Raw genomic sequence first — 72,089 nt, 5'->3', positions numbered from 1 at the left:
TCTATAATTTAAATTTTATTTACTTTCGTCTATTTTAATGTTTGCCATTATAAATTTTATACTACTTTTTTAAGATTTCATAGTTGTTAATTAAACTTCCTTTACAATTTATTTAGGTATTTTATACATACATTTATATTTTATGTAAGAAAGGGATTTATGTGCAATAGATATACAGTGAAAATCATTTAACACAAAACTGAGGAGACTGAAATATTTTTTCGTGTTATAGAATATTAATATATATATATATATATATATATATATATATGGTCAACAAAATTAAGCTTATTAGAGTACATTTTATTTACATAGATATGTGTATATGCATGTATTTAATAAAAATCAATGAAACAAAAACATCCACAAGAACTTGTTAGAATTTAATACAAAATTTTCAAGTTTTTTGAAAAACAAAACATTTATTGAGTTTTGGGAAAATAATCTGATATTTTTCTTTGCATTGTCTTTTTTTAGCATCAAATTGTTCGATGTCAAACATTTTGTTATTCATTTTACCATTGGAATGTGTGTCTGAATAACTGTCCATACTTTTTATGATGTTCCTCATTTCGGATGACGTGGGAACAGGAACTGAATTATTCATTTTATTTTTGTCATCAGAATCTGCATCAATGATATTTTTTTAGCTTTGAACAAACTCCAAAATAGCTTAGTCGGCCATAATTGGGGCTGTACACACATTATCATAAATTACTGCAACGAATTCTATAAATTTTTAAATAGTACCATTGTTACTATAATGATTTGAAGAATAATAAATTGATAAATTTTTAAATAGTACCATTGTTACTATAATGATTTGAAGAATAATAAATTGTAAAAACTTAAATTATAAATCATTAATACAAAATCTTTCTCAAACATTTTATTGAGTGTCAGCTCAGTTTCACTATCCTACTTCTCTATTTTTTTGGCGCCAAAGAATCTGATACTTTTGAGAATTGTGTGTAATGAAAATAATTTCCATTCATCCTTGGAGTTGCTGAATTACATGCAGTGCAACATATGAGCCAAACTCACTAATTTTTACTCGCACTGCCATGTACTCATCACCGAATTCCAAAGCTAACTGATGAGAGATGAGATGTTTGTGTGGCGTTTGTAGAGGTGGAAGGCGAAAGTAGCGTAGATAAACAAAATTGGCTCGTGTCGCAGGCTATTCCGAGGGTATTTCAAAGCCAAATTAGCCTCTTTTCTACGAAATATGTAAAACCACATCTCTTTTATTTCACATCCCGCTTAAATCTCACCTGCGGTGCCAGTGTTTTCTGTATTTTGTTCATTTCCAGAAAGGATATCTTTTCGTGTTAAGAGAAACAAAATGCATGAAAATACACAGTAGTTTGTCGGGACCGTTGCATTATTTCGTGTTAACCGATATTTCGCCTTAAGCGATTTCGCGTTAAACGTATTCCACCATATACAGATGCGTTTGGACTATATATATACAAATAATTTTTTTAAAGGAAAATTTATAATCCTTCCAAAATTTTTCGTGCATTATGCTGTTAAAAATTGATTAGTAAATATATAAAGAAAGAAATTTAGAACAAATTTTTCAGAAAGAATAAAAATTCAAATTCAAATTAACTTGATAAAATCCTGTAAATGTCGAATATCAAATATTTAGACTAGTAAAATCTTTTTAAATTGTAAGATAATTTTAATGATTTTGCTCGCCCCCCCCCCTCTCCATTTTTCTTTGCTACTGCTGTTTGATAAGAGGTTCCAGTAAAGTTTTGAGTTAAGATTATTTTGAACTTTCAAAGATTTTCCATTGCAGGATTTTAATTTTTTCTACATTTTTAAGGGCATGTTTCCATTTTTTTTAAGATTCTTTTTGATTAGAAAAATATTTTTAAATTGGAAGATATTTTTAATGATTTTCCTTCGCTTTGAGGACTAGAATTTTCGGGTGAACTATTAAGATAAAAAAATATATTGAAATGGTTTATCAACTGATTCTGGATACAGAAAAGCAAGGATTTTGTTTTACAAGGGGAAATGTAATTACCGTATTTGACGGCATATAAGACGCACTTTTTTTTTCCTAAATTTGGTTTAAAAAAAGTTACCTGTGTCTTATACGTGAAGGACACAGGTTAACTTTCAATACTGAATGCTATTTTTAGCCGGGATAAAGGTCTAGACACACATAACTTTTTCTACATCTACATGTGTGTGGCCTTCTAAATAAGGGTGTGTCTTATATGCCGTCAAATACGGTAAATTTGACATACCTCGTCTTGACGATATTATGTTGAAGTTGGTTGGATTCCTCGCCTTTCTTGTTCTTTTATACTATTTTTTGGTTTTTCTTGTGATGGTGTATTTTAACACGTTGACTGCCGTGGGGGCCACCGGTGACCAGCACTCAACTTGGCTACAACACCGTGGATGATGCGACCAATAGTAAAATACATAATTAGAATAAATATCGATACTGATAAATTTTTAAATAGTGCCATTGTTACTATAATGATTTGAAGAATAATAAATTGTAAAAATTTAAATTATAAATCGCAAAAATGGTCTACAGATGTTTGGGGGTCTCCGGTGACAACCAGCATGAAAAATGCATTAAGCACGATTATATATAACATAATGTTCTGCAGATAATATTTCAACATAATATATATCACATAATAAAAATTTCAAGTTGGTGTCATGGGCAAATCACGTAAAATGCGCGCTGCAGTCAACGTGTTAATTTTTACATTTTAAAGTATTCTTATTCTTCATTTTTAGGATTTATGAAGATCATTTGAACTTCAATTTTTTAAGTCTTTGTGAAAAGTTGGTTCTAAATTTATATATATATAAGAACTCCTATACTCCTAGAAAAAAGTAATTTATATACAGTACAAAGTCTTTAATTCGGACTCGTCGGGACTTCGGCGATTCCGGATTATAGATCATCAATTTAAATCTGGTAAGATGGCATGCAGAAATTATAAAATTAAAAATATGAAACAGTAACTTATGAAATAAAGAGAAATTATGATCTAAAGGTTATCAAAATTTACAACAGAAAAGCTTAATATTTATTTATTTACTTTATTAAACATTTCTTTCAATGTAAGTTGTTTAAGTTGCTTCGTTTTATGTGCTAATACTTTCTCTTTAATTCTATAAACAGACATAATATCTTGTTCAGTTACAAAGTTCCGCTGTTCAAGTCCCGTAATTGCTGTGTCGAAAATACCGACTAACTTGTCAATCGAAATTTTTTTGTTTTCACTAACCTCTCTAACTTTCTTCATGCCTTTATCCATTTTTTGCAGCAATTCCACTTTTTGTTTGATGGACATCGAAACATGCTTTCGCTTTGTAGATCCCTCCAGAATCGGAAAGTCTTTTTGACATAATCGAAAGTTCAAGCTTACTTTTATAAAATTGCTCTAACAGCCTGCAAAAAATAATATGCCTGATTCAATTAGAAGATTAAGGAACAACGCAATCTGCAACTTTAACTGAAATAGATAATTAGATAATTTTAGCCTAGCTCATACCGTCTGTTATACATTAAACGCACGCATGCGTAAACGTTACGCATGTGTAGAAAGTTTATAGCTTTGAGGTCCGGATTATAGATCATTCCAGATTATGGACGTCCGGATTAAAGACGTCCTGTATTTATTTATCCCACACTTTCATTTTGAAACATTTTAGTACATGCTTTTCCTCAATATTTTAAAAGTTGATTTTTTGTTGAACTGAAATATGTAATATGGAAAAATTCTATCAAAAAACATAATTCAACTCAGAATTGAAACAGGAGATAAATAGAGATAATAATGTGGGATATTTGATCCTCTTCCCCTAATAGTCATTTGAAACATTTTAGCGTGTTTTTCCATTCAACTGAAACAGTAAAAATATAGAAAAATTCCCACAAAAACATAATTCGGCTGAGAAACAAAACAGGCAAAAAAAATGGGTTCGCGTAAGGAAACTGATTGGTTTAAAACAGGGCTTCTTAAACTTTTTTTCAGTCGTGACCTTTTTTTATCATAGATTTTTTTCACGACCCCAAAATATTTACGAAAATTTTGTGGGACCCCATAAGCATTGTGAAAATCCGACACGCACGTGAGTGAAACTGTCAATTTTTTCACCTGTACTGTAAGATAATATGGCAGCTTTAGGTCATTATCTTTAATTTCTAATTTTAAGACATAAAACAATGTGAAAATTTCAATTAAGTAACAGAAGAAATGACAGCGTCATGTGCAAAGCAAGTAAAATGAACATTTATATTATAAAAAGAATGCGTTGAAACATTTTTGTTTTTCTCTTTGTCTGTATTGTCTTATCTTCATCTATTTTCAGATACAGTGTGTAAAAATATTGGGTAATTGTAAAATTATTATATTAAGTTTAAGAAATACCAAAACTAATAAAATTTTTTGCGACTCCCTGCTGTAGATGGGGGTTGCGATCTACAGTTTAAGAAAGTTGTCTGAAATAACGTTACAATATTTGATTTTGCTAGAACTTTAACTGAGGCCACAGCCAGTGCGGTTATGGCAGGTGTGCAAAATTTTGGAATTTACAGAAATATCAAGTAGCAAAATATTTGGAATTTAGGAGTGAAAAAGTTTTTAGAATTTAGGACCCACAGAGATGGCATAGCACAGAAAAAATTTACCTGCTGAAGCTAGGACTCCAGTGCATGGTTATATTCTTGTAAGGAGTGTATGCCTGAATGCAGAGATGCATTTTGAGTCATCATCGCTAGGTCACCAGCCTACACAGCATTGTGCAATACGCGATTCATGTAAATACGGAATAAAATTGATTGCACTAACCTAATCATGTACATATGGAATAAAATTACTGTAATTTTTGAATAAGAATAAAACGCTTTCTGTTCATCTGAAATGGGATAGATTTTCTCTAGCAGTTATTCCAGCAGAAATTTGAAGAAACGGATCATTCTGTATTCAGTTAGATAAACAAATACACAAGCTATGAACATAACATATTAAACCGTAATTCACTTTTCACATTGGACAGCCAATGTTTATCAATTTTCACATAAGTCGTACTTTCCCGTAATTTTGAAAATACTCTATTGCATGCTGTTCAGTTGAAGACAAGCCCGAAATCAATTTTTTTTTTTTCAAAATGCAATTGATAACTTGTATTTTTTTTTTTTTACGAAATTTAAACCTGGGAGTCATGAACAAATTTGTGGGGGGGGGGGTCACCAAATCCAAAGATATTTATTTGACAATAAAAGGTATACGGAATTTGAAGAGAACTTTGGTAGTTTTTTTTTAACATTTCCATATTTTAATTTTCAATTTATTACTTTCCACTTGATTTGTGTGTTATGCTTGATGATTTCCAAACAGGTTGAATCGCATTTCAATGCAATCGCATACGCGTAGCTAAGATGTAGTTTTTTCGACTATGTTAGTAGTGTCTTGCATGTAATTGTAATATGCATCATTTATAAACTATGTTTCTTAATTCTAATCAAATTTGTTGTCAAGTAAGCACATAACATTTCCTAAGTATTGGAAAATTCAGTAGTGTCTCAAAGGATAATAAAAACAATTTTGTTTTAGCTGCAATTTTGTTCATGATGGTTAAATGGCCCAAAATAGATACCCAATGTTCACAAGAGAAATCGGATGGATGGACCAACATCAAATAAACTTAGAGAAAAACTATTAATGAAAATGCAAACAATAATGAATCCAATGGCTCTCTTTCTACTTCTAAAAAAATTGAGTAAATATCAAGAAGAGTTTATTTTATACCATTTTACATGTTGCATTATTAATGGAAAATGAATATCCATTGTGTGTTAAATGCAGTGAAAACTTGGCACATGGAAAGTATGAAACCTGCGAAATTAAAAACACATTTAGAAACGGTTTTTTCCGTTTTGCCGGTGCAAACGATAAAGTTGCCAACAATGGTACAACTGATGCCAAACAGAATACCTTCACTGGCAACCTTTTACGCCTCATTTTCAAAACAAGTCGCAGCCATTTCTTATCAGATTGACTGTACTGGCATACAATTACATAGAATTTGTACAAGATAGTTAAATTTTATGCTCTAAGACCATTCCTGGTAATTAAGTCAATTAGAATGCAATCACACCGCTCATCCGAAGGCGAAAATATAGAAAAGACAAAATCACGGGTCAAATTCATCAATTCTAATGAGAATGCACTAGCGAAGTAAAGCACTGTGGTTTTACATAATTTCTGAATAAACTATTCATACGAATTAAAATAAGTCTTGCATTTAAACTTGCACTCCAAATTAAGATTTAACTTGTCATTAATGTAGATAATTACTGAGAGAATTAGATTTTTGTAGCGTAGTTTACGTGAGATGAGATCACGTGATGCGAACCGACAAATCAGAATGTTGAAACATGAAAACATAGTAAATTCTTAATGTCTTTTCATAAATTTATTGTCTTTATTTATTGGCTTTTTTACAAAATTTTAAAAGGTATTAAAATGTTTATGCCTTCAAAATAAAAAATTCTTAAAACTAACGTTTGTTAAAAATTTTTATGTGTATATTGTATGTTGTCGACAACAAAGTCTGCTTGGCGGGATTTGCGCCAGTGAAACGGAAAGTACCTCAGAAACTAAACATAAAGATTAAGTAAATAAATCTGAAGAATTTTTTTAAGGAATGAGCTAAGAGCATGAAAAATTAAAATGTATTTTTGAAAAAATATACAACAGTTCCTGAGAAGATTTACAGGCATCTTAAAAGTTTCATATTTAATTGCAAATAATTTAAAACCTCATACAATTGGAGAATCGCCCATTCTTCCTTCAGCAATTAAAATAACATCATTTATGCATGCAGAAAAATATAGTAATGATTTAAAAACAATAGCATTAAAAGAAGATACCGTTTCTCACCAAATTTCTGTAATATCAGACACTATAGAATACAAAATACAGTCTTTACTATAAAAACTTGATGAAGCTACCGACATTACAAAAATGTCTCAATTCATCATTTATCTGAGATACGTTTTTGAAGACGACACAGTAGAATATTTTTTATGTTGTAATATTTGGAAAGGAAAAGCAACTGGAGAGTAAATATTTGAAATTATTGACAGACATTTTGAAACAAATAATCTTACCTAGACACTCTGTGTCGCAGTTTGTACCAATGATGCTGCAGCATTAACAGGTAATTATAAAGGACTAAGAGAGTTAATAATGAAAATTGCTCCCCATATAATATTCCATCACTGTATGACACATAGAAAAGCTCTTGTTGCAAACTGATGAAGAATTGCACATGATATTGCAGGGTTATTACTGCAATTAATTACATTAAAAGGCAAAATCCTAAACAGCTGTCTCTTTTTAATGCAATGTAATTAGATAAGTTCTGTATATGAGACATTATTACCAAAGTTAGTTGGCTTTCACACAGAAAAATAGCGAGACATATTTTCGATTTGAGAAATACAGTTTACATATTTTCGGAAGAAATGAAACATACATCAGCAAGTTCATTCATTAATAATTATTAATTAGGAAAACTCAGTTACATAGTAGACATTTTCTAAAGACCTAAGCATTTTAATAATGTGCACCAATATTGAAGCTTTTAAAACTAAGCTAATACTTTGGCAAGGAGAATTGAAAAAAACAACAGAAACATGTTTTTCAGAATTTACTAAAGAAAATAATACAGATTTCTTTTTAAAACAACATATGATAAAACTGACAGAAATTTTTTTGAAAAATTTCCAAATAAGGAATTAGGTTGGATCTGTGACCCATTTTGCCTTTGGTATTTTCAATTCCAATGTATCTCTAAATGAAAAAGAACAATTAATTGATATTTTAAATGACAGAATACTGTGTGTTCAAGTTAAGTCTCTAACTTGCCAAAAATTTTAGCTATCTGCTGGAAACGAATATGCCAATTTAAAAGGAATGAAAGTAAATTATTACGTTTTTTACATAAAACTTCTAAAATGCTTATGTTACATCTTTCTGTTATATTAGCATTAAAAGTGGTTTTCTCACTGAAATAGAAATAATTTTTCTACTGAATCAACATGGAGAACTTTTTTATTGAAATATTTTTTTCTCTGTGACATTAGTTGCATCTACTACAAACTAAAGATTAAAGAACTGTTTTTAAAATATTTCGAATTTGTTGTCATATTGATCTATGAAGCACTAGATTAGTGAGTTTTTATTACATTATTGACAAATATAGTTTTTAAACAATCAAAAAATGTTCAAAGGAGATAATTATTTGTCAAATATGAATGTGTTTTCAAAGCGAAAATAAATAAGTGATAAAAAGAAAATTAAATTAGAACATTCACATTTCTAACAAAGTAATTCAATCTTTATAATACAATATATTTTACAATGATAACGCAAAATACAATGTGAAAGGTTATGCGAAGATTATGATAGTACCAAGAGTATTCAGCATTTCGTATAATCCTATTACCAGATAATAATAACATTAAAATAAATTTTATCTGAATGAAGTTTTCTTATACAGAAACAGTCAAATTATGCAATTACATAAACGAATGCACTTTCAGACAATATAATTAATACTGTTTACAAGTGCAAGCTTATGTTACTTCTCGCCCTTCAGCGCTTGCTCAAGAATTACCATCCAGGCGAAACTAGTCGATTTGTCCATGACAAATTCGAAAAGTGGGGTAGGGTTTGGAAATACGCAGTCGGGCAGCAGCGACCGTTTGCATTTTTCTCTGCGCGCAAACCTGCATCGCTTGAGCAGCCATATTGTTTCCCAGCTCACCCAGATAGCTCATGTTTTTTTTTTTTCGACACCTACCAAGGATGAACGTCAGCCATCCTTTGATGTTCTGATCGAACCAAGATTGACACCAGAACCAAATTAGCAATCAGATACACATCTTAATCCCGTTTTTCCCTATGTATTTTCCTTTTCTCCCTAGCACCTATTCCCCACATGATATTTACTTCCGTTGGCATAATGAAATGTCGCCCTAAAGGAGCCAAGTTAGCGTAACCGAAGCTGTTCTCCGAAACTTATCCATAATGGGATATCCGTAAAGTTTAGTAATTAGTGCTTGGCAATAATAATAGATATTCCAGTTTGAAGACGTTAGGCGGCGGTAATTGTTGTCTGATGTCGTAATAAGGTTTGTTTTCGTTGAAACTGGTTTTATTATTTGAATAATTACTGCAGTTATAGTTTTTTAAATGAAAGTGGCTGTTCTAAAACTATAATGTGACTCTTTAATTGGTAAAAGCGCAGAATAGGCTGCATCAACAAAGTTCAGTAGGAGGAGCTGTGTGACGTCCATAAATGGGTGGGACTAAGCTTATGACGTCACAATGTAGTCTCGCATTCACAATAGGTGTACTTTCTATTTTCTCTTAAAAATAACAATAATAAATTGTTTATTATTGTAAATTAATATCAAAATCTTTACTTTTAATTTACATTTATAACATTTAAGCTTAGGCGTTACTGATAATAAGTATAATAAATTGTTTATATTTAAAATTACCATGATACAGGGAGCGAATTCTACCAATTATTAAAACGATAAACAACATCGCAGTCTCTAATACTTGTACATGTACACACAAGAGAAACAAAATACGAAGTGCGACGCCTTAGTGCCACTAGCAAAAACAAAAAGCAATCAGGAGGATAAAAGAACATTTTTATTAAATTCTTATTATTTTTTTATTATTAATATTTTTATTAATTTTTTATTTATACAAATAAAATATTTTTTTTAATTTAAATTCATATTGTGGAACATTTCAATTTTATCATTTTTACAAATTACCTACTTGCTACGTAACGATATAATTCCTTACATACCAATAATTAGACAATTTTCATTATTTCTAAAAATTTTAAACTTTACATTAATAAAAAAAGAAGAATATTTTTTATTGCATATGAACATCGTTACACAGCTTTCATATCAGTTTCTAAAATTCCTAAATCACGTCATATTCTGTGTAGGCATGCTAGAATTCTACGCATTAATAAATAAAAAATTCTAATTTCTCAGAATGAAAGAAAATAATATAATAAAATAAATACTACAAACTTGGAACACTAAGCAATGCTTCACATACGCACACACACACATATTATCAATGAACTCATATTGTCAAGTGCAATTACGATACCAAACACTACGTATTAAAATATGAGGTAAACGTTACTTCAAGAGTTAAAGTTAACAATTTTGCTACTGTTGAGTAGATCGTCGGGCTATCGATATATGTCGTAAGTCTGAAAGCGTTATAAAGATATCAAAGCCAAAAAATTAAAAATACAATTTAAATGAAAAATGACGTCTTAAATATTAACAACAATACACAATTAAAACAATAATACAAATTTAAAATACACTAACGATATGTTAAACATTGCACATAAATAAAGTTACATTACTGCTCGGCATCACACACAACCTCGTTTTCTCTTCTACACAACGATCAGTATTCGCTCGAAAAACATCAAAGAATTCCACAAACTCGGTGTCCATGTGCTCATCCATCAATTTTTCACTTAAAGAAAAATCAGAGAATTGCTCAAACTCGGCGTACCACATTGACTTTGACCATGTGCACGTCGATCTATTTTCACTTAAAAAAAATATCCCAGAATTGTACAAACTCGGCATCGCGCACCACATTGGCTTGCCCATGTGCACATCGATCTATTTTCACTTCAAAAAACATCCCAGAATTGCACAAACTCGGCATCGCACACAACCTCGGCATTGCGCACCACATTGGCTTTGCCCATGTACACATCGATCTATTTTCACTTAAAAAATCCCAGAATTGCACAAACTCGGCATTGCGCACCACACCGGCTTTGCCCATGTGCACATCGATCTATTTTCACTTAAAAAAACATCCCAGAATTGCACAAACTCGCATCGCGCACATCGATCAATTTTCACTTAAAAAACATCCCAGAATTTCACAAACTCGGCATCGCGCACAACCTCGGCATTGCGCACCACATTGGCTTGCCCATGTGCACATCGATCTATTTTCAATTCAAAAAACATCCCAGAATCGCACAAACTCGGCATCGCGCACAGCCTCGGCATTGCGCACCACATTGGCTTTGCCCATGTACACATCGATCTATTTTCACTTAAAAAAATCCCAGAATTGCACAAACTTGGCATTGCGCACCACACTGGCTTTGCCCATGTGCCCATCGATCTATTTTCACTTAAAAAAAAAAAAATCCCAGAATTGCACAAACTCGGCATCGCGCACAGCATTGGCTTTGCCCATGTGCACATCGATGAATTTTCACTTAAAAAAACATCTCAGAGTTGCACAAACTCGGCACTGCGCACCACTCAAAATCGTCTATACGTCTCAAAACCGTCTGTCTACTAGTTTCATATTTGTTCCACAAATTGGGCACTTATACGATATTGCAATCAAACTTTTCTCCATACACCACTCAATAATGCTCTTTTTGCCTCTTCACTCCAACTGTTTAAAAAAAATTCAGACTCATATACTCATCCATTCTGCATTAAGCACCGATTTTGACACACTCAACAATAATCAAAACATTCAGACAGACAGACAAAGTAGACAGATGTCTTGTTTTGCATCCGCTAAGTCTTTCTGCACCGATGGGCGAAAAATCAAGCATAGGTGCGAAGGAAAGGTATATAGAAAGAGGGGCAATTTCGTATTTGAGGAGAGTAAAAAGGAACTTCGTACATCTTGTACGAGTTCAAAAGGCCAGGAAGAAAAGATGGGACAAAATAAAATTTAAAATAAATGGCCCAAAAATAATAGAGGGAAAAAGAAAAAAAAAAAAAAAAAAAAAAGGGGCCTATAGAAAGAAAAGGAAAAGAAGTAGAAAATATCCTAAAATACGATTGTGTCCATGAGTGTAGTTAAAAGGAGAAGAAACTGTCTTCATTTACAATAAATAGTGTCTCACAGGTGTGTTTGTGTAGTGAGTGTGTTTGGTAAATGCTACCACTACCACACACCACACAAAAGTAGATTTATAATTAAAAAATTCTCGCGCAGAACATTATAAACCTACCATTTCAACTCAGTTAAAACTTCATTTAAGTTTTCTTTAAATACGAAGCTATAGCATACTTATAACTTGTTTTTAAGGAAAGACGTAACCAATATTACGTCATAAAAAGGCGTGTCCAAGCATAAGAGAAGTAAACACAGCATCGACTGATGCAGCCTATTCTGCGATTTAGCCCTTTAACTAAAGTTTACGTCATGCTGAAGTGTGATTCATACTGTGTAGTATTCATAGCTTAAAAGCCGATTATTTTTTTCCGTGTAAGCTTTAAGAGTTGTTACTAAATTTCTAACGTGACATGTAACTTCTTCAAGCTGTAAATCATTGGGTAGCTACTGTACAAAAATTTCAGATAGTTGTAACGTACCATATGTGACCCAGTTTTACAAATTCCTGTTTAAACATGTATATGGGATCGAGCAGGAAGTGTAATTTTTGTGAACTATAAGAAATTAATTTTCAATTAAACATTGTTGCAAATCAAGGCATTCTTAAGGTGTCCTAATAGCAAGCAGCTGATACGTCACATGAATAATTTGTGTAGATCCTTTTACAAAGAAAAATGCGTATTTACATGAGACATTAAATGCTAAAATAAACCAACTTAAAACTACTTTTACCGAAATTTCTGTTTAGCAGCCAGTTTCACATTCCTTCAGAGGAGGAAATTCATCATGAGATACGTAGCAAGTTATATTAAGAATGTCAATTACAGTTATCAATACAATGCAGAAATTGCATGCTTTAGGAGGAGGATTTTCTAGGTTCATGGTATGTAACAAGGTAACAAATCATATTCAAGAGGTAATATTTAAGACAATACATGCATATCCATACTGAACACAAACCTCGTATTTATGAAATTTGTACGATGTCATTTAGTCATAAAACTACTTTAAAGATGCAAATGATAATTCACATTGCAGAGAAAGCTCTTAGATGCGAGGTATGTAGACATTTAGTTAAAAGACTAATTCAGACAATCATCTGCTTATTCACACAGGAGAAAAACCCCATATATGTGAAGTATTTAAGAAATCATTAATTAAAAAGTTCAGTTTAAACATGTATGTGCTTACTCACGCAAGAGAGAAACCTTATATATGTGAAATATGTAAGAAGACATTTCGCCAGAAGGGTAATTTAAACATCCATATGCTTATTCACACAAGAGAGAAACCTTATATGTGTGAAGTATGTAAGAAGTCCTTTAGTCAGAACTCTGCTTTGAAGACCCATATGCTTATTCACACAGGAGAGAAACCTCATGTGTGCGAATTATGTAAGAACTCATTTAGTCAGAAGAGTGCTTTAAACTACCATATGCTTATTCACATAGGAGAGAAACCTCATGTTTGTGAAGTATGTAAGAAATCCTTTAGTCTGAAGTCTACATTAAGCAGCCATATGCTTATTCACACAGGAGAGAAACCTCATGTGTGTGAAGTATGTAAGAAGTCATTTAAACAGAAAGAGGTTTTAAACATGCATATGCGTACTCACACGGGAGAGAAACCTTATGTGTGTGAATTATGTAAGAAATCCTTTAGTCAGAAGTCTACATTAAGCAGCCATATGCTTATTCACACAGGAGAGAAACCTCATGTGTGTGAAGTATGTCAGAAGTCATTTAAATGGAAAGGGGTTTTAAACCAGCATATGCGTACTCACACGGGAGAGAAACCTTACGTGTGTGAAGTATGTAATAGGTCATTCAGTCTGAAGATTAAGTTAAACATTCATGCACTTATTCACACAGGAGAGAAACCTCATGTATGTGAAGTATGTAAGAAGTCCTTTAGTCAGAAGTGTCATCTAAGCAGGCATATGCTTATTCACACAGGAGAGAAACCTTATGTGTGTGAGGTATGTAAGAAATCATATAAACAAAAGGGTGAATTAAACAAGCATATGCTTAGCCACAGAGGAGAGAAACCTCATCTGTGTGAAGTATGTAAGAAGTCCTTTAGTCAGAAGTCTTATTTAAGCAGCCATATGCTTATTCATACAGGAGAGAAACCTCATATGTGTGAAGTATGTAAAAAGTCATTTAGTCTGAAGAGTAATTTAAACACTCATGCACGTATTCACACAGACGAGAAACCTAATGTGTGTGAAGTATGCACGAAGTCATTTATACAAAAGGGTTATTTAAAGAAGCATATGCTTAGTCACATAGGAGAGAAACCTCATGTGTGTGAAGTCTGTAAGAAGTCATTTAATCAGAAGAGTAGTTTAAACACTCATATACGTATTCACTCAGCAGAGAAGACTTGTGTATAAAGTATGGATAAATTCATTTTTAATAAAGGATTATTAAAATATGCATATCGACAGAAGAGGGAAATCTGTCATGTATACAAGAATTCATTTCGACAGCAAAATAATTCGAAAAAATATGTGTTGATCTAAGCACATGAGAAGCCTTTTGTCTTTTGAGGAGATGTTAAATTAGTATCAACATTTTATTTATCAATGTAGTAAAGATTTGTGTAGACCTCAAAAGAAATCTCATTTTTTGCGGTCAAGTCAGTTTGAATCACAATAGTTATTATTAATTGATGGGAAAATTCTTCTTAATAAAAGAGCTATTTAGTGGCAGAGTTTTAGATTTAAAGGTAAACTGGGTGCTGCAGATACTGTGGAGAGTTTTTTTTAATTGTCATTTGATATAAATAAATCATAATCTAATTATTTTTTTTAAAAAGTAAAAAACTACCTTTATGCAAGTTTAACTTAATTGCATTTTTAACTAATGCTGACTTGAAGCTACATTTGCTTATCTATCCTACCTTAAAAACTCTAAAACTGTTTTGCTGACCTTGATTGAAAGAGCTGGTATTGTTGTTTTGTTCAGGATCTGCCATGATGTGTTTTGTGTTTCTTTCACCTTTTCGGAATTTTGAATTTTTGACCATGAATATCACTTTTCACAGATTTTTGTAGCACTCATATTCAGTGTTACATCTGTTACCTAGCAAAATTCACTGTGGTGATGATATGATTGTTACCAATTTGACATACTTCTGAGATGCAATTCTGAAGCAGGGCGAAATGCTTCATCCCATTATGTGTATTGTAACTTGTATCTTCTTTGTGCTGAAGACATTTCAGAGTTTATCAATCAAAGCTATTGAATTAATGATAGAGATGCATTTCTTTTCCTTTAATGAAATAATATATTAGGTGATTTCTTTATTGTGTTAAAATACTAAAGAACTACAGTCAGACAGTTCCATTTTTTTACGTATTTTTTATCCAATTAAATCTATTATCAGGAAATATTCTCAGTATGACTATCCAGCTGCAATATCAAATGTCTCGAATGTATAACATTCTAAAAGCAGTACATGGTTTCACATTATACTGATAAAATGGAAATGAGGTCTTGTAAGATAAAATTCTTTCAAATCCTGGACATACCAAGTAGAGAAGTTCCATGTGTGTAAAGTACCTAAGAAGACATTTGAAAAAATGAATCAGTATTGTGGTATTTCTATGCAGGTAAGAAACTCAAATATAGTACATATATATTCAGAAACTGGGTAGAAGTTAACAGTTGGATGCCCCTTGTTTTTTTTTTTTTTTTTTTTTTTTTTTTGGCGATTCCTTTTAAATGCTAAGATTGGTGCCAGGAAGGCACAATTTTAAGATGGTCGCTACACAAAACCAAAATAAGAAGTCGAAGAATTGCACAAACCTGATGTCCATGTACATATCGTTCTATTTTCACTTAAAAGAATATTGGTGTATTGCACAAACTAGGCATTGTTCACTGCCTTAGCTTTGTCCATGTACACATTGATCTATTTTCATTTACAAAAATCAGGAAGCTAAAACAAAGTTAAAACTATCATGGTAAACAGAAATGGGTTTTCATGGCCAAAATTGAACAAAATTTGTTGCTCATCAGAGGGCACCCAATTCTACACTAGAGCTAGAAACTTCTATGTGCTTTATGCAGTGTTGAAAGAAACTTGGGTTTATCTTTGGATTATGGTAACTTGGGAATTTTTTGGCGTAAATTTGGCGACCGACCTTGCTACAGTAACCTGCTAGTTTTTGTTTGGATGCCATTTTGTTTTTATGAAGTAAAGGCTTTTTTTTTTTAACTCAACATTTTTTTTCAACAATCTGCTAGCCGAATTACGCTTATGTTAAAACTTTTATGGAACAAAAGTGCTTAATCATGATGAAGATTAGGTGCGAAATTGGGAGAAAGGGCAGAATCACCCACTGCTTGCCGCGTTTTTAAGAATTGCACATACACAGTATCATCCGTGTACACATCTGCCTATTTTCACTTAAAAAAAAACATCCCAGAATTGCACAAAAATGGCATTTCACACACTCTTGGGTTGATCTTTACAATATGGTAACTGGTAGTTTGGCGACATTTTGGAGGCGATAAAGGTTACTACCTGGGACTTTGGTAATAATGTGAGCAGTACTCAGTTCCGATTACGCATTATTTTGTGTGAGGGAAATGAGAGATCATGGGATATGCCATGTGATATTAATGGACGAATTACGGTTCTTTAATCGGAAAAAATCTGGAAATTTTGTATTTGGCTTTATTCTGTGTTATGTGAAACAGTGTTCGTGAATTTTTGGATCCCATGGCCGTAACTAAAGTGAATTCGAAATGGGTATTTAGTGGTATTGAAAAAGGTAGTAATAAATGTTTCTTTAAGGTTGTGCGAGATAGAAATAAAGATGTTTTATTAAGTTATTTATTTTACCTGGTACCTTGCTGTGAAATATAAGTATGATTTTAAAGATCCTGAAACAGAAAGAAGAAAAGTTTATCGGACACGTAATCAAGATTCTGAAGAAGATTAGGTAAGTTAGTATTTTTAATTATTTGAGGATATTATTTTTATGCATTGTTCTAAATGTAAGGTGGAAGTAAAGGAATTTGGTATTATTGGGAAAATTGTTATTAGCAATGATTTAGTTTAAAGTAATTAGGATTGTAAGGTAATTTTTATTAATTTAATGTATGTGCTCATTTATATTTTAAGTAGTGTTTTTGAATTTAATTATATTTTAATTAAATGATAGTTATTTTGTGAATTTTATATTTGTAGGAATTTGGTATACGTTTAAGTTGAAGTAAACGTGCATGGAAATAATTTAAATATTTGATACTAAGTATTTGTAATGCTTGCGGTTTGAATTCGTTGGTGACGTGTATAATGTAATAGATGATTTAGAGGTAAAAGTTTTTGGATATTTTATTTATTTTATATGTGGAAATGTTAATTACTTTTTCACGATCAGGTAATTTCATATATGTTCTTTTTACCGGGTTTAAAGATTCAGAAAATTGTCATGTATTTTCGTGAAATTTTTCTAATTTATGAGAAAAAAGCAGTGTACATGGATATAGTGAAGAGTGTGCGCAATGCCATTTTTGTGCAATTCTGGGATGTTTTTTTAAGTAAAAATAAGTCGACGTGTACATGGTTTAGTGATATTTTAATTAAATGATAGTTATTTTGTGAATTTTATGTTTGTAGGAATTTGGTATACGTTTTAGTTGAAGTAAACGTGGATGGAAATAATTTAAATATTTGACACTAAGTATTTGTAATGCTTGTGGTATGAATTCGTTGGTGACGTTTATAATATAATAGATGATTTAGAGGTAAAAGTTTTTGGATATTTTATTTATTTTATATGTGGAAAAGTTCATATTTGGAAAAGGTAAATACTTTTTCGCGATCAGGTAATTTCATATATGTTCTTTTTACCGAGTTTAAAGATTGAGAAAATTGTCATTTATTTTCGTGAAATTTTTCTAATTTATGAGAAAAAAGCAGTGTACATGGATATAGTGAAGAGTGTGCGCAATGCCATTTTTGTGCAATTCTGGGATGTTTTTTTAAGTAAAAATAAGTCGACGTGTACATGGTTTATGTGTATGTGTTATTTTGAAAAACGCGTAAAGAGTATGGTATTGTGCACTTTTTCCCAATTTTGCAGTGAATATTTGTCATGATTAAGCAGTTTTGTTAGATAAAATTTCTAGCATAAGTGTAATTCGGCTAGTAGATTGTTGGAAGAAGTGTTCAGTAGATAAAAATAAAAGAAATATGTCTTTACTTCGTGAAGACAAAATGGCAGCCGGGAAAAAAAAAAAAAATAGAGGGTTTCTGTAGGAGAGTTGGTCGCCAAATTTTCGCCAAGAAAACGCCAAGTTACCATAATGTAAAGATCAACCCACTCTTGACTTTATCCATGTACACTGCTAAGGTCTTAGCTAGTAACCTTTATCACCTTACCAAAACGTTGCCAAACTACCTCTCACCATATTCCAAAGATTAGCTGAAACTTGATTTTTAATTTGCAAGAATGCACACTTTATAAGCATAAACATGTGTTTACAAGTTTAAAAAAAAAAAATCTTTTTCACTTGTGACTGTCTCATTGTTCTTGGCAAAAATCATCATTATAAGCATCTCAAGCATAAAAAAGAAAGTGTCTTAAATGGTTCCCATAATAATGCAACTTTGGAAATGAATAGAAACTAGTGATATATAGCACTTTGCCACCATTTTTATGATTTTAATTTAAGGAAAACCTTTTTCTGGAATCTAAGATGTGCTTGTAAAGCAGGACTCTCATAGAAATTTGCTGTGTTACTTTAAAATTTTATTTCATAGAATTTATTGAAATAACTTTGCTGTTTTTCAACCTGTTTATTTAAAAAAACGTATTTTTTTTTATAAAATTATAATCATAAATGCTGTTTTATAGTTTATTTACTCTTAAGGGTAAAATGGTAAAAAGTACTGAAATTATGAAGATATTAAATTAAAATTTTTTTCAATATAAATATATCAAATTTTATATTTTAAATGTTTTCCCCCCTTGATGTTAATTAATATATGTGTTTAATGGAAGTATGAGAGGAATTTTGTAAATGCTTCAGTTTCTTTCTTTCTTTTTTTTTTTTTTTTTTTTTTTTTTTTTTTTAAATATTTAGCACTTCAAGCATAGATATTTTAATATTTAGTCAGTAACTTCTTAAATTTATGCATGTAAGTTTTTGTTGCACAGGCATAAGACATTTTTCATGATATGCTCATGAATTGAATGTAAAAAATACCTACACAGCATGCATCTAATTCAGCATTCTGTGCAACTTTGTAAGCATAAAGTAAGATGCAACTCTTTAGATATAAATATTAGGTATTCATCAGGTATTGGGATCAGATTCAGAAATGTATGCATACATACATAAATTTCTGAATCCTGTCCCAGTAACAGAAAAGGGGAACCAAATATTAACTAAAATAGCATTAGTCTCCTTTATGTCGTTAATGCTGAAACATTTCCCTTGCTTTTAACTGCACACATCTCATTTGTGATATTGCATTTTTTCTTGTCAAGGTCACCAGTGGCTAATCAGCAGGGTTCTAAGCATACTTTCAGCAGAAAGTACATGATATTGAGCATAAATGTGTGAAATGTTTCGGTAGAAGTTTACAATTGGGTGCCTCTTGTTTATTGGAGATTCTTTTTTGACGCCAAAATCGGCACCAGGAAGGCATAATTTCAAGATGGCCTCTACACAAAACCAAAATAAGAAGTCAAAGAATTGCACAAGATCTGTGTCCATGTACACATCGATCTGTTTTTACTTAAAAAAACATCCTAGAATTACACAAACTAGGCATTGCGCACTCCTTTAAATATGTCCATGTACACATCAATCTATTTTCATTTAAATAAAAATCGGGAAGCTAAAACAAAGTTAAAACTATCGTGGTAACCAGAAGTGAGGTTTCATCGCCAAAATTTTTTTAAAAAATGTCGCCAATCAAAGGGGCACCCAATTCTACACTACAGCCAATGTTTCTTCTTAAAGATGTTATTTGGCAAAAGCAGTGTGACATAAAGCATATGGAATTTATATTTATGCCAGAAAAGAAAAAAGAACATGATATTAAGCATAACATTAGCAGAAAATAATGATGTTAAAAATGTATAAGTCTCATTTAGCTCATTAAACATGCAACTTAGTGCATATGCACTAAAGCTAGGGGGAAGAAAATTAAGTGTATGTAAATGAAATTTGCCTTGTTAAACATAATATTTAATACAGTTCAGAGTCCGAAATCCGGACCTCAAAATTACCAACAACATTTACTTGTAGGCTTTACGCATGTGCATTTGATTTCCCCCTCCGCACATAATAAAACATATGGAGAGTCTCAATTCTTATTTTCACTTCGACACAAAATAAAATACCTTCATATTAAAGAAGCAATCATTTTAGCATAAATCTGTATGATACGCAGCAACGGAACCAAATTACGGCTACAGTAATTTGGCTAATTACTGTGGTAGCCGTAATTTGGCTCCATTGCTGTGTATCTGCTTGGCATACATCTCGAACCTAAACATTCTACATAGATACTTCGTTGATCTGATGCCAACCAAAACATGACAACTTGAGTAATGACTCATGTAGTGATGCATACATTTTTTTGTGTTATTAATTGAATAATAAAGGAAGGTGGTAACCTTTTATTTTGACATTATGCGTGGCAATTTTTACAGATTTAAGTTAAATGAGCTAAAATATGCTGATGGAGGAAAATTTACCAAAAATTCTTTCCATATGCTAAAAATAGATATTGTTGATCATAGACCCAAAAATTATATTTAGGACTATTTAAATTAAGAAACAACGGATTTGTTATTCACGTAAACCCATAACCAGTGGCAGGACTCGTATGGCCGCATCGAGTCGCAGAATTTAGGACCCACAGAGACTGCATCACGCGGTAAGATACCTAGCTCAGGTCCTCAATAAGGTATATGTATGTCATAATAAAAGCACAAGGAAAAGACGGAACACTGTAGATCGGTAATCTAAAGAACTTGGCAGTTGAGGCAGTTTTAATTTCATTTTTATTTCCAATTGACACTATGTGGCCACAGATGATTTGGCACTCTAGTCGTGCCTTTCCACAGAAGATTTACATTTTTAATATTGTTGGGATAGAAAGCAAGCCAGCGAAATTACATCTTAGCACAGTAGAGAGCAAAAGCTGAAGTGCGTAGTTATGAAAGATGGAAGCACGCGAAGAGAAAAGTTTTGGTTTGCAATTCGGTGATTGGTCGTCAAGAGGCATCTGGTATTAACGGTTACGTAAGATCGCATGATTAATTTGAATGACGCAATGCAGATAAGTTATTACGATTTTAGAATAGAGAGGAAGAATTAATGTTTATAGTTATATTATAATTCTGATTCATACATTTTTATCTTACATATTCCCCCCTTCAAAAAGAAAAAGGTGTAGCGACAGAGAAGCCTTTTTAAAGAGAAAGAGTTAAAACACTAGCAAATGTAAAAAATAAATAAATAAATAAAAAAAATAATTAAATCATAAAATTTTTGTCCTGTAAAGTATTTAAAAAAATTTATAAATATAAATTTTTTTAAATAAATTTTTAAATTTTAGAGTCCTATTGAATTTTTCAGCATTTCAGTCCAAAAGTCTTTTTGTTTGAGTGTTCACATAATCATAATTCTTCAGGGAAGGTTCTTGTTATTACAGAATATCACAAAAACTTTTATATAATCATTTCTTATAATTAAATGTAAGGCACATAAATATTTATGATACTGATTTCTATACTGATAAATTATAATTTACATTAGATTTTCAGAATTTATGGTTTCACCGTTATCATCTTTCATTTACAATTCCTTTATTTTACCATACTGGAAGGCCTCACAATACTTCTAAACAAACATATCCATCAATAGGGCTGTCCTCTTGAGCTAACCAGTGTGTTCTATGCACTGGTGGCCCAGGGTGCCTAGACAGTTACTTGAAAAGGCCTCCGTTCCTTGCATTAAGGTAACTGGCCTTTGAGAACTGCACTAATACATTCCATAATAAAAAAATATAATAATAATAATATAAAAAATTTACATGCATTCATAAAATGAGAGCCTCCAACATTATCTTGCATGAAGAGGGTAAGAGGAACAACTGTACAGAGGTAATTACAGGCCTCTGTTGAAGGAACCAGTACTCCCTCGACATACACTATACTTAACATGCAATCACCCATAAATTTAACATGCATTTACCATAATTTCATATTACGTATCTGTAATAATTTCACTTATTTTTTACACCTACTTCATTTTTAGAATAATTATAAAATTCGTATTCAAAATTCTCAACAAAATTTCAAAAACATAAAAACTTATCTTAATATCCTTCCCTATGAGTAATTTAAGTAGCTTAAAATTAATTACTTAATTTGCTCACACATAATTATGAAAAATTAGAAAAATTAATGAACAAGAATTTCAGATTTTCTCAAAACAAATTGCAGAAATTTTAACCAAAGTTGAAATGAAAACTATAGAATTCGCAGCCTATTAAATGATTTAGTTCCTGAGTTAGATTCACACGAGTGTAACAATTTTGAGCTGTTGAAAAAGCAGAAGCACAAATAATTTTCTGTCGCACATACTTGCAAACACTAATTCAGATCGACCTTGAACCCACTGTAATGCTTAATTCCTAAACGGTAATTCACTGATGATTTCCTTTTCACTAGCATTCGAACTTCTCAATTTATTGAGAGGTTACTTTCAATCTGTAAACACTACGCGTGATTATTTTTTTGAAGCACTTGCAAAACACGACAGCAGAAGAATGATCTGTTATTTTTTAAACACTGAAAAAACAAATTTGATGATTCACTTCTGATCTGTTATTTTTTAAACACTGAAAAAACAAATTTGATGATTCACTTCTTTCACATTATCTTGCATTTATCACAAAATGATGATTTGAAGAGCTGAATTAAATTTTCCATTGAGGTTTCAGGCTGCAGGAAACTATCCTTACCGGCTTAATTGTCATAATAAAAGCACAAGGAAAAGATGGAACACTGTAGATCAATATATGGGAATATGGCCTGTATATGTAGGAATTTATTTATTCAGAACTTTGATAAGCCTTAAGCATGTGCAAAAAATAGACATAAGTATAATAAATAACTAAAGTAATGCAATTCAGGCTTAATTGTCTCAGTGTGCGATAGAACCAAGATAAAATTTAAGGGAATAACTTGCCGTTAGTTGCCAAGCTCATGATGCATTGCCAAATATGTATAGTGAAGGATAGATAAATTTGATGATGATAGCCTCTTTTAAAGGTTTTCGGATATTGCAAACAAGGTGAAATTTTCCAGTTAGCAGATTTTCTAAACAAATGCGGAGAAGCGGTAATGGTAAAAGTATAGTTTAGGGTACAAACTATTCTTATAGTTTAGGTACAAACTATCGTGTTACTATTTTTCAGTGTGTGGAGTGTGCAAGTTGCTCAGTTCGGTCTTTTCCTCATTTGGTGTAGGATCAAGAAATGAAAAGAGTTCAAAAATTATTACAGGGGGTTTCATCAGATGAACATTCTATAGCAGAAGAATTAGAAGATTCACATAATGAAGATATATTTAGTGATCATGAGTCTGAATCAGAAGAAGAGTGCGACTTTTTAGAAGACATTTCTCGTGATCAAACTATTTTATAGGAAAGGATAAAAGTTAGCTCCAATGAGAGATTTTTTTCAAAATTTTGTCAAGAATGGACAGAAATTATACCATGTAGGGAAATAGGTGACTTTTAACGAAAAGCTACAACCTTTTCGAGGACGATGCTCCTTTCGGCAGTATATACCTAAGAAACCTGCAAGATATGGTATAAAGATATTTGCTATGGTTGATTCTAGAACCTTCTATGCTTTCAACATGGAAATTTACGCATGTCAGCAGCCAGATGGGCCGTACAAGAAAGTCATCAGTTCTAGTGAAATAGCAAAGCGCATCCTAGCTCCATTATACAAATCTGGAAGAAATTTTACTATGGACACTTGGTATACCAGTTATGAATTGGCCAATTTCTTACAGAAAATGATTTGATGATCCACAAAAAAAATATAATACAGGAGATGTTACATGTACTCAAGACAAAACAACAGAAAATCAAAAACTATATGCAGGAAGTGTAAAAAAACATATGTCGAGAGCATTGTGAAATGGATGCTTCATGTATATATCGCAAAATATCTAATGCTTCTTGAGTCTAATTGATTTCAGTGAAAAAAAATTATATATTTGTTATTAATTTTAAAATTAGCATTATTTTAAATAATAAGTGTTGCAATTAATATAGAATGCATTTTTTTACTGAATTGTAATAATATGTTTAATTTGTACGTCATTTAATTGCTTGGGGTGTGTTGACACCCCATGCGCGTTCTTGCGTTACATAATACAGCGCGCGTCCTCCCAGGTTAAAGCTCTTTTCCCCTTTCGCTCCAAATCATACAGAAACTTCAAATTAGTCTTACTACATTCTGCCATTCTACTGTCTAAAGAATCAAACAAACACAGGTACTATTCCGTTTTGAGGACCGTAAAAAAATTGCATCGAAAATGTATGCGCCAAATCTAGCAAATGCTGCCATTTAATAGCGCGCCAAATCTAGCGTACGCGCTGATTTCAGATTGCGTAACTTTATATAGTTCTATATTTCTAAAGACGCCACTGAAATACTAGTTTAATTTTTAAATCTTTTTTTAATATCCTATGGATTTAACAATTTGGGAATTGCCCATGACGAAAAGGCTGCAATAGAATTTTGGGTAAAGTGCAGAATAACCCACCGTTTGACGCGTTTTTAAGAATTGCACATACTCGGTATCCATGTACACATCGACCTATTTTCACTTTAAAAATATCCCAGAATTGCACAAAAATGGCATTGCGCACACCCTTGACTTTATCTATGTACACATCGACCTATTTTCACTTAAAAAGTAAAAGAAAATTGACAAAAATCCAATTGTTTTTACCCTTGTAAAAAGCGGCAAACAAATAAGTGGGCGATTCTGCACTTTACCAAGAATTTTTTCAAAGAAAAGGCATGATTCATTATAGAAAATTATGTTTGAACAACCAACGAGATGAAACTATGCTTGAGCGATAACTCGGTAGCGAAATAGCGATGCAAGCATCCATTCAGTTATGTTTAGCAATGTTTACATAAATTATAATAATGATTTGAAATAGTTATTTACTCTTATGCTTCCATTCTGTCATGTTTAGCCTTTTTTATGTAAATTATAAAAATAAAAAAGTATTATATGAAATTAACCTTTCATCTAAATTAAAACATCAATCATCTTAGATGGTTCTTTACTATTATACTTACCTTTTTGCATTAGGGTTGCCGCATTTATATTTGGCAGCACTGGCATCAACAACAGTTTGGCGATTTTTTACAGCCCTCAAAACCGAATAATACCCAAACACACCACAAAAACGCTTACAAAACATCCCATGATTCAAAATTTCCCAGAATCATGCACCCGATTATGTCACAATAGGGTTTCCATAACATTCAACTACTCAGGCTACCTTAAATGAAACAACAACTTGGCGATAAATCAAACAACAATTTCGCCATAATACAAGGGGTACCTTAAAGTCTACTCTACCCAGAAAAACTTCTTTCTTATCATCTTCATTTATTACCGCTTCTCCAGGGTAGAGTAGACTTTAAGGTACCCTTTGTATTATGGCGAAGTTGTTGTTTGATGTATCGCGAAGTTGTTGTTTCATTTATGGTAGCCTGAGTAGTTGAATGTTATGGAAACCCTATTTGACGTAATCGGGTGCATGGTTCTGGGAAATTTTGAATCATGGGATGTTTTGTAAACGTTTTTGTGGTGTGTGTTAAAACTGTTTAGATGGATTTGAATGGGTTTGTAGGAAGAAAGGCTCAGATGGTCACTATGTGAAGCGTTCGATCAGAAAGAGTACCTGGTTTGAAAAAAGTCATTTGAGTATGATTGATATTTTGATTGTTACGTGGCTCTGGGTGTGCGAAGCGAACTCGAAAATCATGGTAAGTGAATATTTGCTTTCGGTAGTGCTTAAATGTATAACATGTTTGGGTAGAGTAGACTTTAAGGTATCCCTTGTATTATGGCAAAGTTGTTGTTTGATTTATCGTCAAGTTCTTGCTTGATTTATCGCCAAGTTGTTGTTTCATTTATGGTAGCCTGAGTAGTTGATTGGTATGGATACCCTATTGTGACGTAATCGGGCGCATGATTCTGGGAAATTTTGAATCATGGGATGTTTTGTAAGCGTTTTTGTGGTGTGTGTTGGTTTGATTCTTTAGACAGTAGAATGGCCGAATGTAGTAAGATTAGTTTGAAGTTTCTGTACGATTTGGAGCAAAGGGGAAAAGAGATTTAATTGACTGGTGTGTAAACGAAGGTTTACTTAGTAGCCATTGTAAGTGTCCTGTATGTAGGAAGGATATGCGTCTAATCGAACGTAAAAACCGTTTAAATGGATTTGAATGGGTTTGTAGGAAGAAAGAAGGTTCAGATGGTCACTATGTGAAGCGTTCGATCAGCAAGAGTAACTGGTTTGAAAAAAGTCTTTTGAGTATGATTAATATTTTGATTTGTGCCACAGACTAAAGGCGAAGGAACTTTTAAATAGGGTAAGTGAATATTTGCTTTTGGTAGTGCTTAAATGTATAACATGTTTTTCCTTTTTTATGTTACTTTATTGTTTGGTTTAAAATGTATTTTATTGAGATTATGTATTTTTTGTTTGCCCATACTGTAGAATTTGGGGCTCCTTTGACATTTTAAGCAAAAATATATTGATGTGTACATGGACAAAATAAAGGGAGTGTGCAATGCAAGTTTGTGCAATTCTGGGATTTTTTTAAGTGAAAATAGTTCAACGTGTACATGGATAAAATTGAAAAAGTGCACAATGCTATTTTTGTGCAATTCGGGGATTTTTTTTTTAAAGTGAAAATAGGTTGACGTGTACATGGATAAAGTCAAAGGAGTGCAGAGTGCCATTTTTGTGCAATTCATGGATTTTTTTTTTTAAGTGAAAATAAGTCAATATATACATGGATACTGAGTTTGTGCAATTGTTTGTCTTGTTATTTTCGCTATGTGTAGTGGCGATTTTTGTCACAAAAATTTCCGCTTTGCAAGCCAAAATAACGAGTCAAAGAATTGCACAAAATTGGTATCCATGTACCGCCAAAAATCGCCAAGGGGTACCCTAAACTATACTTTTACCACATGTTTTTCCTTTTTTATGTTATTTTATTGTTTGGTTTAAAATGTATTTTATTCCGATTATGTATTTTTTGTTTGCCTATATTGTAGACTTTGGTGCTCCTTTGACTTTTTAAGTGAAAATATATCGATGTGTACATAAGCAAAGTAAAGGGAGTGCGCAATGGAAGTTTGAGCAATTCTGGGATTTTTTTTAAGTGAAAATATGTCGATGTATAGATGGATAAAGTTAAAAGAGTGCGCAATGCCATTTTTGTGCAATTTGGGGATTTTTTTTTTTTAAGTGAGAATCGGTTGACGTGTACATGGATAAAGTCAATGAAGTGCGCAATGCCATTTTTGTGCAATTTGGGGTTTTTTTTTAAGTGAAAATAAGTCGATGTGTGCATGGATACTCAGTTTGTGCAATTGTTTGTCTTGTTATTTTGGCTTTATGTAGAGTAGATTTTTGGCGCAAAAATCGCCGCTTCGCAAGCCAAAATAACGAGTCAAAGAATTGCACGGCCCACCAGCAGCCGAGCGGTAAAGTCGCTGAACACTGGTAGTTCGGTCCGAGGTTCGAATCCCGCGAACGGGCTGGCTGCATGGGAGTTTTCGTGGTTTTCCCCATGTGTAACGTGTATACCAACCAGTTTCCCTTAGAAAGTCCTCCGCGAAGGCGTCCCTCCCCTTAGGCAGATAGCCCTAGTGTGCTTTGCCATAATTAAATACACCACCACCACACCACACCAAAGAATTGCACAAAATCGGTATCCATGTACCGCCAAAAATCGCGAAGTTTCACCAAGCGGTACCCTAAACTATACTTTTACCGTTTTAATTTGTGATGACAATGCTTCTCAATCATGAATCAATTAATGAATGACAAAATCTGTAGTATGGCTCTAAATCCAGAAAATACCGCTACCGGAAGTGAGGAAAGCGACAGAGAAAATTTCAATTGACAAGTTAGTCGGAATTTTTGAAATAGCAGCTACAGGACTTCAACAATGTAACTGAACAGGAGATATATCCGTCTGTCTATAGAATTAAAGAGAATGTATTAGCACAAAAAATGAAGCAACTTACATTGAAAGAAATGTCTAATAAGGTAAGCAAATAAATATTGAGCTTTTTTTGTAAATTTTGATACCCTTTACATCATAAATACTTCATTATTTTATAAATCACGATTTCATATTTTTAATTGTATAATTTCTGCATGCCATCTTACGAGATTTAAATTGATGATCTAATATCTGGAAAAATCCCAAAGCTGGAATTGCTGAAGTCCCGATGAGTAAAGATTTCGGACATTGTACTGTACATCTAAATTTATGTTGGGAAAAAAAGCAAAACAATGTGTAATTAAAAATTAACATAAAAATAAATGTTATTTATGGAAATCGTTTTAAATTAATTCTGTATTTGTAAAACAGTTACAAATACTTGTATACATACAGAATACTTCATTTGCCTTTTATTAGATTTCTCTGGCCATTTTTCCAAAAACAAAACTGTTAAGAGTAGTACATTATCAGAAAACAATCGTATTTAAAATTTCCTACAGTGAGTACATTATATTGCACATTATGTTTAATTTCATGTACAAGTATTCAAATGAGTGATCTGTTAGATTTTCAGAATGTGGACCACTTTTTTACAGCTTCACTATGGGAAAAGATAATGTTGAAATCATGCAAAATAATAATAAATTAGTGAAGAATAAATTATGTGTAGGAAGTCAATGAGGATTGTGATATACTGTGCAAATTGTCAAAGAAAACAATGACAATACAAGAAAAATGGGGTAAAAGTTTACAATTGTGTACACCTTGTTTTTTTTGGTGATTTTTTTTTATGATGCCAATATCGGCACCAGAAAAGCACAATTTCAAGATGGCCGCTACATGAAACCAAAATAACAAATCAAAGAATTGCACAAACTGTATGTCCATGTACACATTAATCTATTTTCATTTTAAAAAAATCAGAAAATCGCACAAACTAGGCATTGCACTTTGTGCAATACCTTTGTGCATTGCACTTTGTCCATGTGTGCATCAATCTATTTTCACTTAAATAAAGTCAGGAAGCTAAAAGTTAAAACCATCATGGTAACGAGAATAGGGGTTTTATTGCCAAAATCAATCAAAATTTCTCGCCAATTGAAAGGGCAGCCAATTCTACTCTAGAGCCAAGAAATGGATGTGTAATGGAGTTACTAGTTTTGTTCTCTCTTTTTTTTTTTTTTTTTTTTAACTAAGTAAAGCATACAGACAAGATTTATTTGAAGTATTTCATATGGCATTTTTCAAAAGTATTGTGAAAATTGTCTACACTATTTGCTGTAAATGCAGTACAAAGTGTGATGTTTGGACTTGTGCGATTCCTCATTTGGAATTTTTCTGAATATTAGACCATCTTCCTAAATCTAGTAAGAGGGCAGTTGGGAATTATAAACTTAAAAGTGTGAAATAATGACTTATCAAATAATCAAGCATTTATGATCTAAATGGTATAAAAATTTACAAAAAACAAAGCTTCATATTTATTTGTTTACTTTATTAAGCATATTTTTCACTGTAAGTTGTTTTGTTTTTGTGTTGATGGAAAAAGCATATTTCGTGGCCCAACTTGACAAAAGTTGCGATTTTTTTTTTTTTTTTTTGGTGCTATTTCTGTTTCTGTGCAATGTGTTATAACAATATTACATAACATAATTACATACATATTATGTACTACTGAACATCATTACTGTGTAATTACTATTATCAATGTTCATACTGGATTATGTGGTAGGTAACTGTATGTATATGGGTAACATAACAAAACATTTCAACCAATATAGTATCAATCACATAACATAGGAGATGAGTAGTTATCATAGTGTAACATAAAAGTAATTAAACAATTCTAAATTTCAGGAAGTTGCGTTGTGTTTGCTAAACCCATTCTATAAGTGTAAGTGAATTAACTACAATAATTAGAAGGCTAAGTAGGTAAAATCAATCTAATGTTAATAATTTACATTTTAACATAAGGTGGCGACTAGCCAGCCCTAATCTGAAGAAACAACTGAAATTATATACCTTCCTTACAAATTTAACAATTTCACCTTTCCCGTTTGGCAGGCATCAAACAAAAGTTTGGGTACTTGATACAGGTGACAACTCAGATGTACACTGTCGTGAAACTGCAAATAACAATTTAGTCGGTAGAGGTTTCTATAAAAGAAAAAAAAGTATAAGAATTAATAATGTGCAACCCCTTCAGAGGCCAGGCTTTTCACCCCACAGCCGCTTCCAATCGGTAGGACTCCGGTCTTCACCGAAACACCCGTGATCATGAAATCTGTCGATCTCAGGAATTCTTGGCTCAAAAATGCCTTTCTTCAGTGTAGATAGTCTAATCATTCAGCTCGGCAGGAACTCCCGACTGCATCTTAGAAGTCATCTCTCGTTCCTTTTCTTCGAGAAAGTCTCCTTGGCTCCTTCAGAAGGAAAGCTTGTAATCGAAAAATGTTTTCCTCGTCTCCCCTTTGAAAACACTGCGCATCCACTTTAATTGCTGGCGGGTTTTTTTGAAAATTTGGCGTAGAAGGTAATCAGGAGGAAGCCAAGTCCAGCAACCCAAACAGGGAATCTTCATGGGAACGGGTTTCCTGACTACCATTATGTAGCCAGAAGAGCCAGTAAGCACAATTCAATCATTCAGCTTCCAAGGCCACACCAAATGTGTCAACGATCTCCGCAGTCGAAAACAAGGGAGGGATAATCTAGCCTCACTCGAGGTCCCAGTCAGCCATGTAGAGCTTCCTACCCAACGATTATTTCCGCCTTCTCAAAATACGCTGTAGAACCTTTCCCTGCTCGCCTGACCAACAAAACAGGGTTCTCTTTTTGGGAAACTCCAGATGGTGTATCCATCCAACACGTCACCCGCGCATATGGTTTTTCGTTTGGGGGAAAGAATTTTCGGGGTGCAGTAAATCCTCTGATAAGGGATTCCGAGAATGAATTCCAAGCCGACAGTAAGGGGTGAAAATTTTCAGAACCAATTTAACACAAATGACTTTGGGAAATTAAAAATGAAACTACTAATTACACAACAATATAAATTCATAAAAAATAATGTCAGTACTATATAAATTGTTTCTTCAGCAGCAATTAAAGTATAAATGGTGATAACCCAGATTGAATTACAATTACAATAGATTTTTCCTATCGCCAGCCAGAAAATATGCATTCGACAACTTTAATAGAAAGAGGGGTAAAAATTAAGTTACCTTAAATTAAGAAAAATTTAACACACCAATAGTGCAGCAACAAGGCTTTAAAATAATTAAAGTTTAAAGTTAAACAACCTTAAGGGTAAAAACAACAAGATAAGAAAAACCAAAAATCTTAAGTCCCTAAACTCAAATTAAAATTAAACAACTTCAACTCAAGAAAATTTTTAAAGCAAGCAAACCAAAATTTAAAGTTTACAAAAGTTACAGTTTTAACTTACAAGCAACTTTAAACAACTAAACAAAAAAAAATGTAGAACATCAAATACAGATCATAACTGAAATAATAAGCAAAACTTAAGCTTGAAAACTAATAGCGATTAATACATAACAAGTGACCTCTCAAGTAAAATGTCATCCAAAACATAATGCAGCAAAACATAGTTAAAACAAAAAAGTATAATCTAAAAAAACTGCATTTTAAATCAAAATAAAACATGAATATACAGATTATCTAATCTGTGCAGTACGGAAAAGAAATGTCGACTTACCTTATTTCGAAATTGTGTCTTTGGAGTGTTTTGTGCAAAATTCGTTAACAGCATCCAAAAAGGGTTTAAAATTATTTGAACTGGAATCTGTATACTGCCATCAGCACATAATTTCACAAAAGTAAGAATAAAAATATCCTTTGTAGTGCCGGACTATCAGTGGCATTTCTTTTTAAAATACCTTTTTATTACTCTTTACATATGGTATGGTTCATCTTGGGATGATCTTCAGTAAAACTCTCTTATGGCACCTACACATAACCCCTTAATTTCTTGAAACAGTGTACTTTCAATAGGTAACAAGTTGCTTATTTATAAAACTGTATTGTGTCTCATACTATGCATATTCGTGTAAATCATATAGGAAAAAGTTACAGCAGGCACAAAATTGTGCCCTAAGACAGATCCCCAACTTGCCCTCGTACGTTCGAAATCAAAAACTTCATGATGAATTAGGCAATTGAACAAGTGAAATATTTTTATGCTAACCTCTCAAGTATGAGCAACCCCATTATAAGGGCTTACGATCATGATGTGAATGATCCAAATAATAGTAAACGGCCTATGGCCATACTTAGTACACATATTATTTAAGTTGACATGCTTTACCTGTACTGTACATTTGTGACTTATGTTATAATTTAAGTGCACCAGTTGACTCACAGTACCTGTGTTGAATGTACATATTATATGCATCTCTAGACTCAGGTTAAAGCCAGCTCATTTCCCCTTTCTCAGCTTTCGCAGATGGCATTATTAGGTCTTGAAACTCGGCGAACATTTTATTTCTTCTACAATTACCAGTTATCTCACTCTCCTTTTGCTAAAAAATTATAATATAATAATTTGAAAAACAAATATTTTTTATGTTATTTACTCATGACAACATTTGAAACAATCTACATGGTCGACAAGGGGTAGGGTTCTTGACCCAGGCGCTACACCGCTTCCATGCAAGTGAGATACGATATGGTTCATTAGAGAAACATCTGCATATACGTACAGCAGAAAAAACTGATGTGTGAGGCATGTAAGAGTTCATTTGAATGAAAGGACATTTTAAATATGCATATACTTAATCGCACAGGGAAAAAAAAACCTCACGTTTGTGAGGTATATAACAAGTCATTTGTTCCAACTAGTTATTTAAACAACCATATACTTATTCACAAATGCAAGAAACCTCATATGTGTGAGATATGTAAACAGACATTTACTGAAAAAAGAACTTTAAAAACCCATCTGCTTAGTTACACAAGAGAAAAACCTAATGTGTGTGAGATATGTAATAAGTCATCTAAAAACCCATATGCGTATTCACACAGGAGAGAAGCCTCATGTGTGTGATGTATGTAACAAATCATGTGCTCGAATTGATTATTTAAAAACTCGTACGATTATTCATACAGGAGAGAAACCTTATGGGTGTGATGTATGTAACAAATCGTTTGCTTGAACTGATCATATAAAAACCCATATGCTTATTCACACAGGCGAGAAATCTTATTCATGTGAGGAATGTAACAGGTCATTTACTCTAAAAAGTGATTTGAAAAGACAATTACTTATTGACACATTAAAGAAATGTTTTGTTAGTTATGTAACAAGTCATTTACTCAAAAAGGAAATTTAAAGAGACATATCCTTAATCACATAGGAGAGAGACTTCATGTGTGTGAGGTATGTAACAAGTCATTTACTCTAAAAGAGAATTTAAACAGATATATGCTAATTCACACAGAAGAGGCACCTCATGAGTGTGAGATATGAAATAAGTTATTTGCTGAGAAATGTAGTTTAAACAAACATGTACTTATCCACACCAGAGAGAAACCTTATGTGTATGATATATGTAATAAATCATTTACTCACAAACATAATTTAAACAAAAATGTACTATGAACACAGGAGAGAAACCGCATGTGTACTATGTATGTAATAAGTCATTTACTCACATAGTATAAACAAACATGTACTTATCCACACAGGAGAGAAACCTCATGTATGTGATATAAGTAATGAGTCCTTTACTAACAAACATATTTTAAACAACCATATACTTATTCACAAGGAGAGAAACTCCATGAGTTACATGTGTAAAGAAATCACTTAGATGTTAAAAAAATTGAATTGTGGATGTCTACAAATAATAGAAAGCTAGTGTCTTTTGTTAAAAAGCTATATTAATAAGAAAGTTTACTCATCTGTGCAGTAATGACTTTTCCATGCTATAAAGAAATGTCTTTCTATGAGGCGTATTTAACTTGTCTTTTCATATCAATTCTTAATAAATCATTTATTTGTTTCCACAAGATTAAAACCTCATGTTTGTGAGATAAGTCAGGAGTCATTTTAACATCATGTTAGTGCAAAATACAGCAGACTTATTTTTCATAAAGTTCCTGGAAATCATGCCATTAATATATCCCACTACATGTGTTTTCTGTGCGATACATGTTAGTATTTCATATCACGTGTGCAGGCTGATTAAAGTATTGCTGATTTAAAGCAATCCTTATTTTTAGTATTTAATTAGTAATGAAAGATTCGAAACAGCATGTTCGAACAGTGAAAAGGTAATGACTGCTTATAATGTTTTGAATCAATAAATTTTATTGATGTCACATTCTTCCCATTCAGGAAATGTCATGAAATGTTGAACATTTTCATTTGACTGGAAATTTCATTAACATTTTGACTGTAATCCACTTTTCACTGCATTTTTGTAAAAAGTATGGATTCTGAAATATCTTGTTTTGTGATATCTTTAGTACTGTAGGATTTAAGTAGTTCTATCTTCCTTGTAAACATTTGGAACTGCTTTTTTAATGTTGAGAATGCTTAGAATTTAAATTTCTGTAAGCTGATTTGTTCAGTATCTTATATTTAAAATTTTAATTTTGGACTATGATTTTGATGCTCCAATGCAGCCACTATGCAGCTTGTAGTGTCTTTGAACAAAGTCAGAATTTCTTGAGTTTTTTTTTTTTTTTTTTTTCTGTGGTAGTGCATTATCATTCTTCTAGCAACCATGCGTATAACCTTGCGTATTCCTTCAGTCAAGGAATTCTGCCATTTTGTGTGTGTTCGTTTTTGTTGTATTTCAAAGTCGAACAGTTTTTGTAAACAAATAGTGGTATTTTTTGCCTTAAACTATGGCCTTGCAGCATTTGCAAGCAATGGAAAATACTGGTGTAAAATTTCTGCAAGGACTTATAATTTTGCTGAAAATTTTCTAAATAGAACAACGAGGAAATTCTTTTTCTCCATACCCGAGTGTTGCACGAACCCAATTTTGAGCAATTCTACCATTTTTTTTATGTAAAAACAGATAGCTTTGTCCTTGGGGAGGAGAAAATTGCAAAAGAATAACGGAAAGATTTGAAAAAGCATGTGTTTTATTTTTTTTATTCATTGCTTATTTAATTATTCAAATTTGTATTTTCAAGTATCTTTTGTTTTGCTATATTGATAATGTACCAGTTTGTAATCAATATTGACAGTTTGGCTATCTTTCTGGAATAAAGGTGCGAAAACCACCAACTTGCTCCCGATAAGTAACTTTTCATCTTTAAAAAATGAAAAAATTGTGAGATTATTCTTTTATTATATTACTACCTTTTGCCTTTTTTCTTGCTCATGGGTCCATGCAAATGCTTCAAATACGTTTGTAGTAATACGTCTCTGTTTATTGTCTATTATTAAGTATTCAGTTTTTACATCCGATTCCTGCGGAATCTGCTGACTTTCATTTTACCACCTTCAAATTCTTCTTGGTCTGAAATTCTGAAGAATAGTTAAATATTTCATCACCGTGTGCATGCTGTAGCTTTTAAGTGCATATGTAAAAACGCGTTTGCAAAATATCTTTCCCATAAATGTAAGAAACATTTATTTACTGAAACGTGTTTAAAGAATCTTTTTTTTTTTTTTTTTTTTTTTTCCTTGAAGTGCCAGAAGAAGACACAATTTTTAATTTTCAAGGACACAGACTAGTTTTTGATATGCGTTAACACTTATGTACCAAAGTAAACTCTCATATTTATCATATAATTCCTGCTTTGTTTGGAAGTGTTTGTGCAAATCAACCTTATGAGAAATGGAAGCTTAAATTTGTTTTGAAATTCACTGAGGAAAAATATTTCTGTTATAATGTGACTTAAGAACAGGAAAGCATTTGCCAAATTTCAAACTTTATTCTCTCTTTTGTTATTGTAACTCAAGATACATTTTGTATTGGAATTATATTCAGTTGCTGTTTGCAAACAGGTCTGCTAACGGAAATAAGAATTGTGATCAGGAAAAGTTATATAGTTTTAAAAGAATGTAACTTTGCCAAGTCCTTTTAATTTTATTTCATGGGACTGATTGCAGTAACATCTGTTTTAGTTGGCTTGTTTTATACAATGATGAATCTTTTATTTGTAATTATAACTATAATTTTTTTATCATTATTAAGCCTTAAATGTTGAAGAAATGAATGTATTGAATTTGAGATATTTAAATGTAAGAATTCTAAAATTTTTATTATGAAAGTTTGAAATTGCATGTTTTAAATACCTTTTACATATCTGAGAAGATTGTTTTGTTTAAATCAAATATTAAGTAATATGTTAGGTTATGGAATGAGTTTTGCCAGTGCCACTTGATAAATCTAAAAAATTAACGTTTCATGAAATAGCTTTAAATCGACTTATTAATTTGCTTAATACATCAAGCGTAAGTGTAAAAGTAAAGAATTTTGTGAAAAGTTCTCTCAAGGACACAGTCAGGAAATGAGTTTGGTAGACAGTCAGTGTTGCACTATACTCAACCTCTGATGTTTTTCTACGGCAAAACAGATCACTGTATGCTTAAGTAGAAGAGTAGTGGAAAAAGATTCCAAAAAAATGAATGTAAATGTCATATTCTTTTAATGTATCACATAATCCTTATTTAATAATTAAAATTTGTATTTTCATTAGCTGAAGTATATTTTATTTTGATGTTTTGTTCATGAATTTAATGAGAAATACTCTTAGTTTGGAAATCTTTCTAAAAAACAAAAGTACAAAAACCACCACCTTCCAAGTGACTTTTACATTTTCATCTAATAAAAAACACCAAATTGCACCAAGATGGTTTTGTTAATATGTAAGTACCAAAATTTGTTTGAATATTTTGTCTTTTGAATTTCATAAGTAATCAGGGAGTAATAATCATACATCATTCACTGTAAATAATGTTTTTTTTTTTACACATTAAGCTTTTATGGAGAAATGCACCTGCCTTTAATACTCAAAATAATGCATATAAGTGTATCTACAAACACATACAATGGAGATTTATTCATACATAAATTTGTATCAGAACATACATGCGAGCATACTATCTCATTCAGACAAACACAATACAGTACAAAGTCCGTAATCCGGACTCGTCGGGACTTCCACGATTCCGGATTAGGGATATTTCCGGAGTATAGATCATCAATTTAAATCTGGTAAGATGGCATGCAGAAATTATACAATTAAAAATATGAAACAGTAATTTTTAAAATAAAGAGCAATTAGGATCTTAAGGGTATCAATTTTTTTTAAAAAAAGCTTAATATTTATTTGTTTACTTTATTAAATATTTCTTTCACCGCGCGCATGCGTAGAGCATACATTACGCGCATGCGTAATGACCGTAATGTATGCGCGCACATTCTTTACGAGCATGCGTAAAGCATACAAATAAAAGTTTGTGGCCTTTGAGGTCCGGATTATAGATCATTCCGGATAATGGACGTACGAATTACGGACTTTGTACTGTATTTATATTTATGTATGAGTATTTACAACGGTATTTAAGTATTTAGTGTTTTATGCAGATTAAAACTAACCATACAAATAGAAACATGTTCATTGTTAATTTTTATATTTTGCAGTTTCTATTAGTACTTAACTGATACAGAGTGTAATAGTAAATAGTTGCTTATTCTGGATAATATCTACCAGATAAATTACCTTCGTGTAAAAAGATAAAATCGACGTATGTACAAAATACTTGTGTTAGAATGTGTTTTATATTTAAAAGAGCAAACTAAGCACAAAATTATAAATAATTTGAGTATTAATTATGAAATGTAATGGTCCTACTCGGGGCTTAAATTGCGCCGGAGCCCTGCTCCGGTACTTCTCAGTTTTCGAGATAAATTATAATTTCAGTCGGAGCGCATCGGAGCCCTAGATAAAAATGCTTTTCTTTTATTAAGTCAACCACAATTTTAGGAGATAGATTTTGTTTTAATAGTGAACATGCCTTAAAAATCAATTCTAACTTCTGTCTTTCCCTTGCACAGAGGTTGAGACTATTGGGGAAAGAAAATCCAAAGGCTCATATCATCAATCATATGCCAATGGCTTATTCTCCAGGATGTGCAATAAATTTATAAAAGCGGGCAAATTTTGTGTTCCTGAAAGTACTAAAAGTGATGCCATGGACATTTCTTATAAATCTACGTGAAGCTCTATTCTATAATAACGACAAGTGACATTTAATATTGAATGCACGAAAGCAATTACTTAGAACAGGGGTGGGCATTAAGTGGATCGCGATCAACCGGTAGACCACAAAGACATTTTGGGAGGGCCACCTTTACTAAATCCTATGATGCGCATACTAAAAGCAACATATTTATGGAACACCGACGCCAGCTAGCTTGGAGAATCGGCTTTTCGCGATCGCTGCAACTTACTTAAGCAAATTATTCGATGAATGCGCAAAAAAAGGGGTGCAGTTCTATATCTCCCGTTCTAGTGGGCCGATTGACGAAATTCAACTTGCGTTTCACATGTCTGGAAAGCGCGACTTAGGATATGTATTAGTTTGACACAAAATGGGACTTTTTCTAAAATGACGTGCTAATTTGTTTCCCTATTTCGAAGGCACGCTAAGAAACTTCGCAGTCCATGATAAATAATTGTTACATAGGAGATACTTTATCAAAAGTATTAAAGTTTTGAATATCCTGTTGCTAACAACAACAAGTTTTAGGCATTCCCTGCTCCGTGAACTCAATCACACTACAGGTCTACTCCCCCTTTGGGCACATCATGGAGGTTCAACCTCCACTATTACCCATCAAGGGAGCAGCGGACCACCTGGAATTCACCAGGCAGCACAGGTCGTCAAAATGCTCCTACCAGTCGCATAGGCGAGCCCGTCGCAGTGGGTCGTTACCCAGCAAACCGAGGGGAAATAGCCCTCCGGCTACGGTTCCTCACCGCTCAAGACATGCCAGTCCCCGAGGCCGGCCAATAAGTGACCTTTCCCAAGGACTTCAGAACCATCAAGTTCATAAATTTTATACCCCTCGTGGCCGAGACTGCCTAGGTACAGATCCTAGCCAGTAGCTTCGCAGAGTTCTCTACGTCGACCCCCGGGGGGAGGGGAACCTGTTGCTAAAGGAAACTTACTTAACGTTTAGTTGAAATATGTCATAATGAATTCCAACAGACAACAAGCTATCATGGATTTATTCTTTAATTTTGCAACCGGCATAAGTACAGGTGGAAGTGGTCAGAACACCAAGAATTCAATAGTAGTCTTACAAGTATAGACCCACCCCACTAACTGTATATTCCCACTCCAGTTTTGAGGAAAGCACTCCACGGGAGTTGGTCCAGTGGCCTGCCACACCTTTTCCCTTACCACCAACCTTTCGACAGAAAATTCGGCTTCCTGTGTATTTTGAATGCCTCCTTGTCGCACTGCCACTGTATGCGTACAAACATCCAGTCTTTCTCTTACATTCGAACAGAGTCATCGGTACGGAAGTCAGGATCACTAGCTATTGTGGCGATTTGGCGGTCGGAATTTTGTAATGGTGTGTTTATAGAAATCCTAACTCTTTTCGTGGAAGTAAAATATTTATTAGTGCTTCAAAATCGCGAGAATTATTGAATAATAATGTTGAACGCTGTTTTACTGCAGTATTCTACAGTACTGGAAACAAGTACAACTGTACTATTTACTGTAGAATCATTAGATTTTTTTTTTGACGCTGGAGACCTGAACAATGTGCAATGCCCTTGCCGGCAGTCGAACCTAGTCCTCTCCAATACGCGCCGAGTGTGCTACCGTTACACCACGATGGCATGCTGGAAGGAAGCAGGAAATATACGTTATATTACAAACAATAAATTGCTCTCATATCTTGGTACCACAAACAACTGGAACATCAAAGCCATGTCCATACTTTTATGAAGTACGGAGTCTTAATATTTTTATTTAAAAAAACGAATTATGCCATTTATTAGGGAATACAAATATTGCATTTTAAGGGTATGCAGCGTTAGCGAGCTAGTGAAGCAGCTGCATCGTAGCAGCTAGCTAACTCTGGAGAAATTAAATGTGCATTAACTTTGTAAGAGTTTCAAATAAACTCATAAATATGTTTATTTTGAAATGTACTGCTTGATCCAGATATCTCTCCAAACTGGAATCTGACACTGTCGCTCCATAAGCGAGTTGCACAGCTCTTTTCCACGGTTTCGCCCTATCATTTCAATTCAAACTGTTGTACCATAATATATTGTGAAAGTACTCCATAAGCGAGTTGCACAGCTCTTTTCCACGGTTTCGCCCTATCATTTCAATTCGAACTGTTGTACCATAATATATTATGAAAGTACTCAGAAGTGTGAAAAGACGGATGTCATGTTATCAGAGAATTGTTCAGAAGAAAGTCTGATAAAAGTTTAGTAATCCTGTTCGTAATATCACAATGTATATAATATTTTTTGGGAAGCCTGTCCCATCATAACTGAAATATTTATCAGTGTCTGAAATATTTAATCACTTAATCGTACCATTATGCGCTTTTAGGCTTATGATGGTATTTCGTATTATGCATATGTTGCTTAGATGGCCGGGTTAGCAATGCATTTACATTGTATGAATTGAATATTTCTACGGTAATTTAGGCATCATTGAAATTGTATAACGAAAGCAAAATATATAACTTTCCAAGCACATAAACAAGCGTTATGCTGGGTATAAACTAAAACATTTCTGAACATCGCGGGGAAATGTAAAATAAATGAAACCGAAAAATAAACCAAATGAAAACATTCGACAAACAATTAAGGACGTCCGATACCTATTTTTTTACTTAAATTATGGGTAAGTATAACTAAAATTGTATTTATTTCAGTATGCGCTATTTTTATATCAACACTTTTTCGTACACCAAGCTTTTGGTCTCGTAAGCAAATAGCAAAGGCGATGAAGCAAAAGTCGCCAAGCACAACACTCCGTAACCTTACGTTTCCTGTTTTAACTAATCTTAGCAAACCGTAGCAGAAACGATCTGTAGGCTTTGTGTATATCAGCTCTGGTCATTTTCAGTACGATCTCCACCCCCATGCCTAACCAGGCTGGGGTCCCATTTGGGCCCCATTTCATTCAATTTTTACATGAACGTCATCTCACCTACACCACAAACCACTCTTGCCGTGTATGCAGACGACACGGCAATTCTATCACAAAACGCATCTTACGGCTCAGTCATCCAATCAGTACAAAACTACTTATACGCGCTGGAGTCCTGGCTGCAGGCATGGAAAAGCATAATAAATGTGGATAAATCAGATGCCATCCTATTCACCACACAAAAAAACATCGTTGTTCGTATTCATGTAAATATGTACAGAACATCAATCCCACGAACCAAGCAGGCACGAAACCTTGGAGTTACTCTTGATCACTGTCCCACATGTTCTCCATACATTAATCTGCTGTTGCGATTTTGCTGCTGCCACTAAATCAACAGGAAGATGAATTCCCGAAAATTCAGTTTTTATACCAGGTTTACCAATAAAGGTCAGTATGTTAGCTTTGCCATGCTCATTTGGCTGTCTTCATTCAAATGAATTATTAGCATTGCTTTTGAAGTCATCGGCAACTTTATCTTCATTAAAAGATTGATTAAGAAATATTTTTTCTGTATCTGAACAGTCCGAATCTGTATCAGCAAAAGTTACCTCTTAAAAATCTCTTAACAACTTATTAATTACGTCCTGACTGAGACCTTTGAAACGAGGTGCCATTATAAGAAATGGATAAAAGCACGAGGTACACAGAAATCACGCGAAAAAGCTCTAATGATTGAGAGAGAGATAGCATGTTTTATTCTCAAGTACATTGGCGCAAGACGAAACTTACAGTCTTCGCCAAAACCTAGCTAAAGAGATAAGAAGTGGGAAACATTGCATTGCCAGAGGCTGCTCTGAACAAGAAACTAAACCACCCAGAGAATCTAAAGATAGGCAGTTACTCTAAAGGGGGAACGGACACCTTGGTACAGCAGTTGTACCATAGCCGGCTTAAGAGAAAGTAAATTTTGAGGTACAGCAGTGGTACCGCTGGCTTTAGAAAGTTAATTTCTCGGAACAGCGTTCTCTCTACTGATAACAAAATACTCATTTAAAGATCATGATTCGTCCCATACTTACCTATGTCTGCCCTACATTAAACAAGTTGCAAGTGCTGCAAAATGTTTTACTTAGATAAGCGTGGCTTGTGCGCGGTTTATTAGAAACTCGGTAATGTATCGTGAATTTAAAATGACCAAAATGCAATACTATATGGCAATGTTGGCTGAAACATTCTTCAAAAGATACCCCTTGTACAAAATAATCTTCCTATGTTAAACTATAACTATAATAGTAGGGAAAACAGAAAAGGCCGCTTGCGATCGTCAGGGATTTAAATTAATGTCAATCAATCTCTTGGTATGTACCAAAAAAACGTTTACCTTGTACCTACATGCATTATACCATATCTGTATCATTTATATATATTTTCACTGTTCCTGCATGCGGTTAAATTGTATATGACTCTGGAAACTTTTTCCTGTGTATTTGTATATGTGTCTCTTTATTGCTGTTCTGTAATATTTTATTATGACTGATCTGCATATTGGCATTTCTTTATAAACCTGCTTGCTATTAAATTCGCACTACCCTTTACTCACAATGTTTGCTTGCACTAAATATTCTTCCGGACTTGGCGGTCGGCTACGTCCGTAGCATACTGGTATCGATTGGCTTATTACTAACTCCTCTGCGGACTGTTTCATCGACCTATACCACATTATTGCTTATCTTGCTGTTTCACACGTTACGCAATCTAGATATATATTTGGAACTCATAAATATTCGAAATGTATATGTGTTACACTGGAGTAGCGCTCACGTGCGGGCACCTGTCTGGAAACACATGCGTCTAGACACCAAACGTCACTGTTGCTCATAGCCCGGTTTCGGAATGAGAAAGTTAAAAAGGGATTTCGTCCAAGCACTCACAATCGCTCATGCTGGAAGATCGCGCACATGCAACTACAATCGCCTGAAATAGGAACGAATTTGTGATAGTGGTACTATATTTACTTTGCTTAGTTTTCATTAAAATAAAGAAGCTGATCTTAGTTAATACAATTTTGTAAGAATAATTGTGCCGAAAATTTCTTTTTGAAAATTGGGCAAAAGTTTCTCTGAATGCAAATATTTTGTATGCTTATATCGTCCAATATGAGCAGGTGTTCCCATGCCATAGAAATAACGCATCTGATACTGACGATTCTACTTTTATTGGATTATTTCGAATTAAAGTAAATATATGGTAATTATTTACTTACTGCGTATTTTTACTTCCTTCCTAGGAAATTGCCCACCAGCGGCCGAGCGGTAAAGACGCTGAACACTGGTAGTTCGGTCTGAGGTTCGAATCCCGCGAACGGGCAGGCTGCATGGGCGTTTTCGTGGTTTTCCCCATGTGTAACGTGTATACGAGCCAGTTTCCCTTAGAAAGTCCTCCACGAAAGGCATCCCTCCCTTTAGGCAGATAGCCCTCGTGTGCTTTGCCATAATTAAATACACCAACACCTTCCTAGGAAACGCAACCCGCGACTGAATTTGGCGATTTACGAGGTCTTGGCGAAACTGTGTGGCTGGCGCGTGCGCAGAGATCGACGAGCTATCGTGATGATATGCCGTATTTTGTAGCGTGGTACTTGATCGCCGATATTTCCTAATGGCGGGTTATCTGTAATTGTGCATGTGTCAAACATAATTGCTAAAGCTGCAAACTTCATATGTGACTAGTGGAGGGGGGATTAAGTAAAGAAAAATTGCGGTTCATTTTTTAACAGAGTATATTTATGGTTTTTTTTTTTGTGGCATGAGTACGTGTCCAGCTATTGGCAATTACCAGCAGTGCATATGGTTAGCGTGGTCGCATTACAGTAATGATAAATATTAGGTATACATGGGGGGAAAAATGCTTCAGCTGAGCATGAGCTCATATGATATGATAGCAATGTAGGTAGAAGTGCATACATTGCTATGGAATGCTGAAGTTATATGTACCATGTCTGAGCACCTGTGTTATTACATCTTTCCTGTAAATTTGTGGGATTTAGTAAACCACGATATTTAATAATGATTATTATTCTGTTTTACCTTCGATATCAGAAGAATTATGATGGAAAATGAGCATACAATCAATTATCCAATGAAAGACATCTCGTCACAACACAAACAGTTTAATATTACAGTTCTATTTACAAGTCTAATTAAGTGTTAGTTTTAGCTTTGACACCTCAAAGCAATACTCAGAACATAAATGGCATAAAATATTACTCATCAGTTTTTAAATACTCATGAAAAACATCTAAAAAAGTCATTTTTCTCAATACTTAAAACGAAAAGTAAACAATAGAACAAACTTGAAAACGTAGATCATAAAACTCAACTGTTGCCAATCGCGATTTAATAAATTACATCAAAATAAAGATAATAATCAGGTAGAGGTTCAACTTCACATCTATATTTGGTTGAAAGGGAACAATAAAATAATAATTCTTTCTAATTTAATAATGATTATTCTTAGTTTAGCATATATAGTTCAGTATTAATAACTCTGCAACTATAACATGTATTGTATATATTTACCTATTAAATAATTCTGTAAAGATATGTATTGTTTCTTATAAAATATCAAGTGGATGTATAAAAGTTAATAATTTATTCATTTTAATAGTTTTTATTTAACACATTTTATCTTCCTTTGCTTCTGTTGTCTAGTTTGTAACATATACTAACACTTGCCAAGTGTGATATATTTTCCTTTATATATATATATATACGGGGACATATGAGTGGCATTATATTCAAAATATTATATGCATTTAAGTTTTAAAGGAAAATTTAATCTGAGAAATATTTTATCATGTAAGATATGTTAATCAAAAGTAACATAGTTAGGTTATATATTTTGAAAGATCATTTTAAGCAATTATTACATTTATAAGTGTTAGGTTTTATTTTAGATTTTAACATATACTTGGGTAATTGATTATTACTATCCCTTTAATAACAGAAATAAATTATAAATATATCTTTTCTTACTTTGACATAAGTAATTATCATTTCTGTAACTTTTTCTTCATTAAGAGACTGTTAGTTTTCACACTTTAAAAAATTCTATAATTTAATAACTTGCCCTAATAAGACATAGAAAGTATATTTTATAACTCAAAATGATAGTGTTCCTTTTAAAAACTGTTATTAGAAATGTAGGTACTTTTTTCTGTTACATGGGCACTGCCAAAAAAAACAGTCAAAATATGTGATAACTTGCTGAAGATAGCAACAATGTGATCAGCTAAGTCAGCTTGGTTTTATGAATGAACTGAGCCAAATATTCATGTGTTATTATTTATTTATTACACTTTCTTATTCTCATTAAATAAATATAATTTACATGCCGTACAGCTTGGATTGTGCATTTTTCCAATACTAACCATAGTCTTTGTGCATTGGCCTGCAATATATAAAGCATTTGTAATGAAATCTAGAAATTGTTCCTTCTGATGTCATTTCAAAACAGAAGATGTATTTTATTTCCCAGTCCTCTATGAAAGCATGCAGAACCTATTTATCGGGCCCTGTTTGACATTCTCATTCTGAGCATATGCCACAGAAATTTTAAAAATTATGCGCAATGTTCCATCGATATAATTTAATGTCTGCTGGACTTGTTTTCGGCTGTACTAAGCAGCATTTCTTAAACAACAAAATGTTGTTCAGACAATGAACATCGTTGAAAAAGAAATGCAATTTTTTATATCCTGTATAGCAGGGCTTTATACTGACTGCTGTTAGAGATATAGTACAAAGTCATTTGTGAGCAGATCTAGAATATTTTTGACATTGGCAATTTCTGATTTGGGATTTTTCTGCATCTTAAGTTTAAATCCAGTAAGATGTTAATCATAAAATTAAAAATATGAAATGTTGATTTATGAAATAACAAAGTATGTATGGCCTAAAGGGAATCAAAATGTACAAAAAAGAAAAGCTCAATATTTATTTGTTTGCTTTATTAAGCGTTTATTTCAATGTAACTTGTTTAATGTTTTGTGCTAACACTTTCTCTTTAATTCTACAGATAGAAATTCTTGTTCAATAGCAAAGTTGCCTCGGATTTACAAAAAAAAAAAAAAAAAAAAAAAAAAAAAAAAAAAAAAAAAATTGAGGAAGAAGCAGTGAAATTATACAGAATAATGGGATTCCTCATAGCTGAAGATTTTGTAAAAATAATCGTGAAATGATGTGTTTTACCAAGTACGATACCCCAAAATAACGTTTCAATCTTAAATCTTGCCCAGAAAAAAGTCTCAGATCTCGCACTTGGTTTCAAGGATCGCATCTAAATTTCCTTAGATCTGTAAAATTTATGTACCATTGGTACCATGGACTGACCTCAGTTGAGTTTTGTAATATGCAATACGGTTGTTGATTGGAACAATTATATGCGGAAATTTTTTTAACCATTTTATATCTACGTATGTCTTATGCTTGTTTCTGAAGTTTGTTAATAAATGTTATTTTATCAAATTCTAGTTGATTTCTCATGTAAACAAACTATAACAGAGCACAATCCTAAATGTTGAAATTATTTCTTACAAATTTTAATTTTTATGAAAATTGTTAAAAAATATTTAGAAGCATTTATCATGCCAGCAAATTGGAGGAATGTCAATGGTATGGACTTGGCGCACCTTTGTTTAAGACGCTCGTGCGGGACGGAAGAGAATCGAAGGCAGTCACCGTCAGGACGGAGGTTTTGTACCTAAATTTTATAACAAAAATCAGAAAAACAGAAGTTTCGCTTCTAGCATCGTAATTTTTGGTATCATTTTAGATTATTACTTGAGCTCATATATATGTTAAAATTAGTCCTTAAAACATTTTTTCTTTATTTTACATGAAAATATACTTAAAAAATTGCTTATCTTCTAAAATAATTTTCGGAAGCGCTATTCAAATTATTCCAAAGTTTTAATTGATAAAATCCATCAATAAAGTTTAAAATTAATGAAAAGAATACAATAAAGACTATTTACAGTAAGAAGTAACAAAATTTAAAATGAAAACGAGTGTGGTAAATCTCAAAGCACAGATAAGTATCCCTTTGCAACTCTTAGAAAAAGTATCCCTTTTTAACTCTTTAGAAAATGAATCAGTACTCTCATTTGCATTAGTAAATGGTTCACTAACCATACTAGGGTATTCTTCCTCTGATAAATAGCCCCTTCCCGCCATAATAGACTGGAGGTGAAGCTTTCCTAAGTAAAAAAAGAAGGAACGGAAACATATCTGAAGGCAACGCAAAACGTAAAAAACTCCACACAGTAACCCTAAACGTCCGTATATAGTACAGGCAAAAAATAGAATAAAAAAATAAATTGGATATAAATCAGATACGAGAATGTTTTCATCAGCACACAGCGATTTAAAGAGCCCACGTCTGTTTTCTCTTTCCCTCCGCCCCTCACCCTCGAACAGCTGATGAATAAAATACCAAAGTCCAGCAGAATATATCAAACTCAAGGTCAGGAACCTAAACTGTGTTCATTTCAAAAGTAATGGACACAGGATGCCATCTAGTGGCCTTCAGAAGAACGTTCCACCTTAAAATGCGTATACGCATCACCCGTCCTCTGAATGCGATCTTTACTGATGCGTGGATGGGACGCCCGGCTGTAAGAGACGTTCTTAGGGAATGCGTATATGGGATGCCCTCCTGAAAGGGTTAATCGATATAAGATTTACAATATAGAAGCATTTACTGCAAAAGAAAAATTATTTCTAATGTGTCAGCTAAGTAATTTGACAATTGTAGCGTTTAAATATTAATTACATTAATTTTATGTGCTACCTCTCTTGCAAGAAATATATCTCATTTTAAAAGCATGAAAATGTTTTAAGACTTGTTTTTAATATTTTTTCCCCTCTTATTATACAGCAAGGATTATATACACCATACGTTTGGTCTATTGTTGCTATTTTAGGTTACGTGCTATCAATATGCACTACGCACTTACAAGAAACAACTCTTGAAATTTAAAATTTGAAAATTATGGAAATTATTTTAATTAATAGTGTCAAGCTGATATAATTACAGAACAATTTTCAAATTTTAATTAAAATCAGATTTTTTAATACATAATGAAAGCAGTCTTTTAATGAACATTTTTATAAACAAAATGGTATAAATCAAAGAACTATTTACCATTAATGTAAATGGAAAAACGTTCTTGGATTAAAAAAAAAAAACTTTCAAATTATATTTAAACAAATTAAAATTACTAAAATATAAAATGATGTAATATAGTCTAATTAATAATATATATGTTATTAATTAGCATTTAAAAGCCCAGCAAGGGCATTATAATTACAGGTGGTTGAGTAATGATTATGTTTGGTATCCTGAGTTGTCAAAGATCTGATAGTAAGAGATGCAATTTTTTTATGCAGAAAGAAGAACGAGGATCATTTAGTAGTACCTTAACCATTGCTTGAGTGTGTACAGTTCCTATGATTTCTATGCCTGTTTGCTCATAGCACTGGCAATTCACAGGTTTATATTGTGTTATGGTTAGCATAAATATATTCAATAAACAAAAAAAAAATTTATACATGATCAAAGCATTTTGAAAAAACTGTGTTTGATCAGTATACTTTCTTAAAATTAAGGCGTACATTTTTGCAGTCATTACGTTAAATAAAAATATTAAATAATTTCACATTTTCATTCTGCAAAAATGAAAATCCATGCTTTCTCTTATAACCCTTAGTTCTTTCTGAGAGTAAATTTAAGACATTTGTAAAAGAGAAGTGACGGAAAGGATTTAGTTGTTATAGTAATTCGGGAATAATAAATTTTCAAATATTAAAAATATTTATTAATATCTATATATTTATTTTTAATATTTAGGGATTCAGTGGGCTTTCTACTAAAAATACAGAACTTGCCATTGTTCAGTCATAATTTCATTTTTTCTTTCAAATTATTGAGGTCACATAAGAGATTTTTGAAGAAAGAACAAACAAACAAACAAAAAAATGAGTACCACATATATTTTTGTTTTGATGCACTGTATTCATATGATAAATCTCTATTTATTTTTAAAAGTTTAAAATTAAAGGAGTGCAGGTTGGTGGCATTTGAATTTCTCTTCAATTTGTGGCATTTGTGTATGCAGTCAAAAGTCTTTAATCCGGACTCATCGGGACTTTAGCGATTCCAGATTATCGGTTTTTCCGGATTATAGATCATCTGTTTAAATCTGATCAGAAATTATGAAATTAAAAATATGAAACCGTAATTTATAAAATAAAGAGCAATTATTATCTAAAGGGTATCAAAATTTACCAAAAAAAAGCTTAATATTTATTTGTTTACTTTATTAAACACTAGTAGCTTCGCTGCCAGCCTTCGTCTGGCTTTTAAATGTACCGGAAAAATGGCTGAAAGGAACACCAAACGTTAAATTTAAAAACTGCGGAGAGTTTTGCTCTGCAGAACAACTTCATAAAAAAAGTTATTACGTATAACAAAATTACAATGAAATAAGCAATATCCCTTAATACAAATATTAATTATCCTAATAAATAAATTAACCAACTTCCCTTTGCAAAATCGTAAGAACTCAAATGGTATAAAGGAGGTTAAGAACTTTGTTTCCTAAAAAAATCACTCAAAACTTTTCAATATCTTAAAAACAGTGAAATGAGCAATAACTAACATAAAAGAATGCAAAAAACAAAATATTCTGAAAAGCAAAGTATAATTAATGGTATTTTATCTTATATATTCAAGAGAAAAAAATTACAATGAAATAAGCTATATCCCTTAATACAAATATTAATTATCCTAATAAAAAATTAACCAACTTTCCGTTGAAGAAAAAAAATCATGCAAAACTTTTCAATATCTTACATACAGTGAAATAAGCATAAAATAACATGAAAGCAACTCAAAAAACATAAAATTCCGCTTACTCTGCCCAACAACTTTAACAAAAAAAATCAATAAAAATGTATTATATACATAAATGACAATGAAATATGCCAATCTCTTAAAAACAGTTACATAAGAAATACGATGAAAAATTGTTGCCAAACCCATATTTCTAAAAGAATCAAACTATTCAAAATGATGCGATTTCATCAAATCTATCAACAACAATATAAAGGACAATGAAATATACCAATCTCTTAAAAACAGTTACATAAGAAATGCGATGAAAAATTGTTGCGAAACCCATATTTCTAAAAGAATGAAACTATTCAAAATGATGCGATTTCATCAAAAATCGATCAACAGCAATAAGACGGGAAAATTGTTGCCAGACTCATATTTTTAAAGATGTGAGAAATGTACTCGGAATCTTCATTAAAAAAATCTTTTAAAAGTACAAAATATTACCAGTTTTCCAAAATTCTTTTTGTAAAAGCAGTCGCAAGGATGAAAGTTTAACATGTCCAAAAATCAAAGAAAAATAAACTGTACATTTTTAAAGATAAGCGTTTCTAGAAAAACTCCCGTTGAAAAGGTGTTAAGCTCCCTTTGTTAAATAAATTCGTATTTAATCGATTTATTGAAACACGAAATTTATTTTTAAGTTCGTAAAATAGTTAAGTGCTTACGTTTCATGACGATGTGAAAATGGAGTGCGTAGAGTAAAATCTCGCTTTCCTATAGCCTATTAGGTTTCAAAATGACGCGATTTCGTCACAAAACATAAAATTAAAAAAAAATTCGAATTCGAATTTCGAAAAAATCGTTTCGAGGTGCACTGGCCCTTGTCTAGATGTACCTATGTACCAAATTTCGTAGCCGTGGGTCTATTAGCTTACGCGCAGAGCGAACGAAAGACAAACACACACACGCAGACAGACTCTTTATTTTATTATATGTAGATATTTCTTTCAACGCGCGCATGCGTAAAGCATACTTACGCATAGTCGAAATTAGAAAATTGCAACCAGAAAACTATTTAATGTGAATTCGTGATGTTTATGACGAGGAATTTGATTTAAATCATATCAAAGACGGAGTACATCGAGATGAAATACTACATTTAGTAAGGAATTATAAGCCGAATAAAATAAAAACATCTGCCCTTAAAATAAGGATAGTGCTGACAGATCAACTTCCAATTAATTACGCGCCGCGACGTCTTCCCCCCCCCCCGCAGAGCAGCCTGAAATTGATAAACAGATTTCGGAATGGTTAGAGAAACAAAGCATATGCCTTTATCTATTTTTTGCAGCAACTCCACTTTTTGTTTGATGAACATCGAAACATGCTTTCGCTTTGTAGATCCTTTGGCAGCTCCAGAATCGGAAATTCTTTTTGACATAATCGAAAGTTCAAGCTTAATTTTATAAAATTGCTCTAACAATCTGCAAAAAATAATAAGCCGGATCCAGTTAGAAGATTAAGGAACAACGCAATCTGCAACATTAACTGAAACAGATAATTAGATAATTTTGGCTTAGCTTATACCGTCCGTTATACATTAAACCCGCATGCGTAAACGCATTACGTGTTTACGCATGCGCAGAAAGTTTGTAGCTTTAAAGTCCGGATTATAGATCATTCCGGATTATGGACGTTCGGATTAAATACTTTTGACTGTATAGCAGAGCCTAAATAGCACTGGAGCCCGGCTCCGATACTTCTCAGTTTTCAAGATAAATTATAATTTCAGCCGGAGCCGTAAACAAAAGGGATCAGGCACATTTTTATGCAAGTGGACCACAATTTTAATACAGAAATTTTGTTTTAATAGTAAACATGTCTTAAAAATCCGATTCTAACTTCTGAATGCAAGCCTGTCTTTCCATCGCGCTCAACCTTGCACAGAGGTTGAGACTTTTTCACGTTTCCTGCTGGAGAGAAAAGCCTCCAAACATATGTCAAAGGCTTATTCTTCAGGATATGCAATGAATTTATGAGAGCGGGTAAATTTTGTATTCTTCAAAGAACTAAAAGTGACACCCTGGTCGTGCACGTTCCGTGCTAGTGACTCCCTTCCGCAGATCTGTAGTCTTTCTGAATGATGTAACCAAACGGGGGAACCACTGCTACCACTTGTACCGAAAAGTCTTATATTTATTCTCATGTTGTATTCAGGAAAAGTAATCGGGGAGAATTTCTGCTTGACGGCTAGAATTATATCGACAAGGCATCGCGATCAGGTAATCTTCAACTCTTCCCTCTTTATCTTCAAAGCTACACGTTTCAGTTAAATTTCTTTCCATACCCTCCTACTCTTTCTAGAATTCTCACTATTCTCCTTAGTCGAGCTTTAATCGTTTTACCTTTTTTCATTGGTGTGCTGCAAGAAAAGATTGATACTTGTCATCCCTTGGAATAGTACATTTTATGTATAATCAGGGCTTAAACTCAGACGGAGATTGGCTGAGCTGCTTCTTAGCATCTAAGTGGAATTGTAATTCCGGACAATGCCTCAAATAAGACGAGGTCCGATATTTTTTTCCCTATTTAACTATTCAAAATTAATTTAATAATTTATTAAATTTCTATTTAACTTTACATTTTTCTTAATTTAATTAATTAAATTAGCTAATTTAATCAAATTAATTAATATTAATTTAAATTTATTATTTAATTATTAGCTATTTTAATTATTTATTTCTTTTTTCTTTCCTTCCTCAGAGTCTTCCATAGGGCTGCGGCATTTCTAATTTTAGAAATTAAGCCCTGGTATATAGCATGGAACAATAAGTCCTCAAGAGTTTAATGGGAATGGAAGAGGAGTAGATGATCTTTGGATCTATCTGCTGGTCATTGTTTCAAAATGAGATAGAGCTGGGCAAATTCATATCGTCACCTATAATTTGTCCAATGTTTAAACTAATGACAGACATAACCAAGTGCACTCATGGTCAATGATTTCGTACACGTTTTTGATGTTATTATCAGAGGAGTCTGTGATTATATTTAGAATGTAAATAAATCAAAAGTTACTATGTGTTATTAATTGCTTCAACATTCAATTCATTTATTCAATTTAGTTAAGTGATTTTTCCTTCTATGTCTGAATACTTTTATATTCTGAAGCTGTCATTTCAATATACATAAAGAAACTAAATTTATTGCTGTCGTTTCAATATACATATAGAAACTCTAAATGTATTCATTATTCCATAATGTTATGGATGAATTAATATGCTTAAAAATTGCAATCTAATGTGCTTTCAGCTGTTGCAAAAACTGCTTTTTAAGTAGGGCAATTAAAATAATGCTGACATCTTAAGTAAAATTCATTGTACGAAATATGAGGTACTGAATATCACGAAAAGTAATAAACGTACTGCCCATTAGGTAGAACAATTCTATGTTCAGATACATGTTTATGAGACTGCCTTTAACGTCATCATTTTGACGGCATTTACTAACAATGAACTCTGTGTATGTATAACAGAATAAAAATATTACATTATTAATTGTTTACCGGCACAAAAGTAGTTGATGAACTCTTGATGATGAATCAATTGGGCGTAAGCAATTCCACGCTGTAGCAACATCACATCAATGTGAATGCCGAAATGAAACTTTAATCAAAAGTGCACAGATTTTTTTTACATACTCATCACGACGTCTTGTATACTTATTATTTTTTTTTAATTCTGACATGCAAACTGCCAAACATTCTTTTTATTTCTGAAACTAGCCTCTTTCTTATTTAGTCGTGCATGCTGACATACATTCTTAAAAATAAACTTTGCTCTTCCCGATTTGCATTGTTTTGTTTTGAAAGATAGAATCCCATGCACGTGGGAAAACACTTCAAAATGTATTTTCCAATTCTCCTATCTATTTTCACTATTAAGATCACATCTGATCTCAAAGTCGAAATCCTCTTTTCCTCCGAACTTGGAAGACACTATTTCGTAGGAATATCCACCAAATAAAATTTTATAAAATTCATTTTCCATTTCGATTGACATACTCGCAGTCATGTAAGCACGATTGTAAATTATTTATTGTTATTAGACAAAATATCTATGGAGAAAATGGCAACAGCTAATTTCTGGATGTCGTTCTATATATAATTTAAAAAAATATACATTGAGATGATATACGCTTGAAATGTTTAATGGTACAATGCAGTAAGTACGTTTGTTATGTTATGTACGTTTACGAACACGTTACGTGTAGGTTATTAAGATAATATCTTTAAATAAATGTTTGTTTGTCTTTTACAACCATTTTATGAGTGATTAATTTAACTACAAAAAGGAAGTTAACATAAATCAGAAGTGGGATTATTCTGAAACCTAAGCCTAAAGCTACAAGAATTTGCTATACATAAATGAATTGAAAAGAATTTGAATTTCAAGGTATGTGCATTGATTCATGTAACATATTTATTATAGAATTTAATTTTGTTATTTTTTTTATCATTTAGGAAAGAGAGTTTATTTATTTATTTTTTTTTTCATTTCTTTAAATTTTGAAATATATTTAGAACGTCAAACAAACTTATAAAATACCAATAACTGTGTTCTACTAAGTTGCCTAATTGAAAGTTAATAATAATAGCATATATATGTGGGATTTTAAATCCAGAGCTTAATATTTTTCCTCGCGCGCTGTCTAAATTTTAGCTGTTGACTGCACGAGTGAAATTGATAGAACTCTCGCCACTTTGTTTTATGAGAGGAGATGCAAGATGATATAGATGTGGTATTAAGAGATGTAAGATGTTGTTTTATAGATGTAAATGATATAGATCTTTTATTAATAGATAAACGGTATTAATAGATGAATTATATTATAGATGTATTAATGTTTTATTAAATGTATTTTGTTTGAACATGAATTGTGATTTTGAAACTAAAGAACCCACAAAATCGGTGTCAGAATCGGGATCAAATTACAAACAACAAATAGAGGAATATGAAGCAATATTGGATGAAAGAAGGAATACTTCTGTTAATAGTGAAATCAATGCATCACCTGCTCGAATTTTCAACGACTCTTCTTTTGCTGCTGTTGACGAAGATCATGAGCTAAAACAAAATATTAGTAAGTCATCAGTTCAATTTCCGTTTTCACAGTTTTCAAATATGTATATAAATTTTAATGATATTGAAAGTTTGATTTCTAAATTTGATGGTAATGCTTATAATTCGGTTGACAAATTCATTGAAAACTTTGAGGATGTATCTAATTTGTTAAATCTAAATGAATTACAGAAACTGACATTCGCCAAAAGATCTTTAACTGGTAAAGTAAAATTATTTATTGAAAGCGAAACGAAAATTAATTCGTGGAATGCACTTAAGGCTTTATTAGTAAATGAATATGGTGTTCAGTATAACTGTGCTCAGTTACATGAATTATTATCAAAACGTAAAATGCAGGAAAAAGAGTCTCTATATGAATATTTTTTGGTAATTAAAACTATGTGTTCTAAAGGTAATACTGAAAACACTGCTTTATTTGAATATGTTATTAATGGTATAAACGATTCTGCGTTTAATAAAGCTATACATTATGGTTGTAAAACTTGAATGTTAATAGAATTTCGGGAAAAGCTTAAGATATATGAAAAAATTAAATTAGATAATGATGAAAATAAATTCGTTAAACCTAATTCTAAAACCAGAAGCAACCATTTTGAAAGTAAAATAAAAACAAATATTCGTTGCTATAACTGCGGAAATCTTGGTCACGCGGAGAATTTTTGAAAAAATACGAGCAAGGGAAAAAAATGCTTTCGTTGTAATTTATTTGGTCACGTAGCCGCAGAATGTATAAAAAATAAGACGAATATAAAAGATCTTGCCAGAGTGAATCATATATTTGTAAAGAAGCAGTTAAATGATATGCATAAAATTGTATCGATAGATAATGTAAAAGTAAAAGCTCTCATTGATACAGGAAGTGATATAGATATAGTATCGGAAAATATTTATAAAATAATTGGTTCACCTAATACTAATTCTTCCAATTTGATTCTAGTAGGCTTTAGTAATAATAAAGTAAAACCTATTGGTTATTTTAAAGCTTCCATACGAATCGATGATTGCAAAATTAAATCAAATATTTATGTTGTGCCTCAAGGAACAATGAAAGAAAATGCTGTTATTGGAAGAGAAATTAAATCAAATATTTATGTTGTGCCTCAAGGAACAATGAAAGAAAATGCTGTTATTGGAAGAGAATTGCTTTCGCAAATGGAAATTATTATAAACAAGAACGGAATATCTATGAAAGTAGCAGAAGATGAAAAGGAAGACGAAAATGAATCGAATTTAATGTATATAAGTGTTGATCAAGAAAATAGATTAGATATTTGTTCGGATATTAATAAAGCATATAGGTCGGAAGTTAAACCCTTAATTCAAAGATATATTCTTAATAGAACTGATAACCCTATAGAAGAAACAGATGCTGCTTTAGATGAATTAAAGAAAGAAGTGTCTCAGGAAGAGAAAAGTGATGTTAAACGTGGACAAGGAAAACTGCAAAATGTAGAGGAAGAGAAGAATCCCATTCCTAAAGGAAGAAGAAAACATCCACTTAAGAAAGTTCAGGAAATCAAAGAGAGTAATAGAAAAATTAATGATTCCCCAAAACCCATTTCAGGACCAAAAAGTTCTAGAAAAAGAAAGAATTCAGGATATGAGAAATTAGTTGAATATAATGCTGGTGAAACAGAAATATCAATAGCAAAAAAGAGTAAACAGCAAGAGAAACTTCCAGCTAAAGAACTGGATCCTGGTATGTCTGAAAAAGTTAAGGGAACACAAGCCAAAAGAAAATCTGCTAATACCGAAATGCATGTTATTTTAAAAGATGACCAACCTATTTCTTTGAGACGCAGACGTTTGCCAGTTATAGGTAAAGAACAATTAAAACAAGAAAAATATATTTTACAAATGGGTTTGGATGCTTCTGAACAACAAGTTAGATTTTTGGAAAGAAAACTTTCTATGTTAGAACAGACTGTAGAGATGTTACAGAAACAACTATCAGAAGTAAAGAATGAAGTAGAAGCTGCAAAATTCCAGATGAGAACTGAAGATAAAATCCTCTCTGAGCAAGAAAAAGGAGTTCAACATGTTAAACTGAAAATGCAAGAAAAGCTACCTTTTGAAAAGAATCGCATGAGAAAAATTATGAAGAAGAAATTATTTGCTAAACAAGCAGAATTTGAAAGAAAAATGTGTATCACTCATGAGGAATTTCGTCAGTTGCGAGAAATTCTTAACGCTAATGATTGGGAACATTATGGAGACCTATGTGGTGCTGATGCTGTTCCAACACCATCTAGTGCGACTTTAACTTACGAATCAACTAAACCTAAGACAAGGACATATATGAGACGTAAATATTTCTTTGAAGAACCTTCTGTCCCCAAAACAAGATTTTCTAAATCAAAATCAGCTCTTAATTTTATATCTGGAGTAAGCAAACAGAATGCTTCTAATTTTCAAGCAGAAGATGTATAGAATAATACTGACTATGACGTTTTAATCTGGAGTGATACAACTGATAACCGAACTGTGATTTTCACATCTAATAATGACTTTTATTTCAGTTACTGTTATTTTTAAGATGAAATGAACGTTTCCAAAAATGTTCAAGATTGAAGATACTTTTTGACTTAGATGAAGATTTCTGAAAAATAGAAGGGACTGTTAACGATGTTATAGTTGCAAAGATGAAGGACAATTAAGATGTTTCCTTTCAATATTGTCCTTAGCGCACACAATCTTCCCCTCTCCCTTCGTGTTTTTCTTTATTCTTGATGATGGTTCTTTTACCGAATACAAAGAAGATGTAAGATGACCAATGATTTATGTTGTCAAAAGTAGAATAATGTCGTCGAGGTCGACGTATAGCAGGAAGGCCGATTGTGGGATTTTAAATCCATAGCTTAATATTTTTCCTCGCGCGCTGTCTAAATTTTAGCTGTTCACTGCACGAGTGAAATTGATAGAATTCTCGCCACTTTGTTTTATGAGAGGAGATGCAAGATGATATAGATGTGGTATTAAGAGATGTAAGATGTTGTTTTATAGATGTAAGATGATATAGATCTTGTATTAATAGACAAACGGTATTAATAGATGAATTATATTATAGATGTATTAATGTTTTATTAAATGTGTTTTGTTTGAACATGAATTGTGATTTTGAAACTAAAGAACCCACATATATATATAATTTGCATTTTAATGAGTACGAAAATGTCTATTTTCGGTAAGGCAAAGAAATGCGATTTAAGAATATTAGCTGAAGAATTGGGAAAAGATGTAAATGAGAGTCATAAAATGAGCGATTTGAAAAAGATAATTTTGGCTAGCAAAGAGTACGACGAAGAATGCGCCAAAGACTGGTTGAATATTATAATAAATGAAAGAAAAGAAAAAGAAGAAATTGAAGAACGTAAGCGAAAAGAAGAAATTGAAGAACGAAAACGTCAAGAAGAAAATGAAGAACGTAGGCGAAAAGAAGAAATTGAAGAACGAAAACGTCAAGAAAAAATTGAAGAACGTAGGCGAAAAGAAGAATATGAGGAAAGAAAACGAAAGTATGAAATGGAATTTGAACTGCAAAAAACTACGTATTGAAGCAGAATGTAGATATACAAATTCTGGCTCCAATGAAAATGCTAGTGGTACGCACATGAATCCAAAGTTAGAGCTTCATCGTTTGATGCAAAAATTTAAACCTGACGAGAATGATATCAGTTTATATCTAATCATGTTTGAACGTTTGGCTAAACAAGTTGAAATACCAGAAAATACATGGGTTACTCATTTGTTTGGCTTATTGCTCAGTTAATCACCAGAGAAACCGATGAGATTGCAAACGATTATAAAGAAGTTAAAAGGATCTTATTAAAACAGTACAAGATGACACCTGAAAAATTTTGCAAAAAATTTTTTACGCACAATAAGAGTGTAGGAAACACATAGAAGAATTTTGCGTATGAGTTAAGAAATTTTTTTAATGAATGGATAAGCGGAATTAAAGTAGATACTTTTGAGAAACTTATTGTAGCGACCTTATTGTAGCGGATCAGATAAAACGTCAAGTGTCTCCAGAAGTAAAAGATCATTTTATTGACATCTGGTCTGAGTTGATTTCACCAATTGATTTAGTTGAAAAACTAGATGATTATGATACCTTGAAGTCAACTTTCAACAATAAACAACCGCGTAAAGAAAGGTCTTACGACAAACGAAGCTACTTTAAAGATTGTCCAGTTGCTACAATCAACGAAAAGAAAAAACTCTACGGTATCACACATAATGAAAAAGGTGAACCAAAATGCTTCAGCTGTAATAATTTTGGACACATCTCAAAGGACTGTCCGCTGCCCAAACTAGTAGTAACATGCCGAAAATGTAATAAAACAGGTCATAAAGCTAAAAATTGTGTTACTAAACCTGAAAATAATCATTCAAATGATAAAAGTTATTCTGTTGAGCAAGTTGGCGAAAATATAGAAGAGAGCGATTCATATTTGAAGAAAGCAAAACTGAATAATTATGGAGAAGTACAGGCTTTAATTGATACGGGGAGTTCTTGTTGTCTCTTAAGGACTTCAGTTGGTCAGAAACTTAAAGTGAAACCAGAACCTGCTATGAATGAATTTTACGGTTTTGGAAATCAAAGGGTGCATGCAGTGACCTCTATAGGAATGATTAAAGCCGATATTGAAGTTGATAATGTAAAAGGCCAAGGCATAAATATATACATTGTACCTGATAATGCACAGCCAGTTGATCTAATCATCTGACGGACATGGCTTGATCTCCCTCACATCGCTTATGTCAGAATAGGAAAAAGATTTCACTTCGGATATAGAGAAGATGAAATATTTAGTAACCTCCAAATTGATGAAAAAATAAATCGAGTCTGCCTTAAAGCTCTTGAGGAAAATGAATTAGAGAAAAATACGATCAGTCTTGTCAGTTCTCAAACAGATTCTGTAGATAATGGATTAATTATGATAGAAAATCCTTCCGAAGGTATAGGCTGTTTATTAGAAATTAAAAATTGCGAAACTTGTATACCAGTGATTAACGTTGGCGATAGAAGTGTTAAGCTCCAAAAAGATCAATGCGTTGGGAGAGCAGAAGAAGTTGAACTATGTTTAAATACTGAAATTTCTGAATTGAGCTCGAACTTAGCAGAAACGGAAAATATTAACAACATAAAAGTTCCTATAAGTTTAAGCCAAGTTAAAATTGGCTCGGATCTCGACGTTGATCACCAGCAAGAGTTATTGTGTCTTCTGAATGAATACAGAAATTGCTTTGCACTAAATATTTCAGAACTAGGGTGCACAGATCTCCTAAAAATGGACATTAAGGAAATCGAAGGTTCAAAGCCAGTATGTATGAAACCTTATAGAACAAATGCCTCTGAAAGAGCTGCGATCAAAGAAATAGTTCAAGAATAGAAAGAAAATGAAATTGTAACAGAAACGCGGTCCCCTTATGCTAATCCTGTCATACTAGTAAAGAAAAAGACCGGTGAATATAGATTAGTTGTTGATTACAGACGTCTCAATAGTCAGACTATAAAGGATAAATTTCCTCTGCCTAAAATAGATGATTTATTAGAACAATTGCATGAGTGTAGTCTGTTTACGACGATAGATTTAGCACACGGATATTTACAGATTCCATTAACTGAAAGTGCAAAATTGAAAACTGCTTTCGTAACACCGGATGAAAGTGAACAATTTGAAAGAATGATTTTTGGCTTGACTAACGTTCCTGCGGAAATTCAACGATTGATGTATCATGCATTATCCTCATTATGTAATAAAGAAGTGTTGTGCTACCTTGACGATATACTTGTTCCAGCAAGGGCTTGGGAAGAAATGATTCAGAAATTAATTAAAGTATTCGAAGCACTACATGCAGCTAAACTAATCCTGAAGTTACCGAAATGTGAATTTGCCAAACAAGAAATAGAATATTTAGGCTTTATAATCAATAAAAACGGAATAAAGCCGGGATCAAGAAAAGTTGAAGTAATATCCAAATTCCCAGAACCTAAAAACCTTCATGAAGTTCGACGATTTCTTGGTTTAACAAGTTTTTTTAGAAGGTTTATTCCAAATTATGCCATTAAAGCTGGACCATTGACTCAACTAACTAAGAAAAATCAAACATTCAGATGGGAAGAAAGTCAGCGGAATTCTTTTACAGTGCTGAAAAATGAACTGACGAATCAACCAATTTTAGCTTTGTACAACCCTAAAGCTCAAACAGAAGTCCATACTGATGCATGCTCAGAGGGTATTGCTGGCATGTTACTTCAACTCGGAAGTGATGGCAAATGACATCTTGTCTACTGCGTGAGTAAAAAGACAACAGAAGCTGAAAAGAATTATCACTCGAGTAAACTTGAGCTAATGGCAATTGTCTGGACTCTAGATAGACTTCGACAAGTCTTACTCGGAATTGAATTTACGGTAGTTACCGATTGCCAAGCATTGGTTTACATGAAGGCAAAGAAATCTAGCAATCCCCAAATTGCTCGTTGGAGTATCCTTATTCAAGAATATAATTTTGAAGTACGCCACAAACCAGGAATTAAAATGTCTCATATCGATGCAATCAGTAGAGCTCCTGTTATTAATTCATCAGACACCATGCATTCTTTGATAGAAGATAATTTAGAAGTTTGTCTGACCTTAAATTTAGACGAACAAATTCTTATGATACAGCATGCAGAAGAAAAGTTAAGAGAATTAATAACAATTTTGAAGAAAGACCCAAGTAAAAGAACCAAAGAAGAAAATCAAAATGTGGAGAATTATATTTTGAAAAGGAATAGACTGTTCCGTATTGTGGAGGATGGAGAAAAGAAGAAGTTATTATACGTCGTACCTAAAAACATGAGAAAAAGCATAGTTGTGAAATTTCATGACCTTATGGGACATTCTGCTGTTGATAGGACTGTCTCAAAAATCAAAGAACTGTACTGGTTTCCTGCTATGAATGTATGTTCCTGCTATCGTCGACATATATCAATGCGTTTCGCATGCCTCATCAACAAAGTTCCAGGTGGAAAAAGACAGGGTCTTCTGCATCCTATACCCCCAGGCCGCAGACCATTTACAACAATACACATTGATCATCTTGGACCTTTCATCACAAGTTCTAAAAGATACAAGGAATTGTTAGTCGTTATTGATAATATGACCAGATTCGTTCGATTGTATGCTGTGAAAAACACATCTTCGAAAAACGTACTGAAATCATTGACGAGTTTCATAGAATAATTTGGATTACCAGATCGTATGATATCAGACTGAGGTTCTTGTTTTACTTCAAAGGAATTTCAAAATTTTTTGCAAGGAAAAGGGAATTCTTCATACATTAAATTCAACCTCCCACCGACAAGGAAATGGTATGGTCGAGAGATCGAACAGAACAATTTTATCAACGATAGTAACATCAATGAAAAGTAAAGATAAAAAAGATTGGGACAAAAGAATTAAAGAAGTTGAGAGAAACTTGAATAACACAATCAATAAAACTATTGGAAAAACACCATTTGAAATACTTCATGGATATGTACCACGATTTCAAGATGGAGTTTTGAGATTACTTGCTAATGAAGAAGCAGAAGTTTGGAAGGAACCGGAAAAACTACAAAAAGAAGCTAGAGAAAAGATTGTTAGAGAACAAGAAAAAATGAAAACTTATTATGACAAGAAGAAATCGGGATCTCTATCATTTGAGCAAGGAGAAATAGTAGTAGTTAAAAAGAAATTCAAAATCTACACCAGGAGAGCCAACCAAAACTCAACCTAAGTATCGTGGACCAATGGTTGTGACAGAAGTACTTCCGGGCGACACTTATAGAATATCACAGCAAGAAGCCTGCGATGGTCGCTTTTATGCATCAACTGCTCATGTAAGTCAACTAAAATCTTGGTAAAATGCAGAAGCAAATGATGATGATGACAATGACGACGTTGATGATAATAACTTAGTAATGACTTAGCGAACAGTGCGCAAACCATTGCGCTATAGAGACTTTGTATAGGACTTATAGAATTTTTTTTAATTATATTTCATTTTATTTTTTCCTACCTATTATTATATTTTTGTTGTTGTTTATTTGTCGTTTTAATGTATGATAAGATTTGATTCAATTGAGGACAATAGAAAAGTCAGGATGGTCGAATGTAAGCACGATTGTAAATTATTTATTGTTATTAGACAAAATATCTATTGAGAAAATGGCAACAGCTAATTTCTGGATGTCGTTCTATATATAATTTTTAAAAATATACATTGAGATGATATACGCTTGAAATGTTTAATGGTACGATGCAGTAAGTACGTTTGTTATGTTATGTACGTTTACGAATACGTTACGTGTAGGTTATTAAGATTTATCTTTAAATAAATGTTTGTCTTTTACAACCATTTTAAATTTATGAGTGTTATTTACAAACCATTTTATGAGTGATTAATTTAACTACAAAAAGGAAGTTAACAGTCATCACAAATTTGAAACATAAACGGACAGCGTTATTTCCTTTTGCGCATGCGCTTGGTCTCACAATTTCGCCAAGACCTGGGGGTCTAGTCTGGACACCGGTCGAGATCGATATCGGAAAACCAGTCGGGATTCTCTTTCCACTCGACAGCAGAAGGGAGAGCGAGTCTGGCCCCTTCAAATTCCGTCGGCGGAAATTCCGTGCGGAAGTGATGTTTATTGCATAGCAACCAGTCTATCTTTCCTTTGCTCCAGGCTCAGGGGAAGGAGGTAGTTTGTTGTCAAAGGGGCTGTTTCCCACGTGCTTATTACTGAGGATGGCGGTAGAAAAAAAAAATCGAGTTCAAGTAAATGGTGAAATTTTTCGAAAAAATACGCTGCTGGATTTAGTAAAGAGTATGGAAAAAGGAAATGGGGAACGTTAATGGATATTTTAAACGCAGAAAGAAATGGCCTTTTCGAAACTTCAGGTATGTGAAGAAACAAAAACATAATTTTACGTATGATCTTTTGCAAAATGGAAATTTTCTAAAAGGTTACATGTTTGTAAACTATTTGTTAACAGGAATTTTATGACTAAATTACATTATTTTGTCTGAAAAGGTTATGCAACAACGTCATAAGTCAAAGCATTGAAATATAGCACCGCGTACGTGTGCTTAATATTCCTAATGAATTTGAATGAAAAAATTTTAATTTTTAGCAACCCATGATTACATCAATAATTTTATTTATACAGAAATTATACCTATCACATAACTACAAATATACTATGTGTCGTAGATAAAAATAAGTAGTGAGTAAAAATATAACAAACTTTTAACAAAAGTAATAGGAAGAAAAATAAAAAAAAATTAAATAACTATAGGTAAAATCATAAAACATATTATCTTGCACACACATATATATATTTTAACATATGCAGTGAAAGGAAATTGCAATACATGTTCCTATTTATACCCTTTTTAAATCGATCCCACCAGTGACCGTGTGGTAAAATTTCTGGTAGTTCGGTCCGAGGTCCAAATACTGCGAACGGGTTTATTGCATTACCAACATATCTCTCTCTGATAACCAATATAACTATCATTACCAACATATTTCTCGTAATTTCCAAAAGGATAAAAAATTAAGGCATACAAAACCTCTTTTAAATAAATAACTACATGTATATATAAATGTATTATAAATATATTACTATATGCAGTGAAAGGAAATTGCAGTACATATTCCTATTTATGCCCTTTTTTAGTCGATCCCACTAGTGGCCGAGCGGTAAACTCTCCAAACACTGGTAGTGCGGTCCGAGGTTCGAATCCCGCGAAAGGGCTGGACGCATGGGCTGACAGATATATCATTGGTAACTTCCAGAAGCATAAATGTTTAAGGCACAGAAAATCTGTTTTAAATATATATATAGCTGTATAAATATGCTAACAGATGCAGTGAAAGAAATTGCAGTACATATATATTTATACCCTTTTTAAATCGATCCCACTAGCGGCCGGTAAAATCGCTGAACACAAGAAGGTCGGTCAAGGTTGAAATCCCGCGAATGGGCTGGTTGCATGGACGTTTTCGTGGTTTTCCCCATGTGTTACGTGTATACGAGCTAGTTTTCCTTAGAATATCCTCCACGAAGGCCACCCTCACTTTAGGCAGATAGCCCTCGAGGCTTTGTCGTAATTACATAAAACCAAAACTGAGCACTTTTTTATTTGAATAAATATACACAAAACTGATGTAATATCTAAAAGTAGACCACATTTAAAAATCTGATAACTAATTATAAATCTTTCATTATAATATTGACAAGAATTTAACCGAAAATTATATAGGAATTTAACTTGTTTTATACAGGAGGTTCTAGAAACTATTGGAAATTGACATTGATATCGGTACAGTTAAAACTACTTAAATAAATTTTTTAACTCAAAGCAATTTAATTTAAATGTAGAATTTGGGATGTTCATAGTTTGAATTATATACTGCATATTCTTTAATGCATGTCTACTGTATTACATTTTTATACACTACAGATTCAAATAAAAGTAGAAGAAATACATTATAATTTAAAACATAAAATTTCAAAATTTATAAGTTACTCATCAAAACATGAAATTAGGTACACTGATATATACATTGGTTTAAAAATTACAATTTAAAATTAAAAGTATGCACCCCTTCTTTATATGTGAAATAGGAAAACACCAAATATATTATTTTCACTAAAATTTAATTAATGCATTGGTAATGTAGAATAAATAAATAATGTAGAATCGTCAGCATCAAATGCGTTATTTCTATAGCGAAATACTCGAGTTTTTCACAAATCTCAAGAAATTAAAATATCTATTACGTACACTTTCAGAAAGGCTATTAGAGGAGCCTTAGGAAAAATTTCCGACGCGTCGATGTCTGTAATGATCGAGACGATGACACCAGACTCGCTCTATGTCGAGTAGGTCGCAAAAAGCGACCCGTTCTTCTATCTCGACGGTGTCCAGACTAGGGCCCCTGATAAATCGCCAAATTTAGTCGGGGCTTGCGTTTCCTACGAAGGAAGTAAAAAGACGCCAGCGGGGATACTTTGAATTATTTCAGGCGGCGAAACTTGTGAGAGTGATTTAATTAGAGTCCCCGTAAAACATTTTTAATAATTTACATTGAAGTTACTTTGAAACACAATTTCCCGGTTTAAACTTCCTACATATGGGTTCACTCTTTTTTGATACTTCTACTAAATCTATATTAGAAGATAATATAATCAATATATCTTTAGTAACTAAATTATTATTATCTTACTTTGCAGCTATTGCGCAAGTATTAGAAAAACTTGTTTTCGAACTAAGTGAATTTAAGATAATACAACATTTATTTATTTGAATGTTTATTATTTTGTATTTTAAACTTCCTGGCTTATGAGCAAGCCTCACTTAGATTTTGCTAGTATAGTTTTGTAATTTCTGCATGGCAATAATGATAGATATTCAAGTTTTCCGTTGTTGGTGCGGAGTAAATGTTTTTTTTTTTTTTCCGTGATAGTAAGGTTTGTTTTCGTTGAAACTGATTTTATTATTTGAATAATTACCGAAGTTATTGTTTTTTAATGATAGTGGCTGTTTTAAACTATGATGTAACTCTTTAATTAAAGTTTACTTCATCCTGAAGTGTGATTCATACTGTTTAGTATTCAAAGTATAAAAAGCCGTCATTTAGTCGAAAAAGTACTTTAAATATGCATATGCTAATTCACATTGGAGAGAAAGCTTTTAGATGTGAGGTATGTAGGCATTTAGTTAAAAGACTAATTCAGACAATCATCTCCTTATTTACACAAGAGAAAAACCTCATGTATGTGAAGTATTTAAGAAATCATTAAGTCAAAAGTTCAGGTTAAACATGTATGTGCTTACTCGCACACGAGAGAAACCTTATATATGTGAAATATGTAAGAAGACATTTAGCCAGAAGGGTCGTTTAAACAGCCATATGCTTATACACACAGGAGAGAAACCTCATGTGTGCGAGTTACGTAAAAACCCATTTAGTCATAAGAATGCTTTAAACTACCATATGCTTATTCACACAGGAGAGAAACCTCATGTTTGTGAAGTATGTAAGAAGTCATTTAGTCTGAAGTGTCGTTTAAACGCTCATGCACGTGTTCACACAGGTGAGAAACCTCATGTGTGTGAGATATGTAAGAAATTATTTAAACAAAAGGGTGATTTAAACAAGCATATGCTTATTCACACAGGAGAGAAACCTCATGTGTGTGAAGTATGTAAGAAATCATTTCGTCTGAAAACTAATTTAAACAGCCATATGCCTATACACACAGGAGAGAAACCTCATGTGTGTGAGTTATGTAAAAACGCATTTTGTCATAAGAATGCTTTAAACTGCCATATGCTTATTCACACAGGAGAGAAACCTCATGTTTGTGAAGTATGTAAGAAGTCATTTAGTCTGAAGTGTCATTTAAATGCTCATGCACGTGTTCACACAGGTGAGAAACCTCATGTGTGTGAGGTATGTAAGAAATCATTTAAACAAAAGGGTGATTTAAACAAGCATATGCTTATTCACACAGGAGAGAAACCTCATGTGTGTGAGGTATGTAAGACATCATTTAGTCTGAAAACTAATTTAAACAGGCATATGCTTATACACACATTAGAGACACCTCATGTGTGTCAAATATGTATGAAGTCATTTAGTCTGAAGTCTACTTTAAACACCCATATGCTTATTCACACAGGAGAGAAACCTCATGTTTGTGAAGTATGTAAGAAGTCATTTAATCGGAAGAGTAGTTTAAACACTCATATGTGTATTCACACATTAGAGAAAACTTGTATGTAAAGTATGTATTAGTTCATTTTTACAAAAGGATTATTAAGATGTGCATATTGACAGAAGAGGGAAGTCTGTCATGTATAGAAGTATTCATTTGGACAGCAGAATAATTTGAAAAAATATGCATAAATCTTTTCTCTTTTGAGAAGATGTTAAATTATTATTAACATTTTATTTATCAGAGCTGTGAAGGGTGTAAAGTGTAGTACGTAGTAAAGAAGTCTCATTTTTTGCGCTCAAGTCAGTTTAAATCACAATAGTAGTCAGTATTAAGTAATACGAGAGCCATCCAGGGGCAGAATTTTAGGTTTAAAGGTGTTATACCAGGTGCTATAAAATGTATTGCTGACGCTGTGGTCAGGTTTTTGAATTGTCATTTGATACAAATATATCATAATCTAATTATTTTTTTTAAAAAGCAAAAAACTATATGTAAGTTATATCTCAATTACATTTTTAACTACTTTACATTTTAACTGACTAGAAGCTACATTTGCTTATCTATCCTATATTAAAGGAACTAAAGCTGCTTATACTGACTTTGTTTGAAAAATGCTCTTGTTCAGGATCTGCCGTGATGTACTTTGTGTTTCTTCCACCTTTTGCAAAATTTGAATTTTTGACCATGAATCTGAATTTTCATAGATTTTTGTATCGCTCATATTCAGTGTTGCATATGTTACGTCCCAAAATGCACTGTGGTGATTATGCTTGTTACCAATTTGACATACTTCTGAGATGCAGTTGTGGAACAGGGCTAAATGCTTCATCCCATATGTGTACTGTAATTTGTATGCTGTTTGTGCTAAAAACAGTTCAGTGTTTAACAATCAAAGCTATTGAATTAATGATAGAGATGCCTTTCTTGTAGCTGTAATGAAATAATAATATTAGGTGATTTCTTTATTGTGTTAAAATACTGAAGACCTGCAGTCAAATTACACAGTTCCATTTTCTTACATACTTTTTATCTAATGAAATCTATTTTAAGGAAATATTTTTAGTATGACTATCCAGCTGCAATATCAAATGTCTTGAGTGTATAACTTTCGGTTGATCTTTACATTATGGTAACTTGGCGTTTTTTTTGGCGAAAATTTGGCGACCAACTCTCCTACAGCAACCCTCTATTTTTTTCCCCGCCGCCATTTTGTCTTCACGAAGTAAAGACATGTTTCTTTTCTTTTTATCTACTGAACACTTCTTCCAACAATCTAGTAGCCGAATTACACTTATGCTAGAAATTTTATCAAACAAAACTGCTTAATCATGACAAATATTCACTGCAAAATTGGGAAAAAGTGCACAATACCATACTCCTTACGCGTTTTTCAAAATAACACATACACATAAACCATGTACACGGAGTCTTATTTTTACTTAAAAAAACATCCCAGAATTGCACAAAAATGGCATTGCGCTCACTCTTCACTATATCCATGTACACTGCTTTTTTCTCATAAATTAGAAAAATTTCACGAAAATACATGACAATTTTCTGAATCTTTAAACCCGGTAAAAAGAACATATATGAAATTACCTGATCGCGAAAAAGTATTTACCCTTTACAAATATGAACATTTCCACATATAAAATAAATAAAATATCCAAAAACTTTTACCTCTAAATCATCTATTACATTATACACGTCACCAACGAATTCAAACCGCAAGCATTACAAATACTTAGTATCAAATATTTAAATTATTTCCATGCACGTTTATTTCAACTTAAACGTATACCCAATTCCTACAAACATAAAATTCACAAAATAACTATCATTTTATTAAAATATAATTAAATTCAAAAACACTACTTAAAATATAAATGAGCACATACATTAAATTAATAAAAATTGCCTTAGAATCCTAATTACTTTAAACTAAATCATTGCTAATAACAATTTTCCCAATAATACCAAATTCCTTTCCACCTTACATTTAGAACAATGCATAAAAATATCCTCAAATAATTAAAAATACTAACTTACCTAATCTTCTTCAGAATCTTGATTACGTGTCCGATAAACTTTTCTTTAGTTACGGCCGTGGGATCTAAAAATTCACGAACACTGTTTCACACAACACAGAATAAACCAAATACAAAATTTCCAGATTTTTTTCCCGATTTCCCCCTTTTTCCGATTCAAGAACCGTAATTCGTCCATTAATATCACATGACATATCCCATGATCTCTCATTTCCCTCACACAAAATAATGCGTAATTGGAACTGAGTACTGCTCACATTATTACCAAAGTCCCAGGTAGTAACCTTTATCGCCTCCAAAATGTCGCCAAACTACCAGTTACCATATTGTAAAGATCAACCTAACTTTCTTAAAACCAGTGTACAGTTATCACATATAATACTGATAAAGGGAAATGAGGTCTTGTAAGATAAAATTCTTTCAAATCCTGGACATACCAAGTAGAGCAATTCTTGTGTGTAAGGTACCTAAGAAGACATTTGAAAAAACGAATCAGTATTACGGTATTTCTACGCAGGTAAGGATTTCAAATATTGTACATATTTATTCAAACCTTGGGTAGAAGTTAACAATTGCATGCCCCTTGTTTTATTTATTTATTTATTTATTTATTTTGCAATTCCTTTTTGATATTAAGATTGGTCACAGGAAGGCAAAATTTTGAAATGGTCGCTACACAAAACCAAAATAAGAAGTCAAAGAATTGCACAAACCTGGTGTCCATGTACATATCGCTCAATTTTCACTTAAAAGAATATTGAAGAATTGTAAAAACTAGGTATTGCTCACTCCCTTACCTTTGTCCATGTGCACATTGATTTTTTTCACTTACAAAAAATCAGGAAGCTAATCATTGCCAAAATTGAATAAAATTTGTTGCTAACCGAAGGGCACCCAGTTCTACACTAGGGCTAGAAGCTGTTCTATGTTCTTTATGCAGTGTTGAAGGAAACTTTCTTTTTAATTTGCAAGGATGCACACTTTAAAAGCATGAGCATGTGTGCAAAAAAAAAAAAAAAAAAAAAACTATTTTACTTGTAACTTTCTCATTGTTATTGGCAAAAATCATCATTATAAGAATCTCGAGCATAAAAAAGGAAGTGTCTCAAATGGTTTCCATTGTAATGCAGCTTTGTAACTGAATAGAAACTAGTAATATATGGCACTTTGCCACCATTTTTATGGTTTTTAATTCAAGGAAAACCTTTTTCTGGAATCTATAAGATGTGTTTGTAAAGCAGGACTCTCATAGAAATTTTCTGTGTTACTTTAAAATTTTATTTCAGGGAATTTATTGAAGTAACTTTGCTGTTCTTCAACCTGTTTGTTTTATTTGGTACTTTTCCGTTTCCCCGGCGCAAACCTCGCCGTTTCCCTTTCTCCGGCACAAATCTCACCAAGCAGACTTTATTGGCGACATCACACAGTATATACATAAAAAAGTGTTAATTCTAAGAATTTTTTTTATTATGGAAGCATAGATATTTTAATATCGCTTAGAATTTTTTCAAATGAGTCTTCTGTGTCCTTTCGCCACATAAATTCGGCGAGGTAACTTTCCAGATGATGCCGAGCAGTTCCTCTGTGTTTCTTATTCCGCCATTTTGCTTCTTAGTCTTTCAATTTTTCGCATGTGCGTTCCAGTTTCCGGATCTACAAAATTGTATTTATGGTTCCCTTTGAAATGTTCGAAGCTTTCCTCTTCCAGTTTTTCAGTGCAATATGATTTCCATGAATCGGAATATATTGTAGTTCCTTTTTCGATGTTTTCATTTATTGCCTCTTTATATAATACTCATGGATCA

At 32.5% G+C, this 72,089-nt stretch overlaps 1 protein-coding gene across 1 annotated transcript; it reads left to right on the top strand.

Annotated features, from left to right (window-relative positions):
* Positions 1-12,219: 12,219 nt before the first annotated feature.
* LOC146993835 (uncharacterized) lies at positions 12,220-53,409 on the top strand. The gene is made up of 2 exons (XM_085826569.1): positions 12,220-15,609; positions 53,095-53,409. The coding sequence occupies exon 1, from the start codon at positions 13,171-13,173 to the stop codon at positions 14,386-14,388; it is 1,218 nt and encodes a 405-aa protein (XP_085682695.1). The 5' UTR covers positions 12,220-13,170; the 3' UTR covers positions 14,389-15,609; positions 53,095-53,409.
* The last annotated feature ends 18,680 nt before the right edge of the window (positions 53,410-72,089 follow it).

This window comes from Stegodyphus dumicola, chromosome 11 (assembly GCF_044657685.1).
Source record: "Stegodyphus dumicola isolate Sdum_Otavi_A_Nest chromosome 11, ASM4465768v1".
NCBI lineage: Eukaryota > Metazoa > Arthropoda > Arachnida > Araneae > Eresidae > Stegodyphus > Stegodyphus dumicola.
This window is presented reverse-complemented; position numbering and strand designations above follow the sequence as displayed.

What these genes read in the sequence shown, in the direction of transcription:
- LOC146993835 (XM_085826569.1), top strand. Translation starts at nt 13,171, where the DNA reads ATGTATGTGCTTACTCACGCAAGAGAGAAACCTTATATATGTGAAATA.